Below are 64,425 nucleotides of genomic sequence, written 5' to 3' on the forward strand. Positions count from 1 at the left end.
CATAGTTCTGCAGAGAGGAAAGGGGGTTCACAGCCCATGCCAGGGACACAAGGGAAGCTGAGACAGTGCTGAGGACAAGCTCAAGGGCAGGATGCCTCCATGCACCTGCTATGCCACATCACACAGGAGCTGGAGGCGTGCAGGGGCAGCCTCACCACACACCTAACAGCAAGCCACAGTGACTGTGCAGGGCTGGCCGGGACCCCTACACCACTCCCACCACCATCACCACCCTCCAGGAGTTGGCATGGGTCTCACCTTCTGGATCTCCTCAGGGCTCAGCTTGGACACGTTGAGAATCTGCTGGGCCTCCTGCAGGCTGAGGCCCGAGAGGCTGGAAGCGGCTGCAGACTGGTGGCCCGCACGGCCCCGGGCGTCAGCTGCAGCCCGGCTGGCTGTGTGGACATGTGGGCGATAGCTCAGCTTTTGGCTGCAGCCTAGGGCTTCCCCAGGAACTTCCAAGTGGGTGGCTCGTCCCTGCCAGGTGGCATGGGACAACAGCCAGAGCACTGGTGGCAGGAGGATCTCCTCCAGAGTGGGCTTTTTGGGGGCATGAGGTAGAAGCTCATCGGCTCCTGGTCTCCAGTCTCAACCACAGGATAGTCTGCCCTCTTCTCTCCCACCTCCCATCCCAGGGGCAAAGCAAAGTGGGGCTACCATAGGGATGAGCTACAAAGAAACTGCCTAAGGGAGGGGTACAGCTTCACAGCAGGATTCCCTGGTGACCTTCCCAACAGCCCCTTCAGGAGTCGCATGCTTTTCCCTCAAGGGTCAGACGGCACCTGTCCTAGGCTTCACACCCAGAGACTGTGCTGGAATTACTCAGCCGCCTGGAAAGCAGAGTGCATGCGGTGTGGCTGTGACCCAGCACAACTTTGTTCCCCAACAGGTGCCGGGCAGCCGTCTGCTGTTTCTAGATGCTCACACTAGTCAAGTCTCAATTAAGACAAAATTCTCCCTACCGTGGCAGGAAAACCCAGTCAGGTGTTGTTCCAGGCTGCTCAAGCTGCAGAACCCCAGCTGGCTGTGGGGGCCTTACCTTCCACACGGAAATCCAACCCTGGCACAAGCACCCTGAAATGCTTACCTGCAAACTCCTGCCGCAAGGCCCGGGCAAAGGCCTTGCCCACCACCTGCACACCCATTACAATGATCTGGGCCAGGTACTTAGCCTGTGGACAGAACAGGCACTTGTCAGCAGGGGCAAGACCCTGCAGAAAGCTTCTGCATGGGGAGGCTTCACATTCTCATCAGACCCCTTCCTTCTCCCCACCTCCTAGCCAAGGAAAAGTGACAGCAGGGTGGAGGGGAGCAGCACGCAGAGCCTGCCACAAGCTCACTCTTCCCCAGAGTTGACAATGGCTCTTCCACACGTCTGAGACCGTCCAGCTCTACCTCAGTTAAACCAGTGGGGCTCATTTCCACCTGAATTCTCCCAGAGACCACTGAAATCCTATGACAGTCATTCAGGTGCGGCCCATGCTGGTGTGTTAACGTACTGCCTGCAACACCTCCAGCCCCTATGAGCGCCGGTTCCTATCTGCTTTGCTTCTGATCCAGCTCCCTGCTAACGTGTCTGGAAAAGCAGCAGGGGACGGCCCAGGTGCCTGGGATCCTCCTACCCAAGTGGGAGATCCAGATGGAATTTTAGGCTTCTGGTTTCATATGTGTCCTGCCCTGGCTGCTGCAGCCATTCAGGAAGTGCATGCCATTCACCAGTGCATGGAAGGTCTCTTTTATTTTTTTTAAAGATTTATTTATTTTCATTGGAAAATCAGATATACAGAGAGGAGGAGAGACAGTGAGAAAGATCTTCCATCCAAAGCCAGGATCCAGGAACTTCCTCCAGGTCTCCCACACAGGTGCAGAGTCCCAAGGCTTTGGGCCGTCCTCAACTGCTTTCCCAGGCCACAAGCAGGGAGCTGGATGGGAAGTGGAGCCACTGGGATTAGAACCAGCGCCCATATGGGATCCTGGCACATCCAAGGTGAAGACTTTAGCCGCCAGGCCACAGTACCGCCAGGCCCAGAAGATCTTTCTCTAATGCTCTTCCTTTCAAAGAAATGAATAATAATAATAAACACACACACACACACACAGGATCCACTTGGGACAAAAGCAGTTTCCAGTTTCAAGGAGCTGAAAGCGCACCAGGAGGATATTCAAACACCTCTAAGGACCTAGAGGATGATCACGGCTCATTCACTGCGTGTCCACCCTGTGCTCCACTCAGCACTGGCCACAGTGCACCAGGAGGATATTCAAACACCCCTAAGGACCAGTCTACAGGATGATCACGGCTCATTCACTGCGTGTCCACCCCATGCTCCACTCAGCACAGGCCACAGACCCAAACACAGTGTCCCCACCTGGCAGGGCAAGGTCACCCGGTGGGGGGGCAGGCGGGAGGATAACAGGAGGCTCTGAGCGCTGATAAGCCAGGGTGGACTCCAGATCTCAGAACGTGCCCCCCAGCATTGCTGTGGCTCTGGGACAGCCTGGTTATTGTTATCTGGTCTTTCCACCAGGGCCTGAGACACAGATTATGGGTGGAGAATGGTGTAGCTTAGGGAATTTTGCGGGGCAGCCTCCCTTCCCCTTGGCTGCACACCCCAGCACAGCCAGAACTGCTGTGCTACCTGTGAGGGAGAGCGAGGGACGCCTTTACAAATGAAAAAAAAAGTGAGCGAGGGCTCACTTTACAAATGCATGCTACAACTGGAGCTGGCCCAGGCCAGGACCAGAATCATAAGCTAGGGACTCCATCCAGGCCTCCCACATGGGTGACAGGGACCTGGTGCCTGAGCCATGACCTGCTTCCCTCCCAGCAGCATTATTGGGAAGCGTGGATTAGAAGCAGGGCAGCTGGGACTCAAGCCAGCACTCCCACAGGGAAGGCAGGCGTCCCAGACTGTGCCACAACATTGACACATATCACTGTTGTCTTGTTAAGGCGAAGGTCGGACAAGGAGAGGGCATCACAGCTTCACCAACCCAACAGTTCATGGGATGGAGGCCCCTGAATCCTCAGGGAACTAAGCAGCAAGGCCCAGGCCAATCTCACTCGGAGGTCAGCATGGCAGTCCTGGGCAAGTGACACAGCCTCTGAACCTCAGGTTCCTCTCCTGCAAGTGACCACCTTCCTTGCGGAAGGCTCAAGGCCCGTGGAGGTAGGTGGGCGCGCAGACCAAAGGGCAGCGAGCGGCAGCTCCTGAGACTCAGAAGGCAATCAGGCCTGTCTTGTTCAGTTCCCAAACCTTCCCTGAGGACCTAGCTCAGAGAGCTGCCCTGACCTCGGGCAGGCTGAACCACAAACTACTGGCCCCAAAACGTCCCACAGGCCAGTGAGTGACATTGAGGCCTGAAGGTCGCAGGCTGACAGCAGTCCTTGGGACATCCACCTCCCGGGCAATGCACACAGGCCACAGCCGCACAACCCCATCCCTGCGTCCACCACGGGCTGCTGTTCATTATCTCCTCTGGCAAGACAGGACCAGGCCCAGAGACAGCCACAAAGAGCACCGGGGGCGGGGGGCAGCACTCAGGAACACTCCCTGCGTGGCCCAGCTTCCAGGGCCTGCGTGCAATGCTCTCCTGAAGACACGGCCCCAGGCACTCAAATGGGGGGCACACACCGCTGCTGACACCGCCGGGACCCTGACTCTGGCTCTTGTCAGAGGACAACCAGGTTCTGTCCAGCAGCTACCTTCGCATTTGAATGAAGGTGGCTTAAGAATCCGTGCATAACCAAGCCACCCGCAGCGTCAGCACTGCGTGTAAACCCCATGCCTCCGGACCCCGTGCTGAGGAGCGCTCTGGCAGCCACCTCGGGCTGAGTCCACCCCCCAGCCGTAGACGTGGTCTCCATCGGTTCCTCCTCTCCCGCAGCGCTCATTCACACCTCCACCTTCCTTCCACAGCCTCCCTGCTGCCCTAGCGGGCAAGCCCCAGGACTGCGCACACGGCCACCACAGCAGCCACCAGCCAGGCGGCTGTCCCGGTCCCGCCGGGCCCCCAGGAGCCGCGGCGCCCGCACGGCCCGGGGCTCGCCGCCTCCGTTCCCCACCCGCTCCGCGGGGAGCCTCACCATGGCAGCCCGGGCTCTCGGGGTTCCAGCTTCCTGGCTCCGCGTCCCGGCTCGGAGGGCAAAGGCCGAAGACGCGTGCGTGAGGCTGCTCTGAACATGCGCAGTGCTCTCCCGGGACGGGACGCCGGCGATGACGCGCCGGGAAGGGCGGGGTCGAGCACAAGCCCCGCCCCTGGAGGAGGGGCCGGAAACCTCCGCGCATTCTGTCCCCTCAGGTTTGTCACAGAGCGGAAGGTGCACCCCTCTCAACTGTGAGCCATTCTCCCCTTACTTTTACCAGAGTATTTGGAATTAAGACATTAATCATCTGAAATAAGCCAACATAAGGAGAAGGCCAAATAATCAGTACGTTTAAGAAAAGGGCCCGGCGCTGTGGCCTAGCAGCTAAAGTCCTCACCTTGAACGCGCCAGGATCTGATACGGGCGCTGGTTCTGATCCCGGCTGCTCTACTTCCCCACTTCCCATCCAGCTCCCTGCTTGTGGCCTGGGAAAGCAGTCGAGGACGGCCCAAAGCCTTGGGACCCTGCACCCGTGTGGGACACCGGAAGAAGTTCCTGGATCCTGGCTTCAGATAGGCACAGCACCAGCCGTTGTTGCGGCCACTTGGGGAGTGAATCATTGCACGGAAGATCTTCTCTGTCTCTCCTCCTCTCTGTATATATCTGACTTTGCAATAAAAATAAATAAATCTTTGAAAAGAGGATTCTTGTTTCTTTAATTTTTAAAATTTTGATGGTCATTACATAGTTTATTAGGGCTCAAAGGGTCAAAGGCTGCAGGAAAATGGGTAAGATCGTTGTTTCCACTTTCTCTTTTTTCCTTCCTGGATCTAGGGAAAGGGGAGAGACAAAGGGAGGAGTCACACTCACCCTCCCTACCATCCCAGGGTCTGAGATCACCGCTCAAGTGACTTTGATAGTTCAACTGTTCTGAATTGCCGCCAGTCTCACCACTCCAAGCACGATGAAGTCTCTCCAGAATCCACTGGCTGACACAGTCCACCTTAATCTCCACTTGCTCAGATTTTCACTGCCAACAGTTGGCTGGGGCAGTTGATCAGTTTTTCTATTCTGTTGTGGTGCCAGGTGTCCTTTGCAGGCTCCAGTGTATTACCATATTCTGCATGTACACCTGAATATGCTGTCCACTGCTCCGTCTGAGCCTCTGAGGCAGCTCAGCTTTGACACTTGCACTCCATGGTCAGACCATGGAACCTGCACTTCTCTTCATAGTTGGGGTTTTGAGTCCGGAAGGTCGATTGCGGAGATCCCCCAAAAAACTTCATCTGTAGTGATCCCAGACCAGATTCCTGGGTGTGCTTGCCAGTACAGGGTCCGGCACAGTCCGGCACCCTAGTCAGCCTATGCATGTTCTGGTGGTTGCAATTGCTGGGTCAGTTCTGCCTCCAGCCCTGTCTTCTACACAAACCAATGGGTGTTGGAGCCCATCCCAATCCTGCCCACCACACACTTGGCCACATAAACCAGTGGGAGCTGCAGCCTAGTTGGGGTGACTCCCAATAACCCTCACCAGGCCTGCCTCCTGCCCTGGTTCCCATGCTTGCCAGTATGTACAGCAGACTGGTCCAGTCTGTCCCACATCCCATTCAGCTCTCATACATGTCAATGGGCATTGAAGCCTAGTTCAACCCAACCAGCCCTACTATCCAGCCCACACACCTGCCAATGGGTGCCACTCTGTCTAGCCATGCCTGCCCCAGTCCTGGTTCTCATGCTCACCAGAGTGGCACTCCAGGAGGGAAGTGTCCACTGTTTCCCTATTGGGCCCCTCCCACTCCCAAATCATGCACTCTCCAGGTGGTTCTGAAGTTTGGCTTGACAGAATTAGCCCCCCATGCTAGCATCTGCTAGCTGATGCTGTGGCAGAGCCCAACCAACCCACACCCACTCTGACTTACACTTGCACCAGTAGGAACAGTCAACCCAGCCTGGCTTTTCCCTGGTCCAGCTCACATGAGGCCAACAGGTGTTGTAGCTCTGCCTGGCCTGGTCTGCCCCCCAACTCACACTCTCCAGTGGGAGTGGTGATCCAGCAGGGGAGCCCTCCACATCCCCCTACCAGATCTGCCTCCTCCCCCTGGGTCTTGTGTGTGCTGGCTGAGTGGCCTGCCTCACCTCAGCTTTTGCTAGTGGGTGCTATAGCCTGGGCCGCACTGGCTCACCCTCAATTCCAGCTTAGGTTGGTGGGGGGTTACAGCGTAGTCCAGAACAGCCAGCCCCATGTCCAAGCCCTCATCTGTACTGGTGTGTGCTGCAACCGAACCCGGCCCAACCTGCAGTCCATTCTGGTGTTCAGGTTTGCCAGTGTGTGATGTGAACTGCCTCTGCTTGGTTCGCCCCCAACCTGTGCCGTATATAATGGTACCCACCAACCTATGCCAGTGGGTACCATTCCCTAGCCTAGTCTGGGCCGCTTGTGCATGGTTCTTGTGCTCACCTGAATGGACTGTGTCCTGACAGAGAAAACAGGAAATTTGCAAGCAAGCAGGCTTCAGTCCAGTTCCCTTGCGCACCCCCAGGGACATTTCCAGACAGCTCCCAGCTTTCCCTGTTACCTCCTCAGTGAGGCTCCCTTAATCCCACAGAATTGTGCCTTGCCCACCAAGTCTTTAAAAAGAAAAAAGGACAATTTAGATGAGCTATAACCCGTAGGCTGCAACAATGCAACATTTTTTATTTTTACAAGAATGTTTATTTACTTAAAGAGCAGAGTGACTGAGGGAGGAAGGAGAGAGGGGGAGATCTCCATCCACTGGTTCACTCCCCGAGTGCCTCCAGTGCCTGGACCACCTCTGTGGGTGGCAGGAACCTAGGCCTCCCAGTGCATTAGCAGGGTTGCCAGATAGAAGCTCTGCAGCCAGATCTGAGCCAGGTGTTCCCAGACACTGACAGGGGATGCGGCTGCCCTGAGAGGCCGGACCCTGTACTGGCAAGCACACCCATCGGGCCACAGAGCCTGCCACAGATCAGCACTTTTAGTGCACCAGCCAGTGCTCTTGGTGTTTTCAGGGTGGCCAGCACCATGGGAGTTCCAGGACACACCAGTCACTGCCCCTCCTCTCCCACTGCCATAGCCCCTCTCTGCCCGGCCCGTTCTGACAGCATCCCAGTCCACCCTGGTGTCTCCCCCTCCCTGTGCACCCCCCCCACACACATATATCTGATCTTGCCCTTCTTCCCCAAGGCTCCTAGTCCCTCCACTGCATTCGCATTCTCTAAGCCTTTTACATCCCAGTCTGGGGCCTCTAATTTGTTCCCTGTGAACAAGACTCACCTCTCTTCCACTCTCGGAGGTCAAGTATTTGGAGAGGTGTCTGGCGGGAGCGTGAGCAGGACTCTCCCACATGTCTCCTCAATAAATGAAATCCAGGCTGCCTCTGATGGCTCTCTGGACTGCTGCCCCTCCCCCACCCAGGGCCCTTGCCGTGCTGACCTCCCTTTTGTCTGATATGGGAATCTCCTGGCTGCCTCCCCAGTGACCCTGCACTTGTCACTGGCTGTCACAGCGTCTGGCCTCAGTATGGCTCCTGTTACTCTCTACTAGCTCACTCCTCCCGTGAGGCTATGAGCTGATGCCCTCTGAGAGACTCATCCCTCCTGTTCATGACTGCGTGCCACCATCCAGGGTCCCGGGCGCCGCTGGCACCTGTGTGTCCAATGAATCAAGTCCCAGTAGCCCAGGGCAAAGCCCTGAGGCACCAGGAGAGCCGGGGCCACATCACCTGTTCCTGCTATTATGTCCTTGCCCCTCTCCAGCCAGCCCCAAGACCAGCACAGCACAAGGGGTGGCCAGCGTACAAAGGTTTAATTGTTGAAAATATCCAGGGCAGCTATGGGCCGGTCCCTGTGGGGTACCTACCCTCCAAGTTGGACCAGCAGCTCTGAGATGCTCCCTTCTGGCTTTGAGCCTGGGCAACTGGTCCCAGGCCCCTGAGGCAGGTGCTGTTCCAAATCACTTGGTGGGGGAGCCAGCCCCCCAGGTCCATGATGAACTGGGACAACAGGCAAGATGGGATGGCAGGTGGTAGCTGAAGGTACCAGCTTGGGTCTGCCCAAGCAGACGAGGAGGGCAGGGCAGACGAGGAGCCCTGGGCCTGCCCAGGCCCATTCTGTTCACCCCCTGCCCACCCCCCATACCCTTTGCTCCACATGCTAGCAGGCATCTGAGAACAGGCAGCCAGGCACAGAGAAAGCAGAGGTGAAGGCAGTCCACTGGATTGCAGGGCCCAGAGGCCATGGGCCAGGACGTGCCGGGCAGGGGAGGCATCTTCCAGATGGAGAGGAAGCTGTGAGAGGTGCCAGGGCACCAGGTGGTTCTAGGACATGGTAGTGGCAGGTGAGGCCAGCAGTGACTGGTGGGCAGGCTAGTCCTGGGGGCACAAATCGGAAGTGGGAGGGAGGTAAGTGTGCTCCAGAAGGGAGGTGACTGAGGGCTGCCTGTGGGTGTAGGAGGAGCAAGGCCCACAGGCCACTCACCCACTCATCCTCATCCACTCCTTCGAAGGAGTCCTGTGGCAGCGGGTCCTCCCGGTTGCCTAGCTTGGCCACCATGGCACACAGCAGCTGAGGGTATGGAAAAGGGCCAGACAGAAGGGTTGGGAGGGGACTAGGACTCTCTGAACCCAGAAGCAACCAAGCCCCGTGGCTCAGACCCAAACACTCTTGGAGAAGCCATTCTCTTGATGAGCCTGGGCAAAGCTGATGGGTTTTCACTGAAATAGGTACTGGAGTCAGAGGAGGAATGAGAGAGAGGAGGAGTGGAGACAGGAGACCTCAGACAGAGGTGGGTTCTGCCATAGAGAGGTGCCAGAGAGGAGTCAGGACAGAGGTTGGGTCAGGAAGTCTGGACAGAGGCTGTGGTAGTGGCACCAGACACAGGTGTGGCCAGTTCCATACCATTCCTCAGATTTTCAGTTGCACACCGGAATGTCAAAGGCACTGGGAGCCCAACCTTTGGATTTGGTTGTGTTAGGCCTGGCTAGAGGGCCCCCTACCACTGCCAGCTTCTTGTAGGTGCTGGGGGTGGGGGTTACACCAAGTCAGCAGTGGGATGGAGCAGGTGTGATGTGTAGCTCCACTCCCAGCCTGGGTCAGAGTTGAAGAAACGGACGGTGGGGCACAGCCGGGGCCCTTCACCCAGTCATAGGCAGCCCTCGCCCTTGCCTACCTCTTCCTTTTTTTGCTGGTCTGACTTCTCTTCCAAGTACTGCGCTGAGGATGGGGCCCGCCGAGCAGACGCCTCACGGGGGGCTTGGCTCACTTGGGCACAGTAAGGACAGACATCAGAAAGTCCCCTGGATGGACCATCTGGTGCCAGCCCCTAGAGGATTCCATGGCAGAATTCCCAGAGGTGGCACTAACAGTGACCACAGCCTCTGAGTATCAGAGTATGCGTGTGGAAGATCCAGGGGGTGGGGGTAGGGACTTGCCTCTGGGACTCAGGAGATGGGGTAGAGATGGGCCACCCCCATCCTTAGGAATGCCAGAGGTCTCTGTGTGCCAGCAGGCATGAACAGCTGGATTTGAGCCTTCAGCCCCTGCCTTGTCCCCTACCCATCCCCCAGTCAGTCCTTCACTCTACCTGGGGTCATGCCGGGGGGCTGCAGGCTGAGCAGGCGGGGCTTCGCATTAGCACCTGCCAGCCAGGCCTCGGCACTGAGCACAGGCTCCCAGGTCACTGCTGTGGCTGGGAACACGTCATCCTGGAAGAACTCTTTCTGCGGAGGCAGGGAGGGCTGCCTGAGACACTGATCAGAGCCCTGAGGCACATGTGCTCCTCGCCAACCCCCAGCCCCAAGTCTGTGCTTGGTTCCCAAGAGTTTCTGTGGGACAAGGGGCAGGAATCCCCAAAGGGCAGTGACAGGGTGAGACCTAAATCTCCCAACAGATGTTAGGAAGCAGCTGGACAGGGTTGGGCTTTGGAGCCCTGGACCTCCATCTCACCCGGACTCGGGGCAGCCGGAAAGCCACTGGCTCTAGGGAGGTTTGACGCAGTCGCAGGCATCGAGCAAATTCCACTTCCCGCACGTCACACTCTGTCTTGGGCAAGAGGACGAAGCCCTGGGGGGTGGGGGAGAGGAAAGAGGAAGTTGGGACAAGAGGCCAAAGCTTCAGGAGACCACAGGGCCACGGTCATCCCGGGTTGGGGGGGGGGGCGGTGTTGGTAATGTGCGATGGTTGCTCTTGGCAGAGAAAAGCCCTGTGGGTAATATGTGTTGAGAATTCCCACCATGGCAGTTCAAGCAGGCGTTACTGGGGGACAGAGAGCAGCACAGCTTCCAGGATGCACGCAGTGTCCACATCCTTGGGACTGAGTCCATAGACGAACACCAGTCAACAGCACAAGCAACAGATACACTGGGCAAAACTGTTAGGAAGTGTGGGGTCAGTGCTTGGCCTAGCAGTGACGTTATCTGCATGTGCATGGGTTTGATACCCACCTCTGGCTCCTGACTCCAACTTCCTGCTGACAGAGACCCCGAGAGGGTAAAGGGAGGTTTCAGGTCATTGGGTTCTGTCACCCACGTAGTAGGCCTAGAGGGACTTCTCAGCCCCAACTGTGGATTCAGCCCAGCCCCTAGCACCGGTAGGCACCATAGGAGAAAATCAGAGAACGGCAGCTCTCTTTGCTTCTCTAATTCAAGCAAAAATGGAGCAAGTAGGTGGCTAAGCTGCTGGTTTGGCTGCTCAGGTCCCACATCTGGGTGCCTGGGTCCCAGTCCCAGCTTCATTTCTGATCCTTACTTCCTGCTGATGGATACCACCCTTGGAAGCAGCAGGTTGAATCCTTGCCACCCATTTGGGAGATTCAGATGGAGTTCCTCATTCCTAGCTTTGGTCTGGTCCAGCCTTGGCCATCACAGGCTTGTGGGGGCACAAACCAGCAGAAGAGTGCTGTGTCTTTCAAACTAATTTAAAAAGGGAGAATAATTGGGAAGTGACAGTGAAAAACTGAGCGTAGACATCTGGTGTTATTCCTGGGTCAGTTCCAGGACCCACTGAGCAGACTAAACCTGCAGATGCTCCAGTCCCTTACCTAAAATACCAGGTGCTGGCCCAGAACCCTCTGAGCATCCTCCAAGCACTTCCAGTCCTTTCTAAATCACTCACAGCCCTTAACGCAATGCAAATGCTGTGTAAACAGCTGTCACTCTGTGATGCTTAGAAGTCATAGTTAGAAAGCATATAAATGTTTAGTGCAGAGGCAATTAAAAATAGTCGACCTGGGGATGCAGCACCTGTCTGTGTGTGTGTGGAGCTGCATTTATTACCTTAGTTTTTATAGGTTCATGTAATGTAATCTCATGGAGCTTATCATTTAATAATGGCTGAGCATAATGGCTTGTTTTCAACATCCCCAGACAGGAGTGGATTTCTCTGGTACTTTCTGTTCCCTAGAAGGGACCACCACTTGGGACCCCTGTGGTCCCAACAGTGTCCTGGCTCCAGTCCCAGCTACTCTGCTTCTGATCCTGTTTTCTGCTAATGCATCCTGGGGAGTAGGAGATGATGGCTACAGGACCGGGAGCGCGGCCACCGACGTGATGGGAGACCTGGATAGATTTCCAGATTCCTGGCTTTGGCCTATCTCAGTCTTGGAGGCAGACAGATGGATGTATATCTATCTGTTACTTTGATTTTCCAGTAGATGCAAACAAATAAGTAAACTATATATATATATGTATATGTATATATATATATATATATATTTTTTTTAAATCCTAGACATTTTCACAACTGGCTCCTGCAGCATCACCCCCACAGCTCCTGGCTTGCTGAACCCACAGGCTCCTGCACTTCCCCCAGGCAGCCACATGGGGGCGAGGAAGCTCTGTGGTACTGGTTGGGGATGGGAAGCTAGTCCAGGAGGAAGGGTGGCCTCACCTTGTGGGGGTCAGGCGATGTGAAGCTATTACATTCCAGGAAGAAAGGGGCCTCAGGGAGCAGCTCATACAGGAACACGCGGGTATCACCCTGAATGAAAGAAGCCGACAGTGAAGTGGCCAGAGGTAAGGTCCCTCTCATCCATCTCACCACTGCCCACACCTGTCCAGCCTACCTTGCCTGTGAGGAGCACCAGGCCAGTGTCCGGGTCATAACTGGGCAACAGCGTTGAAGGAGCCACGTCTAGGCCAAGCACTGCCATGGGCCCGCCCATCAGAGCTCCAGCTGCATACAGGAGCAGCTGGCGTTCACTGCGACTGTAGGGAAGTCGGGCAGAGGCAGGGCCTTAGGGCTGGAGAGGCCAGGCCAGTCCAAGACTTGCCCTAGAACCATTTCCCGGGCACGGGAGAGGCCGAATGTACAGCTGGCAGCAGCCTGATTCTAATCACTGCTGCCCAGCCCTGCCCTGCACAGTCTTGGCCTCCATACCCGTCCGGGGGCCCACATACCTGGACTTTTCCCCCTCAGCTCCACTTGGGTGGGTTACTTCATGCCACCCACACATGAATGTACCCCTTGTGACCTGCTTTTGGTGACACCTCCATTGGGAAGTCCTTCCTGGTCCCTGCTGCAAGCACAGGGTGCTCATATTTCAGGCTAAGGTCTGTTTGCTGTGCTTCAGTGACACCTATCCGACACAGTGGGACAGTGGGACCTGCTCTCAACCCTTTGGGCCCTCTCCAGCCCCACCCCCTCATCTAGCTACCCAACTGCTTCTCTGTCCATTGGCCTACCCACCCACCCATCCAGTGAGAGGCAGACACAGGTCCTGTCAGTCTGCCACTATCTGACTGTGGGGATGGGGTGCAGAGGCAGCTGCTGAAGCCTGGAGATAGTGGTTTGGGGGGTCTTTACCTGTCAAAGCCAGACACCAGCAGACAGCGACCATCACACACCCAGACAATCCGAGCTCCTCGGGCCCCCTCAGGCCCTGGCCCTTCCTGTGGAGACACAGAGCATGAAGCCCAGCTAGAGCCCTTGGGGCTGGCAACCCCCACATGCCTTGCTGCCCATATACACTTGTTCACCTGTAGGGGCTCAGGCCCACGCAGGGGTTCATAGACACGCACACGCCCATCCTTGCACACGGTGGCCAGCTGCTGTCCATCAGGACTCCAGGCCAGGCTGAAGATCTGCCAATATGGAAGGGGTTGAATGGTGGCCTTTGGCCTCATGACTGGGCATCTGCCTTCACAGCTGTCCTACCTGGTCCTGGTGGCCCTGCAGCCTCATCCGCTCAGCTCTTGCTCGAAGGTCCCAGATGCGAACCGTGAGGTCATAGGAAGAGGAAGCCAGCACGTCAGCTGCCCGAGGGTGGAAACACAGGGAGTAGATCTTCTCTGTGTGGCCTGAGGGAAAGCCAGGGTGGGAGGAGTGGAACAGATGCTCCAGGAGGCCACTGCCCCTCCACAGCCCCGGTGGCTTTCTGACCTGTGAGCACGGCGTCAGGCGTGGTGAGCACCTCTTCCAGGCCCTCCGGGGGTACCCGCCACAGTCGGATCCTGGCATCCTCACCAGCTACAAGAAGTGGCTGTTCGTCTTTGCTGGCCTAAGATTCCTGGGCTCTCACCTGGGGCCCGCTCTCAAGCCCAGGCACCCAGCTTCCTTACCCACAGCCAGGCGGTGGGGATCAAAGGGGTCCCAGACTAGATCCATTACGGCTGCCCCGTTCTGCAGCGTGGGCAGTGCTGTGTCAGGCAGGCGACCAGGCTTCCGCAGCTGTGGGAGGTACCCCCATCCCACAGCCATCAGCACCAGGCAGGGGCTGCCACCCTGTGCTACGAACCCACGTGACACTCAGGGAACCCCAGAAAGTGAAGGGGTGGCAGTGTGGAGGAAACTCAGGTAGGCAGGCTAGAAGGCCAGCTCTGTCCGCCCATTACACACTGTATGACCCAGCCAGGTCCCGCAGTTCACTGTGTCTCATCACCCCATCTGCGTCGGGAAGGAAGGACAGGAACAGGAGTGGCATCTACTGCATGGGGTGACTGGACTGACCACAGGGTCTGCCAAGTAGGCACCTGTCCTGGATCCCTATCGGTGAGCTACTAGGGGTAGCTAATGTCCTCAGTGTCCTTGCTGCCTGCTTGCAGGGACCTGAGGAGCAGTCCTGCTGGACTAGGGCAGCTTACCTCCAGCACGGCCACCTGCCCTCCGCTGCTAAGCAGAGGTACGGCCACACGCAGCTGGTTGGCACAGAAGCCATCACTCTCGCCAGGTGTGGTGAGGTTGAGCCCCTTGAGGTTGGTGATGTGGCTGTCTCGGTGCAGAATGGTGCCCTGAGCGTGGCGAAATTTGGAGCTGGGGCCTGGAGAGCAGCGGGGACACCGAGCCATGTGTGAGGATGCTGGGCCTACAGCCCTGCCCCTAAGTCCAGGATGTCAGCTGCCTCCAGCGAGAGAAGATGTATGAGATCCGGCCACCACAGTGTGCCAGGACTCGTGCCAAGGGTCAAGGCCCTTATCCGAAGCTGGGCTCTCTTAGGGGAACCTGGAGTTCTAGGAAGTGCTGCTTGGAACCCTACAGCCCAGGCCTCCCGTCGAGAGAGTAGCCCCACCCCAGCCCCCAGGACCAAGGACTCCGTTGGGAACCCAAGTCTCTGGCTGAACAAGGGGTGTCCCTCTGGGCCAGGACTATGGAGTACAAAGGACAGCTGCCTTCAGGGCTCCTGTGGCAAGGAGTGACTCTTACCCAACAGGCTCTGTAACGACCTCTGGCTGGGGCTGGTCCCAATGCCGCTGGTGCTGGAGAGCGAGGGCCCCAGGCTTGAGGGCGTGGAGGGTGAGGTAAGGGAGCTGGGTGGGGAGGAGAAGCCCTCCTAGGAAGAAGCACCCTGGTTAGCACACAGGCCCTGGGGTGAATAGCCAAAGAGGGGAGTCCAGACCCAACCCCTGGGTCACTGGGCACTTGAGGCTGGTCAGGCGCCTCTGCCTCTGCTGTAAGCATGAAGGGGATGGAGGTGGGTGGAGAGAGGGATGGTGACTTGAGACAACACTGAGGAGGGAGGAAGACAGAGCTCTGAACTATAGGGACAGCAGGTGGCAGCCACCACCCTCTGCTCTGGGGGTGAGATCTATGAACATTTCAAGAGAATCCAAAAAATGGTTTTGATGTGCAAAGTCTGGCTTTTCAAGTGTTTGCTCACTTGAGGAAATACTGCCAAGCTCTGAATGTGAGCTGCATTTTTCAGCTTCCGTTGTGCCTGGTGGCCATGAGGGATTAAGATATATCCCCATCTGGTGGCCCAAGTCACTCTGAGCACCAGCCATGGCCTCAGCTATGGGAGGAGGAGGGGCAGCTTGCTACTTACACTTGGGCTGGTATCATCCACGGGCATCTCTGCAGGCTGGGCCATGCCAGGGGGAGGCTCCACAGGGGGCACCAGGCAAGAGGTGAAGTTGGGATGGGGTCGGTGGGCTGGGTTGAGACTAACTTTCTGCACCTGTGGGGAGGTTGCTGGTTGAACCAGTGGGGTTTCTGGGCCCCCAGGTCAGAAGGGACTGACCTGGTTAGGGAGAGGGGGCACAGAGAGGCCCAGTGACTTGGGTGTAGATAAGCTAGGGGCTTTCAGGCCACTGGAACAGGGAGCCAGGCCTTGGCCCTACCTGCTGGTTGCTCCCAGCCCACCAGGCACGGGAGTCAGAGGCGGGCATGCAGCCAGCAGTGTCCGGGAACAGGTCTTCATGGAACTCCACAGCCTGGAGGCAGATGGGCAGGCTGCTGGTGAGGTCCAGGCCCCTGTTCCAATGCCCAGCCCCAGCTTCCCGGGCAGGATGCCTTCACCTTGCGGGGCACATGGTAACTGATGGGGATGATGGCAGTGTCGCTCAGCTGTAGGACACGCAGCACCTCGCAGTTCATGACAGTCAGTGCCCGTCGGGGAACAAGAACTGCCCCTTGCAGAATGCCCTCCAAGACACACTGAGTCACTGTCGGATACCATACAAGACAGTTGGTGGCAGCCAGGGTGTGAGGTGGGGTAGAGGGTGGGATAACCAGGCCTCACCTGGGCTCAGGGCTGGCTGTTGCAGGGTCACCTCGTAGCAGTACAGCTGACTCTCGCCCTGAAACAAGACCAGGTGTGGCTCTGTTTGCTGCCCACAATGTTGCCCCTGCTGCACCCCAGTACTCTGGGGACAGAGGCAAGGTGGCCACCGGTGCAGGGTTCACATCTGCTGAGCACCAAGCTGGACCCTGGGGGCCTTCCGCTCACTTGCTGCTCATCACAGGTTCAGTGAGTGCCAGGGGCTCTATATTGGCATGCAGCCAGCTGCCTGACTTCCTGAGGTTGCCGTTCCAGGGGCACCACTCAGCTAGGCCACCTGGGCAAAGGCCTGGAGGCATTGGCTGAAGGAGGCTGTGCCTCTAGGTGAGCGCAGGCAACAGCCTGGGCCCTGTGGGGACAGCAGGGCGGGCACAGCCTCTGGGCTGGAGCCCCAGGTGGCAGACGTTGGGAGAGACTCTTTCTTACCTTTCCTGCCAGTATAAGCAGCCCCGAGTCTGGGTCCAACAGAGGTATCAGAGACCTGGAGGGAGAGGAATGGCAGGTGAGGCCTGGGGACCTCAGGATCCTGGATTGGAGCTTCAGCAGTAGCCACAGTAATAGTGAGACACTTGGCACCCTTCCTCCTCTCCCCGTGCTGCCCATATGTGAGCCCAAAACCACATGGCAGGACATGTACAGGGCTTGGGTACAGGAGAGCTCAAGCCAAGTTCTTTCCCCATGCTCCACTGAGACCTCAGCCCGGTTTCCAGGCCAGTGCCACCTGGGATGCCCACGGGGTCTGGGTTAGCACTTCAGGGTTTGCATTCCCAGCCAGGACTATCTGTGCATGGGCCCCAAAGATTGCCAGCTGGCCACTCAGGCTCTGCATTAATGGATGGGGCTCCTGGTGTCCCCTGGCTCCTCTGCACTGACTGCCAGGTACCAGCAACGATAAGCCTCCTCCCACTGCTGGCTGGGCTCCTCCTGTCCCCTCTGTGATCAAGGCAGGAGGGATGCTGGCCCTGTGAGTGCTGTCGTCTGGGCCCAGAGCTCCGACAGTGGCTCTCTTCTGCTCTCGCCTTCTTGTTCCTGGGGCACCCTGAGGCTGGGCTCCCACCCTGGTGCAACACTCAGCCTCAGTCCACTGTGCGCCCAGTGGTTAGAGATTATCCAGCTGCAGCAGCTGTTCCTCACCCAGGTGACAAGTGACACAACTGCCCCTGCCACCCACCCACCCATCCCTTCCTGGAGAGCTGCCCTCCCCCTCCAGGAGCCACAGAAAGGACTAGGAAGCTGGGTGGGGTACCGGGTGTCTCCACCACTTCCTGGAGTATCCTGGGCTGGTCACCTGTGAGTAACACAGGCCCCTAATTATCTCAGCCTCAGCAGGGTGAGCTGGGCTTGGCCTGACCACCGCCTACTGTGGTGGTAGAGGGGGTGGGTAAGGGACACAGACATGGTGTGACTTTGAGTGTCTGACATGCTGACACCAGCGCCAGTGGGGACAGAAGAAGCAGGTCCTATTAACATTCACTCACTCATTCCTTTCACCAGCTAGCCTCTGCCTGGCCCTCGGCTCAGGCTGTAGGAATTGCCAAAAGTGAGGACAAGAGAACTCAGCTGTCCTCAAGCAGTTTACAACTTGATGTGAGTCAGAAATTACCCCACAGATATTACACACGTGCGCGAGAAAGGGTGCCTGAAGATGCGGTGGGGGCTAAGGAGGCATGACCTTGGTTTGGCCACAGCCTTGGGGAAATCCAGCCTGCCACAGGGAGGGAGGACCAGTGATGAGCAGCGTGTGCCCAAGGCAGGTGAGCCCAAGGCCTGCAACAGGAGTGGCGAGGATGCTGGGCCTGGTGCCCTGGGTAGGGAGTTCAGCTCAGGAGGGTGAGTCAGGTAAAGCTGATGGTGAGTTGAAGCATGGCAGATGGGACGGGATGGGTGCTGAGCAGAGACCACAAGTACGGCTGTGTGAAGCTGTCTACGGCATGGGAATAGGTCGTCACGCATGGCTCAGGGCCAAGGTTCAGAGTGGCTCCGTGAGCTGGCTGGGCACTTCTGTGGTCCCCCTGTTGTTTCAGTGGCCAGATGGGAGAAAACCAGGCCTATAGGTCCCTTGCAATATGGGTAAGCTCACCCTGTCTCATAAGCCCTAGCCAGCCACTGACTCAGGAGTTGGGGGCAGGGGCAGGGAGTTGCAGAGGGCAGGGCCACCTCCTCTGACAAGTCAGGCCAGTCTTCCTTGCTCTTGGCAGAGCAATCTGGGAAGCTCTGCCAGGTGGGGGCACCCTGCCTTCCAAGGCATGGCCCAGGCCAGAAATGGGGTCATGGCACCCAGTGGCTGGCACGGGCCTCACCTCAGACCTCAAAGACAGCCAGGCTGGGATCTAGGTCCAGAACGCAGCATGAGTCTCACTCTGGCAGGGAGCCAGAGGTGGTGAGAGCTGCTGTTGCCTTGGCACACACAGGTCTAGAGCCTCAGAAAGATGGAGAGCGGCTTCGGGGGGAGGAGTGGGGTGTCAGCCTCCTGATAATGCCTGCTGCCCTGCCCTCCCACTTGCCACACTCCACGCTCCTGTACTTAGTGAACAGCATGTTTGCTGGGAAACCAACTACAAGACTCCCTCCTCAGCCTTCTCCACCCCAGCCCTCTGGTCCAGAGCCATGCAGGCACCTTGGAGCTGTCCCAATCACCCCCGCTACCACACTCCCTTCTCCATGGTCCTCACAGAAGTTCCTGGTAACTAGCTTATAGGGGTAGGGAAGAAATCCTTGAAAGCATGCAAGGAAAGTCTGGACAGCCTGGGAAGGGGTCTCCTGAATGTCCCCTTTGAGGTCTTTGTGTGGATGAACCCAGGGCACAGGACTGGGCTGGTGGTGGACATTCCGGTCAGGTGTGAGAACTGGCCGCAGAGGGGAAGAGTCAGGCTAAGGGTGCTTGGACGGCCTCAGAGGACACTCAGGGAAGAGCCGTGGAGTCTGACCAGCAGCCGCACGGCGCTGGTGGCCAATGCACACAGTTTGGGAGCAGGTGAGAACCCTTAGTAAGCAAGATCCTCGTGCCCGGTGAATGCAGGTGGTTCCGGAAGATCAGTAAGCCAGATCCTGGCCCAGCCTTACCCGAGACATTCAGTTCACCCAGCACAAGCTAGGAAGCCCTTTTTGGATGCAGAACTACCTGAGTTTTCAATGTTGAGCTGAGAAGGGACCTCGAGGAGGTGGCCATCCCAACCCCTCTTACATGACAGCTGGTTAGGGGCCACCATGAAGACCATGCAGTGCCCCTGGTCAATATGGCATAGCATCCTGGGACGAGACTTTGGGCACCTCCAAGTCGGGAGCCAGTCCAACTAAAGCCCTGGTTATAGGCCGGGCTGGAGCGGCTGCAGGGATCCAAGGCTCTGCGGAAGTTGGGAGCTGAGCTGGGTCCCCAAAGACTCTGAGGCATCACTGTGACCACAGCCGCAAGCAGGCGGGGGTGTGCTGTGTGCTGGGGGGAGGGGCAGCAGAGCATTTTCCTGGAATCTCGAGGCAGGGGATTTTTCTGGGTGAGTCCAGCCCCTGGCACATCACACACCCCTCCTGCCCAATGACGGGCGACTATCAACTGCATTCCACAGCACATCACCCCCCCACACACACAAAATCTGAATTTGACACTGCCAGTAACTGCAGGAAGTCACTTCCTTTCTTAAAGCAGTCCCTTCATTCTTCACCCAAAAGAGGTGGGAGTGCAGGGGGGGTGCTCTCAGCCCTGTAGTCATCCTGGCTACAGGGACCACAAGCTCAAGTCTGGCAGCTCCTGTGAGAGCTGAGTGTGGCTTGCCCTGGAACTTCTGAATTTAGGATTAGCTGCCAACAGCAGCACATGCAGAGATTCAGTCTAAAAATCCGGATTTCTGGAGCTGGTCTTGGGAGCTGGGCCCTCCTGCCAGCACCAGGGGTCTGACTGAGGCCTCTGTCACCTGACTCTACCTCCCTTACATTCGTGATCTCCTTTGGGATTCACTTGCTTTTCACAACGCAGAAACCTCCCCGGTTGTCACTTGGTTCCGCAGCAGCAGACAGACTGGAGCCCGGGACGCCAGACTCCAGACCAAATCGCTCCTTCTGCGCGCTCGGGGAGGTGGCGGGGTGAGGACCAGGCCAGTCCGGCCCGATGACCCCCGGCAGCGGGGAGGGGCGGAGACTTCCAGAGCTCCGCCCGTATCGCCGACCAATGAGAGGCGACCCGCCCTCCTAGCTCTTAAGGCGTGACCCGCCTCCAGCGGGCCGACTCCGGAGCCCGAGCCCGGGGCGAGGAGACGCGAACGCTGCTACCTCGGGAGTCCGGACACCTCCGGACCGGCTGGTCGGGAAGAACTGAGGCCACGGCCACTCCGCCGGGCTCCCCCCGCTGCCACTGCCTGGTGAGTGTCTGCGGGGCCGGGTGGCTGCGGGAGGGGATGCCGGGCAGCGCTGCTCATGAACGGACCCCCCCTGCGTGCACACGCACCTAGGGAGGGACCCCGGCCCCAGCTCCAGCCCTGCACGGCCACCTGCACGGATTCGGGCGCAGGCGACGCCCCACCCCATCCCGTGCGCCTGCCGCGGCGGTCCCGGGGCGCCCCACAGCCGGGCCAGGGTGCGCGTGTCCGCGGCTAACCGGCTGGCGAGGCTGTGAGCAGACAAAATAAACACCCCCTCCCTTGCTTCCTCCTCCTACGGCTGGGCCCTCGGGCAGGCACAGTTTTATGAATCAAACCTCTTTGAGGGGATGGTGAAGCCACAAACTTGGGTCACTTTTCCGTTCTGGGGTCAGACAGTCGGGTGGTCCTGTCAAGAACAGCTGACCCTTTGGCACTCAGAACAGAGAAGGGGTCCGCAGACATGCAGCCCCAGGGAGGGGGGGAAAGCTGGCGGAGATCTGATGCGATCTCCCAGGTGGGGTGCAGTGTGGCTGGCATAGTGTGCCCCATCTGAACCTAGTGGCCCAGAGCCAGCCTAGTCCTTTGTGTCTCTGGGCTGGCAGCGCTGGAGCTTGGGACTGCCGGGTCTCCTGTGGTCATTGGCAAAGCCTGCTCATTGGTGCCAGCCATTCTGCCTCACCCCCGTTGGTTAACAATTACCACACTAGGGTCGCTGACCGCCTTTCCTGCTGGCGCCCAGAGATGGAGTTGCTGGGTACTAGAAGACCCTGGAGGTCTAGCTGTCCCCCTGCTAGCCAGCCAGCTGCACCCAAGGACAGGGTAGGCTCTGGAGGAGGGCATGATGACCCCAAAGCCCCATCCTCAGGCCAAGAGCCTCCGTGAATGAGGACAGGACGGAAGCTCAAAGGTCCCTTCTGATGAGGTTAGGCCTTGGCTGTCCTGGCACAGAGGTGGCCAGGCTGGTACCCACCCCCTCTACCACCCGCCCTTCCAGCAGGGTCCATCAGGAGCCAGCCCAGCTGCTGGCACAGCCCTGCAGAGCTAGGGCAGGCGGGTGAGGGGGATGGGCTCAGAGTCCCCAGAGTTTACTGTCTTCTCCCAGGGGAGTCAGCCCCGGAGCTTCTGTAAACAGAGTGTCAGAGGCAGGAAGAGGGCCCTGGAAATGAGCAGCCCAGCTGGATTCCCTCCAGACCATTATCTAGCCTCTCCCAGCCCAGAGGGGAAGACCAGCACCCACGTGCCAGCCTGGCTGCCTGGGCTCTGCCTGTCCCCACTCCCCCGGCCTGATGTGGCTGCAGATTAGAATGGCCACTTGAAACCTGTGGTACTAAGGGTAACCAGGGGTGGGGGGGTGACTGTCCCTTGGCGCCACCCTTCACACTCTGGACATGGGAGCAGGATGACCTATACGATCCTCCCTAGCAAGCCCCTTGGGGCAGCAGAGGGATGACCATAGGCCCTGCTCTTGTGACATTTGCACCCACAGGCCAGGATTAGGGGCCTTTAAGAGGACCCTGCTGTTGGTGCTGGTCAGCCCCTAGCAACAGGGAAGCAGGGCTGCAGCTGGGCCCAGGCGGCAGCTGCCCCTCAGCCAGCCAAACAGCTTCCATCACGAGCGGAGAAGGCACCTCGAGCCAGTGCCAGGCTCCAGGCTCATGTCAAGGGCAGCAAGGCTACCTGCCTGGGTTAGCAACCCTTCTGGAGTGACCCTCGACTCTCCTCAGAGCCCTTCCTTGGGCTGGGGAGCCCAAGGCTCTGCACTGCCAAGAAAACCAGCTCCCCTCATTGCTGTGGAATTTGCGTGAGTTCTTGGAGAAGGGGAGGGAGAGAGAGAGAGAGTGTGTGTGTGTGTGTGCAGGCGTGTGCCTGTGCAAGAGTGTGGCCAGTGGGTGTGTGTCTGGCGTGGGCGTGTGTCTGGGCACGTGACTGCAGCCCAGCCGCATTTGGGGTGGGCGGGGGTGCCTGGGGAGCCCCGCACGGGGGAGGGGCAGCAGCACAGCCGCCTTCGCCTGCCTTTTATCGGTTTCCACATTCCATCCAGAGTCAGCCGGGTTGATTTCCCTCCTTCACCGTCCAGGCCCTCAGGCCTCCCCCACTTTTCGCTTTTCCTCATTCCAGCTGGCTGGGTGTGAGGAGGCTGGAGGAGGCTTCCTGCAAGCCACCTCTGTTTTTTGGGGGGTTGAGGTTGGGGCAGGCAAAGGACCCATTCTCCCTCAAGGTTGAGGACGGCCCCCCACTGCACTCCTGGGGAATGCAATAAGGGCTCTGACATTCCTGGAGGCTGCCTGAGAGATTTAATTAAGGCGGGAGGAGGGAGCTGGCTTACATGGAGAAGGGGCTGGGGCAGCCTCTGGGGCCTCTGCTGGCCCTGAGCCCTGAGCCCGAGCCTGGCCTGGCAGCAGTGAGAGCTGTGGGGGCAGGGCAGTGGCTCACCTGTGTGTCCCTCAGCCCACACAGACCTAGGAAGGGGCCACTTCCGACAGAGAGTAACTGGGGTGCAGGGCCTGGTGAGCATAAAAGGACAAGAGCCCTTTGGCTCTTTGCCTTGGCTTGGAGCTCATAGCTCCATTGGTGACTAAGGTGTTTTGCTGGCAATGTCAGGGTTAATTGTAGGGTTAGGGCCTTACTAGCTAGGTGCTTGGCATGGGTGGAGATAGGGTGGTGAGGAGGCGGGGTGTCTGGGTCCAGCCCAGTGGCATCACACCTGTTGTGTGCCAACAGTGGCATCTGAACTGGCCCATTTAGTTGGGCCACAGCCATCACATAGCTCCCAGGACCACAGGTGTTTTCTGCTAGCAGACGGGCCCCTCTCCTGACTGACAGGCCCCTCTCCTGACTGACCAGACTTCCCACTGCCCCGAGGGCTCCCTTGAACCTCACTAGCCTTAGTCATTCATCTCCAGGGCTGGACTGACAGGTCTGCTGGCTGCCAGGTCACCTCACACCTGGGGCAAGACAGCCAGCTTTCTGGGGAGGCAGAGAAGTGCCCAGCTGCTGGCTGGTGCACACCTGCCCCCTCCCTGGAGGGGGATACCTACTGACCTCTGGCTGGTACCCTCCATAATCCCAGGGTTCTGACCTCTGGCTGGGTGGAGGAGTTTTTCCAAGTCACTGGCTTGGATGTTCTCATCAGTGGGGCCCAGGGAATTGGGGTTTTTTTAGCCTTCTGAGTGACTGATGTATGGCAGGGGCTGAGAAGCCCCCAGGGTAACGGGTGGTCAAAAGACTGGGGAGGGCCGGGCACTGGGTGTGGTAAGAAGCAAGTGGGTATCTAGTGCCCCCCTTGCTGCCACATTGTTTCTGTGGTGGACAGGGCAATATGAAAGGCTGTCCCCAGGGGGGTGGGGAGCTGGCTTAATCCCCAGCTAGGGCTAGGACCCTGCCAGGAGAAAGGCTCATGCCAGCAGCCTCCAAGGCACCTCTTCACTATGCTGGGCTGAGAGCTGCTGTGTCCCAGGGAAGGGAGATGAGGTGGACCCAGGCAAGAGCCCCAAGCTCCTCAGACACGTCAGCAAAACTGGAGCCAGCCATCCTGGCCGCCGGCACAGTCCCGCCTGCCTTGGGGGGTTGGCAAACTCCTGGGGCTGGGCTGCTGCCAGTACTGGCCGGCAGTGCAAGGCCCAGGCAGGCCAGTGCTGGAAGCTGGAGACTCAGAGCCACAGGGTCAGATCTGCAGGGCCTGTCCCTACAGCCCACTTTGCCGCATCTAGCACAGGAAAGGAAGCGTGGGCCTATGTCTGCCCAAGCCTGTCCCCTCCACCCATCCAGGCATGTGTCCTTACCCAGGAGCACTGAGATGCACCAGCCTGAGGGCTGGACATGCCACCTAAGGCCCAGGTTCTGCAACACATGATTCACCTGTCCTTGCCAATCTCCAGGCATGGATGTGAGTAGGGTGCCCACAGTGTGCTGTATGCTGGAAGGAGGATTGGGGCATCTTGCTGCCCCCTCCCCTGCCTCTGAGTGCTGGGATGACGGAGCTCCTTAGTCTTCCCATAGAGCTCCTCCTGGAGGTCATGTGCTGCAGGGAGCTGGCCAAAACACAGCTCACCCCCACACACCCCCTTCCAGGACTGAGCACACTCAACCTCCATTTCCCAACCACCCAAGCAAGGGTGGAGGGCAGCCTGAGTGTGCAGGTCCCGGGGCTTCCTGTCTATGGCATCTGTGTCCATCAGAGAGGGCAGGTTTTATGGGTAGGACCCTCAGGAGTCCACGGTCACTGGCCACTCAGCATGTGCTTCAAGTACAAGCTCAACTGCCCTGAGGTACAGCCACCATGGCCATCCCTACAGAGCTGGCCAAGACCCCCGGGGGTGGTCAGACCTTGTTGCTAGACAAGCAAGAAGGGCAGTGGGCAGTGGAGCCCAGGAGTCTGGGCAGAAAGGAGGCGGGTCTCCAGAAACTCCCCCACAGCCTCTGCATAGGAAAAGGTCTCCCCTGGGCTCTGCTCAGCAGATCAAATATCAAAGCACAGGCCTGCTTCAGGCAGAGCCCCTGTAATCACAGGTCAGCACAGGTCAGCACAAGGCAGGGGGGCCCTACAAAGACCTGTGCCCAGATCTCCCCGTTTAAAATCAGCATTAAAATCTCAACTCTGAAATGGGGGGTTCAGGGAGGAGAAACGGGGGAGGGGCAGGGCTACTTATGCTGATTCTGCAAGGTCACTTGGGTATGCTTCTGGGTCTCTCTCAGGATTACTCTTACCAGCCTGTGGCTTGCAAACCTCAGCACCAACTCCTGCCTCACTCGCCCTGTAGGGAGCCAGGCTCAGGCACAGGAGCTCACTACTGTATGTTCCTGAGAGCAGCAGGAAGATGACACAGAGTTCCCTCTGACTGTGGATGTCGCCTTAGCCTAACACCCAAGTCATTTTGGTCCTAACAGTTATCTCATAGCTTACTACCTGCTGGCCAGATGGCCACCCCCAGGCCAGACCAACCCACAGGACCAGCCTGCATGCTTGGCCATTCATGCTAAGGGCTCTGCATGCATCCTCTGCTGGATCTGAAATATCCTGGAGACACAAAAGATATAGGTGCTGAGAGCCACGCTGCCATCCATAGCCTCACAACTTGGACATCTTGGTGTCCAGGACTGCTGGCCTGGGGTGCAAGCTCTTAACCAGCCGCCCATGAGGCCCAAGTGGAGCTGCTACTGCCACAGTCGTGGCCAGTGAGGCCGCGTGCAGGGTCCCCTCCCACCTGACCCTGTCATGGCCCTGTGGGGAGGGCTGATTCAGGGGGAGGTGGTCTCAACTCCATATGGATGTGGGATGGGTGGGGGTCACTCACAGCTCACATCTGGAGACCAGGCCCCACCCACTGTCCTCTGAGTCAGGGAGGGTGGAGTAGTCCCTCAGGGAGGAGGTGGGAGTGTGTGGCACACAGGGCCTTAGGTCATCAGACAAGGGACAGGCACAGGCAGACCCAAGAAGGCCCTGGACCATTTACTCAGTAGGCAGCTGTGCTGGACAGGGCAAAGAGGTGACCCACAGCCAGGAGCCTACAGAGCCCCCCATGGGGAGGGGGCCCAGCTAGGGTGTCTCAGAGGGGTCTTTGCCACTGTTAATTAGTGAGGACTGCAGACTCCTAGGAGAGGCCACTACTTCCCTCCAGGGAGCTGAGCAGGTGGCTGTGGTCTGCCCAGCTCACCCCAGGTGACAAGGCTTCCTCCCTTTACCTAGAGCTGGCAGTCAGTCCTGTGACCTCCTCCTCCTCTTCCCATTCCAGGAGCCCAGGACCTGGGGGTGGTGACAGTGGGGGAGGGGTGGTGTGGCACAGATAGCTCCTCCCTGCAGCTGAGGGCAGTGGGGCAGAACTGGGCTGGGTTGGGGTCCTGTTACCTGGACAGCCACTGTGGGGGAAGGGAAGGCTGGCTGGCCAGACCTCTAGCACAAAAGGCCCTTGTATAAGAGCAGGCAGGAAAGGGAGGGGTGCCGGCCCCTGAGCAGGACTACCTCCCAGGGACAGACTGGCACCAGTATAGGATCAGGGACCTCAGAGGGGGGTGGTCTAAAGACTGCTCCCCACAGGAGACTAAGTGATGCTGAGCAAACAGCTGGGGCCTAAGGATGGCTGGAAACTGGGGGAACAGGATGCCCTGCATCCTGGGCTTTGTGATGGCCAATGTCTCTTGTCCCTGTCCCTTCCTCTATTATCTGGGAGTAGGAAAAACAGTGTCTCCTGAAATGGAAGTGGGGGACCAAGATGGCTGCATCCTGGGCCAGCACAGGCACAGCCATCACCAGCACACACCGGGGGCTCTCCCTTGTCACTGCAGAGGGGATGATTACAGTTCCCCTTTCTCAGTAACCAGACCAAAGCACACCCCAAGAGGTGGGAGGGGAATGGAGGTACCCCCATGACCCTCTACAATACCCCATTTCTGAGCCTCATGAGCCCTCATATCTAGTCTCCACTGCTCCTCAGAAAACGGGGGACCTGAGGATTAGGGCTGCCTGCCTGCTTGTCTCAATGGGGATCATGGCCACTGGCTCTGCCTGCCTCCTTCCCTACCCCCCGCCCCCCAGCCTTCCCGCCGGCCACATCCTGGCAGCCCACAGCCCCTGTCCCAGGCAGGTCTGACTCTAGAAGTGGAAAAACACCGATCCCATAGTTTCCATGTGAAGTCTTCCTGCTGCGGTCTCCCCTCACCAGGGGGAGGGAGGGACGTGGAGCGTGGCGGCAGGGGCCGCGGCCTGGGGCAGCCAGCTTCTCTGCTTACGCACCCCGGGCCGCCTGCCCGCCCCCTCTCTCCCAGACGATGCAGGGAGGGGCTGCTGTTCCAAGACCTGGGATTCTCTCTCCTTCCCCATCCACCACAGAGACCTGCCCATGTACCCGCAGGAGGGCCTGAAGGACCGGAGGGGGAAGTGGTACATGTGGTCACTGGAGGCCTAGGTGCAGCTGGGCCCCATGCTGACCTCTACGTGCATCAAACCAGTGAGTGCTTGTGATGGACAATGATAACACATGACTGGTGACTGGGATGGGAACTGGGCTGGGGGCACTGAAGACCTGACTCATAACTGCTGGGCTCTACTGCACTGGGGACAGGAAGCTGCCCTTGAGTCCCCTGACTCATTGTCTCCTGTCTCTGCCTCTTCTGCTCCCAGGGAGGAAGATGCGCTCAAGGAGCCCCCTGACAGGGCTGCCCCTGCCACTGCTCCTGCTGCTGACCCTGGGACCTAGGGTGCAGGGCTGCCCTTCAGGTTGCCAGTGCAACCAGCCACGGACTGTCTTCTGCACTGCCCGCCAGGGAGCCACGGTGCCCCCAGATGCGCCACCTGACACAACTGACCTGTACATCTTTCAGAACGGCATCACCACACTTGATGCAAGCAGCTTTGCCGGCCTGCCAGGCCTGCAACTCCTGGACCTGTCACAGAACCAGATCGCCAGCCTGCCAGGTGGCGTCTTCCAGCCACTTGTCAATCTCAGCAACCTGGACCTGACATCCAACAGGCTCCGAGAGATTACCAACGAAACCTTCCGTGGTCTGCGGCACCTCGAGCGCCTCTACCTAGGGAAGAATCGCATCCGCCACATCCAAGCAGGGGCCTTTGATGCACTTGACAGTCTCCTGGAGCTCAAGCTGCAGGACAATGAGCTGCGGGTACTACCCCCACTGAGCCTGCCCCGCCTGCTGCTGCTGGATCTCAGCCACAACAGCCTCCCAGCCCTGGGGCCCGGATCGCTGGATGCTGCCAACGTGGAAGCCCTGCGACTGGCTGGCCTGGGGCTGCAGCAGCTGGATGAGGGGCTCTTTGGCCGCCTGCGCAACCTCCACGACCTGGATGTGTCTGACAACCAGCTGGAGCGTGTGCCTTCTGTGATCCGAGACCTCAGGGGTCTCACGCGCCTTCGGCTGGCTGGAAACACCCGCATCGCCCAGCTGCGCCCTGAGGACCTGGCTGGCCTGGCTTCCCTGCAGGAGCTGGACCTGAGCAACCTAAGTCTGCAAGTCCTGCCCAGTGACCTCTCGGGCCTTTTACCCCGCCTGCGGCTCCTGGCAGCTGCCCGCAATCCCTTCAACTGCGTGTGCCCCATGAGCTGGTTTGGCCCCTGGGTACGCGACAGCCGTGTCACGCTGGCTAGCCCCGAGGAGACCCGTTGCCACTTCCCACCCAAGAACGCTGGCCAGCTGCTCTTAGAGCTTGACTATGCCGACTTTGGCTGCCCAGCCACCACCACCACCACGGCCACAGCACCCACCACAAAGCCTGTGGTGTGGGAGCCCACACTCTCGCCTTCCAGCCCAGCTCCCACCTGGCTCAGTTCCACAGAGCCAGCTACTGAGGCCCACAGCCTGCCATCTACTACCCTGCCAACTGCAGTACCAGAACCCTGGCCCCAGGACTGCCCAACATCTACCTGCCTCAATGGAGGCACCTGCCGCTTAGGGCCGCAGTACCACCTGGAGTGCCTGTGTCCAGAGGGCTTTACAGGCCTGTACTGTGAGAGCTGGGCAGGGCAAGGTGCGTGGCCTAGTCCCACATCAACCATTCCAAGGCAGCCCCAGCCCCTTCCCCTGGGCATTGAGCCAGTGAGCCCCACCTCCCTGCGGGTGGGACTACAGCGCTACCTGCAGGGCAGCCCTGTACAGCTCAGGAGCCTCCGTCTTACCTACCGCAACCTGTCTGGCCCAGACAAGCGGCTGGTGACACTGCGGCTGCCTGCCTCACTCTCTGAGTACACAGTTACCCAGCTGCGGCCAAATGCCACCTATTCCATCTGTGTCACACCGTTGGGGGCTGGGCGGGTGCCTGAGGGTGAGGAGGCCTGCGGGGAGGCCCGCACGCCCCAGGCTGTCCGTTCTAACCACTCCCCAGTTACGCAGGCCCGGGAAGGCAATCTGCCACTCCTCATTGCACCTGCCCTGGCTGCAGTGCTCCTGGCTGTGCTGGCCACTATAGGGGTGACCTATTGTGTGCGGCGGGGCCGGTCAGCAGCAGTGGCAGCACAGGGCAAAGGGCAGGTAGGGCCAGGGGCTGGGCCCCTGGAGCTTGAGGGGGTGAAGACCCCTTTGGAACCAGGACCCAAGGCAACGGAGGGCAGTGGGGAGGCCCTGTCCAATGGACCTGAGTGTGAAGTACCACTCATGGGGTACGTGGGGCCCAGTCCCCAGGGGCCCTTGCCTGCTAAGCCCTACATCTAAGTCTGGGAATGAGGCAGTAGTCAGGGTGGGCTCTAGGCCTGTGCTTCCTGCTGCCATGAGAAGCAAATTCTCAGTCCCTACTGTGGGACAGGTGCAGGTGCAGCTGGTGACCGCAGTCAGTCCCTGCCTTTCCGGACCTCACCCATGAGATGCTGGGTCCTGGGAGAGGAGCACCAGGGTCCCTTGAGCCCTTGTAGTACCTGAGGGGGTGGGGCCTGCACCTCCCCTGCACTGCACAACCCAGGGACATGGCATACTCAGCTGTGTGCTGGTAACACAGGCTGGGCCCTGCTATGAAGACTCCCCTACCCTATGAAGACTCTGGGGGCAGTGAAGGAAGCCCTCCAGAAAGGGAGCAGAGGGAGAGCAGGGTAAGGACCGGGGTTGGGGCCTGCGGATTGGCCCCATGGAAATGAAGGCACAGAAGTAACTGGAAAGGAAGATGCTTTTAGGAACACTTTGTTTTGCTTTTGTTGTTTTGTTTTCTAAAACATATTTATAGGAGATCCTTTCCCATTTATTCTGGGAATTTTTTTTTTAAACTCAGAGACAAGGACTTTGGTTTTTGTAAGACAAACAATGATATGAAGGCCTTTTGTAAGAAAAATAAAAAGATAAAATGAAACCAGTGTTTTTCTAGCTTATCCCTAAGGTGTCCAGGCTGGGTGCAGGGAGGGTATCAGGCCTGGCAGGAGTGCCGATGGCTTAAAGGCTTGACCAGAGTGGCATGAGGGGCCTTCCACTGCCCCCTCACTAGGAAATCCTGCTCCCACCTCATAGGCCCAGCAGTAGAGAAAGGGCCTTGGTGGGTGGGAAGCACGGATCAGTAAAAGCAAGACCCATGATTGGGAGGGAGAGGAGCCAAGTCAGATCCATCAGGGGCAGGCTCAGGACTAGGGCCAAGAGCTGTCTGGCTTACAGACTGTGCCAGGCCTGGTGACCTCACAATGCTCCTTCACCCCCTTGACTAGGGATGTACCCAGGCTTTCTGGAAACCTCAGAAGCACGAATGTCTTCAAGAAGGCCACAAGCAGAGTGGGAGACAAAGCCAGGGATGCCAAGTGCAGCTGGGGCCTGGACTAGGGATGGGCGCTCAGGGTGGGGATGGACACCCAGCACCTTTGCCTTCAGGGAGTTGAAGAGGGCCCCAGCATATACTCCAGGGACTCAGGCAAGGCCCCATGCCCACGTCCTCTGCATCACAGCCCCAGGCTCCAACCTCACCCCTAGTGGGAAGGAAGCAGTCCCAAGCCTGGAGGCCAGGCCCCACAGCTCGGGTGTTGATGTCAGCGCCGAGTCAGGCGCGGCCATGCGAGGCTCTGGATTCAATTAGCGGCTGCGGAGGGCTCTGGCACATGGAGAGAGGAGGCGGTGGTAGGTCATGCGGGCAGTGGGTGGTAGCAGTGGGCCTGGGTGGGGCCCCTTCCTCCTAAGACGCAGAGGCTGCAGCCCAGGTGAATTTCCTGTAGGCCTGGGTCCCATTAGGGGAACGGCATAGCCAGACCTGCCCTCCCCCGCCACAGCTCCATCAAAGGGGTCTTTGTGGGGTTGTGGGCTACTGCCGAGCGGAGCAAGGCGGCTGCTGAGTAAATGTTTTTGCTGCAAAGCAAACCTGGCCTGGTGTGATGGCAGGAAGCAGGGTGGGCAAAGGGCCTTCCAAGGGCTGAGGGTGATGGAGAGCCAGGTCTTAAGACACCCCTCTGATTCATACCGTCTCCAGCTAGGAGGGCCCAGGAGCTGACAGAGGGATGTGGCAGCCCTGGATGGCCAGGGGCTGCCTTCTGGCAGGGCGTGTAGGAGTCACAGCCTTCCTGTTCCTGCATCTGAGACAAATGTGTCTGTGTGTCTGTTGTTCCCTTCACCATCAGCTCAGTCCACCCGGCACACAGAAAATTGCCACTATGCCACTGGGTAGTGCCTTGACCTTCAGTGGAGACTGAATCCTCATCATCCCAAAGAGAAGTGGAAACCATGGCACACGCTCCCGGGAGAGGTGTAAGCCTAGAACACCCGAGTGTTCTACCCAACCCAAGACAGGCAGGCTGTAGCCCAGTGACAGCAAACATGGCAGAGTGGACACAGCAGCTATGCCTTCAGGTGACATCCTGCCCACTCTCTGGGTATGGTCTCACTTCCACAGCAACTTGCCACTCTCACAACAGCCTGGAGGCTGTCACACATTCTTGGCACCCACCAGTTTTGTGGAGGGTGGAAAGTCCTGCCCGGTTCCTTTGCCAAGGGTGCTAGCCTAGCCAGGCAGGGCCCTGGGCTGGATAAGGGGGTAGAACACTGGTCTGGCTGCCCATCTGGGAATGATTTGTAAAATTCCAGTCCTCACTGGTCCTTCCAGGCTATTCTTAACTACTATAATTACAGGGTCAGCTTTGGCCAGTGGCACCATGGGGTCTGGGCATCGTTCACTCTTCCAGGAGCCACACTGGGACCAAGCAGGGGTGATCCGTGTAGGGTGGAGCCTGGAAGGCAGGAAGCGGTGAGTGGAAGAGCACTTGATGGCTGGTGCTAGTCCCTTCACACCAACGCCTCTGTTGGGCCTCAGGTTGGGAGGGGGGTGCGGAGAGTATCTAGCTGAGGCAGGAAGATGCCAGGGCAGTGCGAGAGCTGCAGCTTGGGACGTGGAACCTGGCAGCTGGAGCTGTGATTGCTCTGAGTAAGAGTGGGTCTAATCTGTTCTCAGTGAGTCCCCAGGAAGCTAAGAGCAGCCCTGGCCTGGCCTGGTATGAAAGCCTCACTCACAGGCCCAGCACAGTGGCCTAATGGCTAAATCCTCACTTTGCAAGTGCCACTATCCTTACGGGAGCCAGTTTGTGTCCCAGCTGCTCCACTTCCTATCCAGCTCTCTGCTAATAGTCCGAAAAAAAGCAGCAGAGGACAGCTGAAAATCTTGGGACCCTACACTTGTGTGGGAAAAGCACTTGGCTTTGAATCAGCTCAGCTCCAGCCATTGTGGCAATCTGGGAAGTGAATCAGCAGATGGAAGATCTTTTTGCCTCTCTCTCTCTGTAAATCTTACCCATGTTTCCAATAAAAACAAATTTTTGAAAAAAAAAATACAAAAAGAAAACTTTGTTCCCTAGCTTCCCAGCTGCACCCCAGACAGGAAAGGAAGAAAGGGAAGGAGGGTTCCTCCCCCAGAGTTTCCCTCCTCTGGGGGCCCAATGAGGGGCTTATTGAGTCACTGGTCCTCAGTGGGGACCCTTTCAAACTGTCCCAGGAAGACCCTGAAGTGTGCATCCCACTCGCAGGCATGCTCACTGTCCCTGATGCTGCTGGAACTCAGCCAGGTCTCTGCCCCCATGACTCGGTTTCCCAACTGTGAAAGGAAAGCAGGGGCCAGAAGAGCCAGCCAAGGCCCAGGGCACATTCTGGGCTCTTGGGACCCCTAGGGGCCTCCCTGAGTCACAGCTGAGGCTTTAGAACCAGGATCAGCTCTCTGCCCTCACCCGAGGCCTCACCTGGTTGAGTCACCCAACCTCAACCCACAGCTTCAGTGCTCCCAGCTGCAGCGTGGGTGGCTGTGGAACCACGAGGACTGGCCACCCAAAGGTGCTTGTTGTAGGCCTCCTGAGTCACAGCAGGCCAAAGCCGGCTGTGCTCAGAGCTGACCCGGCCTCACCAGGGACTGCCTGGGCACTGCTACCCACTCCTCTACTTAACTTTTGGAGGCAGGGATGGAAGGTCCAGGTGCATGGATACCAGTCGCATTTGGAGACAGACCAGGGACAGCTGTGCCAAGTGAGTTGAGTCCATCTGAAACCTGCCAGTGTACCAGTGTCACCCCACATCCAGCCACAGCTACCTGCCCATCATCACACTCATTTCCTTGGGCCCCGAACCCCACGGCAACACTAAGTGCATTCTTGAGGACACAGCTGTAGACAGCATCCTCCCTCCCAATGCATGAATTCCTGGCTGTGACCCTGCCTTATGACTGAGGCCCACTCTGCCAGCCAGGACTGGACAGGACAAGATGGGTCACTTTAGCTTATCCCCACTCACAGGATGCCTCAGCACCCCCTGCTGGTGAAGTTGGGAGATCTCGTGGACAGGACTGGTTTCCCTAATGTCCAGCTTGAGCACCATTCAACTTGTGGATGGGTTGGACAACAGGCCTTCCCAACAGCACTTTTGCCTTCAGCCCTCCCAAGCAAGGCCTGCGGTTCCTACCTGGGTGAGCTGTCCAGTGTGAGGGAGGCCAGGGCACTGGAGAAAAGTCGAGTGTCCCAAAGCTTCACTTCACGCTCACGCATCTGTGGGCAGGACCAGGAACAGGCTGAGAAGCGTCTGTCCCTCAACCACCCCTCTCCTTCCCAGGGGGCTCCCTAGAACCCACAGCCTGAGGGTACAGCCCAAAATGGAGCAAGCAGGGCCACAAGCAAAATAGAATTTGGATTTTCATGCACTGCCGCTTTAAGAAGGCTAAGGTGACAAGGGACGGGGTGGTTCCCTCCATGGACTCTGCTCCCTATAGGGCCACTAGGGTTCCCAGGGTCAGGCTTAGCTATTGCAAATGGAATCTGCCAGTGTTCAGGAGCTGTTGGTCCCCTGGGGCTTGAAGACCCAGCCTGGGTTGCATAGCCAGGCCGTATATGGATAGGGCTGGAACTGGTGTCAGTGCCCTGGCCTCCCAGTGGCCTTCCCCTTGCGCTCTTGAGGGCAGAAGCTGGAAGCGCTGGACATGTCTCCACCTGGCCATACCCTGCTCACCAGGCAGCAGCCCCTACCTGGTTGAATCCAGTAGACACCAGGTGCTCCTGGGTAGCTGTCCATGCCAGTCGGCCGTCCCTGCTGCTATCATGGGCCTGTGTGCTCTATGGGAGACAAGAGATGGCCTTGATCCATTAGACCCTTTACCAGCGGTCTGAGTTGGGGAAATCCTACTGCCCATAGACAGTTGCTCAGGCTGAGGGAGACCTTACACATACCCAAGGTGAATTCCACCCCTGCCTCAGCTCCACCAAAGGCTGCCCGGTCAGGCTCCCTAATATGGGGCTAACAGTGGCTGCTCTTCCATACCTCTGCAAGTGCCTGCGTAAGGGGCTCCGCTGGGGATCCCCCTTAATCTCTGATCCTGGTTCTCACACCCAGAGCTACGTGTTTGTGGGAACCTCAGGCCCCATTGAAGTCTCATTTTTGTCCTCCCACATGTGAATGGGGCTTCCTAGAGCTGGTCTGGAAGGAGAGGGGCTGCAGCAAAGCACCGTGCAAATCACAGGATTATGAGGATTATTGGGCCTCCTGATGCCGCCAGGGCAGGAGCCTGGGGCCGGGCTCTGGGGAAGGTGGCAGAGGGGACAGAGCAGTGCCTGTCCTCCCGCAGCCCCCAGGGAGAATGGTGCTGGTCACATGGCAGGCAGGCAGCAGCCCTGTCCCTCTGGGCCCTGGCAGGGGGGACCCGAGGGGGACTGGAGGAAATGCAAACAGCTCCCTCCCAGTCACTCTGGCCCCTGGAGCCTGAGACAAGGACCCTATTACCAAAAATAGCTCACCCCAACCGTGGCCAGCCTCCTCCAAGCTTCCCACGATCTCCTTGGGAATGAATGAGCAAGGGAGGGAGGCAGCCAGCAAGGACCTGGCCCGGGGCCCCCTCCCCAGCCCGTGGAGGCAGACCCCAGCGTGGGAGACGCTGGAAAGCTCCACACCGCGTCCTTCAAGGGGGTTTTCTCACTGCTCCCTTCCCACCCAGCTGAGGCCGGCACAGGAAGTGGGGGCTGGAGCCTGAGAACTTAAGTCCTACACCCCTTCCATGTAAAAGGGACTGTAGGGTCAGGATAAGGGTCATATCACTGACCAGCCCCACCCCCCAACACTCCAGAGGCACTTAGGAGAGTCAATTGGGCTCTGGCCTTTTCCACTGGCATGCAAATACCCCTGTGGAAGCAGCAAACTGATGATTTCCAACTAAGTCATTCATAGCCCACTCATCCATTCATTCACTCAACAAACATACAGAGCCTTCCACAAGTCAGGGACTGTGCAGCCAGTCCTGAAAGGCTCTAGTAGCTTGGGAAGTAGGACTGGTCACTCTGCTAGCCTTCACAGCCCAAATGTCAGAGCCACCTACCAGCCTGGGCACTGGGGACACAGAGGATAGAGGCCCTGCGCCCCAGGCATATTCGTATCAGGAGGCAGGTATGGACCCAGGAGAAACCTCTGCTACCACACACCATGCAGGGGGCCACAAAGGACTCTCAAGGCAGGGAAGGTAGGGAGCTGTACACGCCAAGTAGGCGCACACTCCAGCCCTGCCCATGTTGCCCCAGTTTCCTGGTCTGGAAGGACCTCCTGCAAGGTTTTGGCATTAACTCAGAACTGTGTCTGGCACATTGCACTTGGTGTGAAGGAATTACAACAGGAGTAGAGGGTGTGAGGTACTGGGGCAGTTGTGATGGTCCAGAGAGGTGGGAGACAAGACTCACTGTGGCCTGGGCCCCTGATTTCCTGTCACACACAGAGGAACCAGAGGCCTGCAGAGGAGGCTGTTCCTCTAGTCACACAGCCTCCTGCACCTGTGAGCAGGCCAGGATCACCGCTTAGCGCCTCACAGGCACCTGAAGCCCAGCAGGGAGGAGACCTGCATGAAGTAAAGTTACAGCTAGAAGGACCAGGATGTGCCAGGAACCTCAGCTGCCCCCTGAACATCCTTGGGTTTCCAGCAAACACTCCAGAGGGAGGCAGTGTTCAGCTCAGCCTTCCTGAAGACAGGCTGTACCCTGGGGCACACTCAGCTCAGGATATCTCCTGCTCCCTCCTCAACCCCAGGCCACTGGAACCACCTCCAGTTTCAAAAAGCACAGCTCTTGGCTGGCCTCAGCGAGCCTTCCCTTCAGGTCCTCCTGCCCCGACTCTATGGGGTAACAGAGGCTGGGGAGCTATGCTGTGCTGGAGCCCAACCCCATCACAAGAGGCCTGGTGGAAGGCACTGGTGGCCAGGCCATGCAAAGATGGGATAGGCTGCAGGTGGGCTCCAAGATGACCCAAAGTCCCCTCCATTCTTGCCCCCTGGGAAGAGATGCTGTGGCCAAGGGGCACAGGGGGAGATGAATAACCAGCATTCCAGCTGCATTTGCAGCCAAATCTCTCCATCACCATGGCAATGCTTCCGGTACAGGGCAGAGGCAGGGCAGATTGAGTGCCCTAGGCTCTTTCATTGAGCTAGGGGACCTGCCCTACAGGTGAGACCCCTATTCCTTGCCTGCTGAGGACTCCCCTCCTCAGCCAGCTCAGTGAGGAGGGGAAGGCTCTAGGTGTTGGCCAGGCCCTGACACACAGGGTGGTCAGGAGGCACAGGGATGCATCAGAGGGCTCATCTTAGGCCCCCACTGCCCTGACGAAGGACCCAAGGCCTCACAACCACTCACAACCTGGCCTCAGACTTCTGCTTCCTTCAACAGCTCCAAGAGCTGGCCTGTCCCACCCCGGCCTCTAGCATAACCAAGGGCAGCAGAGAGGTCCGGGGGTTCTGAGGTCAGACCAAGCATCTGCTGCTTTGCTGTGTGACCCTGGAGTGGCAACAGGACCTTTCTGAGCCCTATTGACCTGGTCTGGACAACAAAAAGACCCAAGGGGCCACTTTCCTTGGATGGTGGTCAGGGTGGAAAGAAGTTGCCCTGGGACACAAACAAAAATAAGGCTGGGGCATGAACAGGAGGGAGCCATCCAAGGAGCCCAGTTCTGAACCCAGGTTGCCAGGGACAGGGTTCAATAAAGATAGTGGGGGAAGACCCGAGGACCAGCCTCCAGGTGAGGGCAGAGGGTTGCCACAGAGTCCCCATCCTCCCTCACCCCTGCCCCTGGCCATGCCAGAAGGAGAAATTACTAGAACAGCTCCTGCAAGGCCTCTCCCGGGACTGGCCCCTCAGCTCACACCAACCCAAGCCGCCAGCAGCGGTTTTCCTAATAGAAGCCAGGTGTGGGCCAGATGCCCTGGGAGGAAGTGGGGGGCAGGGCCACACCAAGGGCAGCATTCCAGGCCTGCTGCCCCCGCAATGCGCCAGGCATGGTCCCAGCAGCTGGGGGGAGCCACCCACGTGCTTCCCAAGTCTCCTGGGCAAAGCCCCTGCAGGGGTTCCCTCCAGAAGCAGATACTCTTTGCTGTTCTCTTTAAGGAACTCGCAGCCCTTGGCCGAAAGCCACGCCAGCTCCACCCCCAGCCCTGCGGGGGCAGAGGGGGGGAAAGGCGGGGGGGGGGGGGAGGAGGGTTCTGACTTGGGTGTTCACCCCCTGCAATGCCCAGCTAGGGCAGTAACTCAGGCCCCTGCCCCTTCCCTGCCCCATCCCCCCACCCCCTGCCAGTGGGGGGAGGGCTCAGTTTCCAAGTTGATTCTAGAATATTCTTCTTGGCAACGGCTTGTAGATCATTCAAAGCAAGCTACTCAGGGAGAGAGAGGCCTCGGGTCCACACCCACACCTCCATGCAACTCAACAGCCACTGTCCTCTTTGTGGGACAGAGCAGTCAGCTGGCTTTACCCAAACGCCAGGTCAGAGTTCAGCCAAAATCACTCTGCAGGCTGTTTCACCTGTCACATGGGACCTCTTTCCAGTTTGGAGGAGTGGAACCGATGATACCACTGACCAAAAAGTCACAACTCATTACATGAGTGGGTTTGTGAGGCTGTACATGGGACCCCTGGCTGATGCTGGGCAGGGGGCATAACTGGGGGAGAAGAGCTCTTCCCTACAGCTGGCGGCTGGACCTTAAACTCCATCTCCCTGAAGATGTGCCTTTAGAAAAGCAAATCTGGGCATCCCCCCACTAAACTCTGTAACTAGCCACTCCCCCACCTCACCACCCCCCATCCCCCGTCGGCACCACTCAGGCTTGTGCTACAAGACCAGGTGCTGAGCAAAGCATCAGATCAGCTCAGTAACAACCTGTGTGCCTGTGGCGGGCCACGGGGCTGGCTCCTCTGCTGCCGCCTACTAGGTGTGTGACAGAATGAGCCCCACCCCCACCGGACATCTGCTGCCTCAAACACACAGCATCCCTGCCGTGTGCACTCCAGTCCCATCTATGCATTGTGTGGCAACACAGCTCAGAAGGAGCTCTCTTTCGGCCTCCTCGGGTCAGGAAGGGAGCAAGCGAGAGGGGGTGGGGTTGCAAAGGAGGGAGGGAAGCCAGAACTGCTGATCACCTTGCTGAAGCCTGAGCGCCCAGCCAGGCTGCACCCCGCCCTGTGACCACAGCCAGCCCCTCCCAGGCTCCGGGACACACTGCTTCACAAGAGCTCCAGCAGGCCTTCCTTATGAACCTGAGCCAGCCCCCCCAGCTGCTAGAACCGCTGGGTCCTCAGTTAGAGACAAGCTTCGAGTCACCCCTACAGCAACCCAATCTCACCCCACAACTCACCTGAGAGGCCTGGGGCTTGGTTCTGGGGTCAAAGATACGCAGCTGCTTGTCCTGGAAATGAAGAAGACAGAGCAGGTGATTAAAGTCAGGGGGCCAGAGTCAGCCTGACTCCACCTGCAGCCCAGAATAAGGCTGGCTGCTCACCAGCAGACATCCCCAGAGCCCAGATCCTCCTCCTCATGCCAGGGGTAGGAGGCCCTTCCTGCCCACTCATCTGGAAAAATAGTTTGGGTTCACTTTCCCAAGCCCCGACGCACCCCCCAGGCCTGTGAAACAGGGGACCTCCCCTGGTCTGCCCAAGTCCCTCATGAGGTGCTACAGTCACCACGACCCCTTCACAGACAGGCAAACTGAGGCCCACAACCATCTCCAGGCTGCTCACTGCACGGGGTATGCCCAGTCCTGTGCTGGGCCCGGCCTGAAGGGGTTCATGTGGTAACATGACTTTTGTACCTATCAGTTAACCAGGAAGGTATGTAAATGAGGCCATGGATATGCAGTTACTGACACACTCAAGCCGAGGCCGAGACAAAAGCACACAGAGCAGCAGCACAGAACCGTACTGGAGTGAGATGCCACAAAATAATCCCTGTGTGTGCACGTGTGCAAGCACGCAACTGTGTATACCAACGTACACGCTCAAGAACTAGGCCAGAGCCCATGCCCAACCTGCATTCAGGGACCATTTATTTACGAACTTGGCCACGAAAAATTCAGTGCAAAATAAAGCTTCAGGGCTAGTGTTGTGGTGCAGTGGGTTATGCTGCTACCTGCGACACATATCTCACATCACAGCCCCAGTTCGAACCCCACCCACTCTGCTTCCTATCCAGCTCCCCGTAATGAACGTGAAAAAGCAGAAGATACTGGCCCAAGTTGCTCCTGCCTTGGTCCCATATGGGCGCAATCCAGCCCAGCTGCAAAGCAGTCGAGGACCTTTGTCTGAAGATACTGGCCCAAGTGCTTGGGTCACCACCACCCATGCAGGAGACCTGTACAGAGTTCTAGCGTCCTGGGGTCAGCCCAGAAAGTCCCTAGCCACTGTGACCATTTGGGGAGTAAATGAGTAAATGGATCTCTGCTCTCCTGCTCTCATTTCTTTTGTTTTAAGTTTACTTTTATTGGAAAGGCAGATTTACAGAAAAGGACAGACAGATCTTTCATCTGTGGTTTCACGTTCTAAACAGCTAAGCCAATGTAAAACTAGGAGCTTCTTCTGTTCTCCCACATGGGCGCAGGATCCGAAGGACCTGGGCCACCCTCCCACCACTTTCCAGGCCTTAAGCAGGGAGCTGGATTGGGAAGTGGAGCAGCCGAGACACAAACTGACACCCATATGGGATGTTGGTGCTTGAAGCTAAGAGGATTAGCCTATTAAGCCACAGTGCCACCCCACCACTCTTTCTATTACTTTGTCAAACAAATAAATCTTGAGAGAGAGAGAAAGAAAAAGAAGGGGCACCATGGTGGCACTAGGCTAATCCTCCCTGCGGCACCAATATCCCATGAGTGCCGGGTCCAGCTTCCAGCTGCTCCACTTCCAATCCAGCTCCCAGCTTAAGGCCTGGAAAGCAGTGGAGGACGGCCCAAGTCCTTGGGTCCCTGTACCCACACGGGAGACCTAGAAGGAGCTCCTGGCTCCTGGTTTTGGATCAGCTTAGCTCTGGCTGGTGAAGGGGCATTTGGGGAATGAGTGAACCAGCAGATGAACGGTTTCTCTTCTTTGTTGCTCCTTCTCTCTTGATAACTCCAAGCTTCAAGTAAAAATAAACAACAACAACAAAAAAAACCTAAAAAAGAATCAACACGACAGAGAGATCTTACTTATGCCTACAAAGATGGTCACTACAGGGTCCGGCGCTGTAGCCTCACAGCTAAAGTCCTCACCTTGAATACACTGGGATCCCATATGGGCACTGGCTCTAACCCCAGCGACTCCGCATCCCATCCTGGGAAAGCAGTCGAGCATGGCCCAAAGCTTTGGGACTCTACACCCATGTAGGAGACCTGGAAGAAGCTCCTGGCTCCTGGCTTCGGATCGGCTCAGCTCCAGCCATTGTGGCCACTTGGGAAGCGAACCATTGGACAGATCTTCCTCTCTGTCTCTTCTCCTCTCTGTATATCTCTGACTTTGCAATAAAAATAAATAAATCTTTAATAAATAAAATTAAAAAAAAAAAAAACAGAATAAGGGCACAAAACCAAACAGATGCGGCCTCTGCCCAGGAGGAAGCAGTGAGTAACCAGGCCCCAGTGAGGGGTTCAGGGTGAAGCTCACGTCCACACAGAGTCTGCAAGGCTATACAGAACTGGCCCTGGGAAGGCAGACACACTGCGGAAGGCGGGCCAGCAGGGGAGGAGCGGCGGCCCAGAGCTTGCTGGTGTGCACCGCCACACGAGGAAGCAGATGGTGGGAAGCGGCTAGGAGCAGGCAGGAACAGGCCCAGCACAGACCTCGAAAGCCAGACCTCCCTGGCATATGTCAGTGGGTCCTAGAGCTCTGTGCCACTCCTGGCAGTAACTCATGAAGCTCCTGCCACATGCCAGGCAGGCACCAGGCACAACCTGGCATGTGGCACAGCACAGAGCACTGTTCCATCCACAGTCTGGAGTACAGAGGCCCTTCAGAGGCAGATGGAGATCGTCAGAGACAAAAGGGACAGGTAAGGACAGAGATGATAACTAGGGACAAGGGACAAGGACCAAGGGCAGAGATGGACAAGCACCACCAGGCTGTGAGGCTGTTCCCACTGCACGCCCAGGAGACAGGTGTCTGTCTCCATCAGTGACTGCTGCTGACTCCCTGCTACCTCGCCAAGTCTGAAGAAGACGACAGCTCAATCCTGGGGCTGAGAGCGCAGTACAGTGAACGCCCAGGAAGACAAGCTTAATGCCGGGCCCAGGCCAGGGCTCAGAGGGGCACTGAGACTGTTCTGGTTGAGCAGGGAGTGAGGCTGGGCCTCCTGCAAATTGACGCCTGGGAGCGCAGGGGTGAGTCCTGCCATCCGCAAGGTCCGCACGCCCCCTAGCGGGTGGCCGCTCTCAGATCTGAGGGAAAAGAAGCTGGAAGCAAACTGGGAAGCAGCTTGGGTGGTCCCTGGAGGAAGCTCTGTTCCCAACCAACGGCAGCAGGCCAGGAGGAATGGGCACCAGGGGCAGGGAGCTTTGCCCATGGTCTGCTGGGAAACAGTGTCCAACACCCAACCAGCAGGCAGTCCCAGGTTCTAGCCATCCTAGCGCACAAAGGCAGAGCCCCGGCTGGTCACTACTGACAAAGTGGGGCTGCCAGGGCACACCAACCCTCTCAGCTCATGGCAAGCCCTCGCTCTACACACACCTACAGGCATCTGCACCAGAACCAGGACCAGAACCGGGGCCAAAGGGCACATCTCTCCTCTTAGTATCCATCGCAAGGTTCACCTGGGCAATCCTATGCTCCAATACCCATTGGCTTGCATGAAACATGGGGCTAGAGACAGAACTGACCCAGCAATTGCAACTACCAGTGTGTGCGTAGGCTGATTTGGGTGATAGACTGTGCCGGACCCTGTACTGGCAAACACACACAAGAATCAGGTCTGGGACGGCCTCTGATAAGATTTCTATGGCAATTTCCTACCAACTGAGCCGCTGGACTCAGAACCCTAACCATGGAGAGAATTGTAGGTTCCATGGGCTGACTGTGGGAGTGGATGTGTCAGAGCTGGGCCTCCTCAGAGGCTCAGATGGAGCAGAGGACAGCATATCCAATGTACATGGAGGATACGGCAGTACATCGGAGCCTCCAGAGGACACCTGGTACCATGGCAGAGGACGGAGAACAGAACAAATTGATCAACTACCCCAGCTAAGCATTGGCAGTGAAGATCTGGGCAGCCGGAGACACTAAGGTGGACTACAGCAGCCAGTGGATTAGGGAGAGATTTCATCGTGATTGGAGTGGAGGGATCGCCAGCAATTCAGGACTGTTGAACTATCAAAACCTCTTGAGAAATTCATGGTGTTGTAAATTTCTATTTTTCTTCCTGTTGTTGATTTTGTATTGTGGCTTTTCATTTAAGAGGGATGTGTGGTGACTGTGTAATGGAGACTATCATGTCCAAATGCGAGGATGCAGTGGAGTACGCATCTCTACTTCCAGATCAAAGATGGACTACTATTAGCTTTATAATAGATACTGGACTCTCTGCCACTGTCCATGCCTGCAATGAACATGTGATTGTTTATGAAGAGCTATGCTATAGTAATGATATAGGGGAATTTGGTGGGGGAGAAAGGGATTTGGGGAGGGGACAGGGTTGAAATCCCAGGACCTATGGAACTGTATCATAGAATGATGATAATAATTTTAAAAGAAGTAAAAATAAAATTAAAAAATAAATATACATATATCTTTTTCTTTTTTTGCAAAGTCAGATATACAGAGAGAAGGAGAGACAGAGATGAAAATCTTCCTTCTGGTTCACTCCCTAAGTGACCACAACTGCCAGAGCTGAGCCAATCTGAAACCAGGAGCCAGGAGCTTCTTCCAGGTCTCCCATGCGGGTGCAGGGTCCCAAGGCATTGGGCCATCCTCGACTGCTTTCCCAGGCCACAAGCAGGAAACAGGATGGGAAGTGGGAATGCTGCGATTAGAACTGGCATCCACATGGGATCTGGACATGGTCAAGGCAAGGACTTTAGCTGTGAGGCCATGGCAGGGCCCTGCATTCTACACTTCTAACCCTCCAGGGCCCCCTGGGGTTTCAGAGAAAAGCTTCTTTATTAGCAGAAGGATGAACTAAACTACTGTTATAATGTAGGGCAAAACAGTGGGAGGAGAGGGTGGAATGAGAAATCCCTAAACCTAAGGAAATGTATCATTAAAAAATAAAGACTTTATTTAAAAATAGAGAGGGTCTGCCACATTAGCCTAGCAGCTAAAGTCCTCGCCTGGCATGCACTATCTCTCCTCCTCTTTGTATATCTGACTTTCCATTTTAAAAAACATATAAAAATAAATAAACAGGGCCCGGCACGATAGTGTAGTGGCTAAAGTCCTCGCCTTGCACGGCCCAGGATCCCATATGGGCACCAGTTCTAATTCCAGCAGCCCCGCTTCCCATCCAGCTCCTTGCTTGTGGCCTGGGAAAGCAGTGGAGGACGGCCCAAAGCTTTGGGACCCTGCACCCACGTGGGAGACCCAGAAGAGCTCCTGGCTCCTGGCTTCAGATTGGCTCAGCTCCAGCCATTGCAGCCGTTTGGGGAGTAAACCATTGGATGGAAGATCTTCCTTTCTGTCTCTCTTCCTCTCTGTATATCCGCCTTTCCAATAAAAATAAAATAAATCTTTAAAAATAAATAAATAAATAAATAAAATATATAGAGAAAGAAATGCTTCTGTCCCAAACAAAAAAGCTGGCCCCCCTCCCACCTGCACACATCTGGGACACAGCTCATACCTAGACCACACTGAGAGCACTCACACATCCCATCTCAGCACGGGCCTCTTCCCCTGCAAGCCAGGACCAACCTCACAACCTCCTGGTCCTCCTACCAACAGCTTGGCTCTCAGGGGTCTCTGATGCCCATGCCTCTGCCTCCACTCCCGCCTCAAGCCAAGGCTGTCTCTTCCTCCCCTGAAGGTGCTCTCACTTGCAAACCACAGCTCCTAAGGGAGCTTCCCCAGGGGAAACGTGCACCCCGCAGGACACCACCTGGCTTTGGCTTGGACATGCCTGGCTCTTTGCCTTCAGGCTGTGCGATCTCTTCCTGGACCAGGCCCACCTGACCCAAAATGATCTCAGAACTCTATCCATCTGGGCCCTTGTCTGACCAGCTTCAAATTCCATATCCCTGTGCAGGGGCAGGGGCACGGGGGTAAATATTCTTCCCTCCATGTCTTCTATTTTTTTAAGATTTGTTTACTTGAAAGGCAGAATGACAGAATGAGAGGGAAAAACAGACCTTTCCTTGCTGGTTCATTGCCTGAATGGTTGCACGGCTGGCCCAAGACTAGGGCCTAGAACTCCATCCAAGCTTCCCACGTGAGTGCAAGGGGCCCAATCACCTTGGGCCATCAACCACTGCTTCCCAAGTACATTAGCAGGGTGCTAGACGGGAAGTGCAGCAGCCAGGATTCAAACTGGCCATCCACTATGGGATGCTGGTGCTGCAAGCAGCAGCTTAACCCATCATGCTAAAATATTGAACTTGCCCCACCTGATCCCCACCTCCATGCCTGCACAAGGCCTGGCTCATGCCCTGCATACACACTGCTGAGCCTCCCAGGAAGGCAGGCAGGGGAGGCTGGCCCAGCACGGGGATGTGGTCAAACTACACACACCAGGAGCCCAGGGTTGCCTCAGACGGGGATTCACAGGGAGCGGGAGCAGAAGAGGCAGAGCAGATGAGGTGGGGAGGACACAAACGTGCAGAGATCTTCATCACCGTGAATCCCAAGCCTGGAAGGTGAGCCAGGAGCCTACAGCCAGGGGCTATATGTCATCCACTTACCTTGCATGCTGTGCCCAGGAGGGCACCATCCCTGCTCCAAACTGCGCTCTGCACCAGGTCCCCGTGGGCCATCAGCTCTGCAGGGAAGCAGGCAAAGTCAGGTCCCTTCAATGCTGACACCAGCGAGGCTGCTGGGAGCTGACTTGGGGGAACCCCAGGGGCAAAGGCAGAGTTGACAAGGCAGGCTTTCTGGTGGAAGTGAGCAGGTTAGGGATGGCAGCTCCCCTCAGACAGGATGCACCTGCACCCAGGGACTTCTTCCAGGCCACAGTTCAACTCAGGCTCTGCACTTGGCTCTCACCTCCACCGCTTCTGGCCAACACCTCCCCACCAGATCATTCCTGTCATCTCCACTCTACTTCCCTGGTGTGGGTGTTTTCACATACATCCACACATTCCTGAAACCTGTCATGGGTTGAACTCTATTCCTCCTACCTCCCCCTGTCCTGCCCAAGAGATGTCACTGTCCTAACCTGTGACCTTAAGTAGCCTCTGAACAGACCTTGGCTGATGGTCCAGTTAAGCTGAGGTTATCTGGGTGTGCCCTAAACCTTATAGTTGTGTCCTTCTGAGACAAAGAAACAACGCAGGCAGACACTGAAGACTCCAAGCACAGCCAGCCACGAACCACAAAACGCCTGGGGCCACAGGAGGCAGAAGTCTCGAGCAGGTCCCAGGGCATGGCCTCAACAGGAATCAGTCCCACCCCACCTAGCACTCCGAGACAACACTCTGTCGCTGGCCAGTGTACGGCTCCTGATAACAGCAGGAATCCAACACCTTCCCGTTCAGCAGATGCCAGCTCACTTGGGTCAGCAATAATCCTCCTCAGGAGTGGCTCCCAAGGCTGCGCTGAGAGCCGCACGGCGCTCCCTGTTCACTCTGGAGCCACTCCTGAGGGTCCCAAGGCAGGGCTGTGAGCTGCACAACGCTCCCTGGTCACTCAGGCTCCTACACAGGAGGGACACCAGCTCGTGCTTCCCATCCGCCTCTGACTTAACCATTTGGGAAGCAGCCCCTTCCCACCCCCTCCCATCCAGCCCTTAGGTGATAGCAACTCAGAGACCCTGAGCAAAGGCCACCTGCCCAAGCAGCTCCTGACTTCCTGCGCCTTAGGCAATGGGTGAGATAATCAATACTGTAAGATGCTTTAGCCCCCATGTTTTGGAGCAATTTGTTTCAAATCAAGAGATCAGTTCCACACAGAGTTTTGCTCCCTGAGGATTCATTCAACCTCAGTCACTCCTGCACCGAGGCCCTGGCTGAGGGACTGGACCCTGAGCCTCTCCTGCTCAAAGCTGGCAGAACTGCTGCCGGATGGACGGGCAGGTGGCTGGTAGAGTCCACAGCCTCAGGAACCAGGCCTGTGGAAAGAGCTTGAGAAGCTACAGCAGAGGCTGTGCCAGCTCCTTCAGGCAGACGGAAGGGCTGGTTAGCTCCAGAACCCCCAGGGGCCCTTCCCAGCCTGCACCCTGGGTCTCATACCTCCTGTCCTCAAGGCACACCACCGACTCCACAGAGGGCTCCTCCAGGGTGGGCTCCGCAGAGTAACTGATGCTGTCCATCTCAGGAACACTTGGTGACCTGACAGCAGCCCTCAGGCAAGGCACGGACCCTGGCTCCCAGTCCCAGGGCAGGAACCTCACCCAGCCTGGACACAACACCACCCTCCAGAGCAAGGGTGAACCTCAACTCGGAATCTCAGGATGGAGGTCCCCAGTGAATGGGTTCATAGTATCACCACAGAGACACAATTGTGCAGACACTTAGATGTCCTCTCTGGGAAGGCAGGAGGGGGAAAAAGGCCCTACATGAAGGATGGGGTACCAAGGAAAGCACAATCCTCACCTCTGGGTGGGAAGTCAGTAATTTGATTTCAAAACTGGGAAATAATTTGGGCCCGGAGTGATAGCATAATGGTTAAGGTCCTCCTGTGGCGCCAGAATCCCATATGGGCACTGGTTCAAATCCTGGCAGCTCCACTTCCCCTCCAGCTCCCTGCTTGTGGCCTGGAAAAGCTGTTGAGGACGGCCCAAAGCCTTGGGACCCTGCACCTGTGTGGAAGACCCGGAAAGAAGTTCCTGGATCCTGGCTTCGGATGGGTACAGCACCGGCCATTGTGGCCACTTGGGGAGTGAATCAGTGGATGGAAAAATCTTCTTCTCTGTCTCTCCTCTTCTCTGTATATTTGCCTTTCCAATAAAATAAATAAATATTTGTAAAAAAAAAAATGGGAAAGAATTTGAAGAAGTTGGAGTGCCAGGAAGTTAGTGGGAAAAGTGCAGAAAAGTGACAGCTAAGAGAAGGGGGCAGGTGCAGTGGGGAACAGAGTGGGCAGCATCTACGAACAGCCCACAAGACCAAGGTGCACACAACCTTGCCACATTGCACCACTACCACCAAGGAAAAGTGCTGACCAAGATGGGCTGCCCCAACATGGGCAGGCAGGCTGGGGAGACTGCACCTGTCAGGGGCTGCTGCGAGGTGGCGTCCCAGATCTTCACGGCTGTTCCCGCTGCGCTCACCAGGATGCCGTCAGCTGTGGGGTGGAATTGCAGGGCTTCCACCTGGTGCTCCTCAGGACCCAGCACCACCCCGGGCCCCGAGGGCAAGGCCTGGCCAGGACCTGGCAGGCGCCAGAGCTTCACCTGTGGCAAAAAACAGTCTGTGACCCACAACCCACAAGACCACCCTGCTGGAACAAGGCTGCTCCACAGGCTCGGCACCACTCCCCAGGCTTTTGGAGCGGTGTCCCACCCACTTTGGCAGCAGCCAGGGCCAGGTCACAGGGAACAAGGAAGCAAAACTAACTCAGGGGTCATACGGAATGGACAGGGGCTGGTGGGGAAGGCGCCCTGTACTGGCTGGCCCCTGCAGCCTCCTATCCCACCCCATCATCCTTGCCCCAGGGCAATCTCACAACCACAACCTCAGGCTGTGCACACTGGGGAGCCGGTGTGGATCCAGAGCTTAGGTGCTGGCCCAGCCCTGGGAGCTTTCTCTGCACACAAGCCTCACTGAAGGCCCAGCAGGAGGCACTGTGGTCCCGTCCTACCTGTGCCCCAGGAAGCCAAGAGCCAGAGAAGGGCCTGAAGGGCAGGAATGGGAACAGAACTTGGGGAGCTCATGATCCCTGACCTGAGACAAGGCAGAGGGTGGAACATGGCCAGCACCCTTCCAAGTGGCTCTACTCACCGTCCTGTCGGCAGAGCCTGTGGCCAGAAGAAAGTCATCAAACGGTGAGAAGTCCAGGTCCGTGATCAGGTCTATGGCACAGGAGGAACAGCTGAGCTTGCCTGAACACCATTTTCCCAGCCCCTGCAGTCCCCCCCGAGGACAGGGACTAAATGCCCAGGGCTCTGAGGTGGCAGCACTGGCCACAAAGAGCCAGCTGAGGATCCTGAAGGCCAGGGCACACATCCCTGGGAGCCCACTGACCCACTCTAGTTAAAGGCCACAGAGTCAGGCTGCCAGGGAGCTCCTGGGATTCGTTGGCACCTCAGGAACACAGTCGTCAGCTGGAGCCTCTTGAGGCCACATGGCCACTTCCTCCTCAGTCAAGGAATCCCTAGGAGCTGCCCAGGAAAGTTCTTTTCAGTTTAAGTGAGCTGGTATGGGTGTTCGTTCAGTGAGCCAGAGCCCAAAGCCAATAAGGCTGAGGGTATTGGAGTAAGGACAGTGTGAATATGACCACAAGCTTACATTACCAGAGCAGCAGCACAGCCACCATCCCCTGCCACCGCCTCCCAGTGAGACACAGAAAATGTCTTTCTCCAAGCCAGAGGAGACAGGAAGAAATGCGGGCAGACAGGGACAGACAGTCCCAGCGAGGGTCTCTGCCTGCACTTTCAGCCACAGGATCATGGCAGTCCTGGGCCTAGAGCTGTGGAAGCCCTGCCACCCAGGCAGCCACCAGCCTGGGCAGCCTGGCATCGCGACATCAGAGTGACAAGGCACTCACACACTGAGTAATCTGAGTGTCCGGCCTCTAAGTTCTTTGCACACTTGCATCTCACTGAATCCCTGCAGTGACCAGCAGGAGGCACTGCAGCCTCCTCCCCAAAGGCCAGATGAGGTTAAGAACTTTGTCCAGGGTTGCACAACCAGGTTCAGGGTCAAGCAGCACTTGTGCTGACTCAGAAACTTCCCCTGGTAAAAGCCCCAGCTGCTACTTGCACAGCTCTCACATCAGAACCACAATCCCACTGCTCTCCATCACTGCCACCCTCCACCCCAAAAGCAGGATGCTCAAGTGCAAGGCAGCAGCTAGCGCCCAGCCACTCCAGGCCCTCTCACTCTCTGTGCACCAACAAGGGTGGAACAGCACCTGGCCCCTCTGCAGCAAAGTCCCTGGGAGCTGTGGCTCAGCCACTTCCAAGAGCAGCCTCCTGGCCAGGCTGAGAAAAGCTGCAGTCACACCAAGACGACAGCCAGCCCACACATGCCTGGGCCAGTTTCTACTGGGGAAGTGCCGCCCCAACACCCAGATTCTGACTCTGGCTATGTGGACTCCAGTAAATTCCCAAGTGTGCTGAGCCTGGAGGAACTTTTAGGACATTACACAAAGGAACAGGAGCCAGTATCAAAGAAGCCACAGATGGTTTTGCTGATGAAAAATGCCTAGAAAAGGTCAATCGGTGGGGCAGAAGCAACAAACACTCCCTGCAGAAATTTCAGAGTTTCAAGGTTGTTGTTATGGTATAGCATATTAGCCCTCGACCAGCAGCACCTGCATTCCATATGGGCACTGGTTAGTATCCCAGCAGCTCCACTTCCCATCCAGCTCCCTGCTCATGAATCGGAGAAAGCCCCAGAGGACGGCTCAAGTGCTTGGGCCCCTGAGTGCATGTGGGAGACCAGAAGAAACGCCTGGCTTCAGCCCAGCCCAAGTCTGGTCTTTGCAGCTATTTGAAGAGTGAACAAGCAGACAGAGGCTCTCTTTGTCACTCTTTCCAATATAAATAAATACATATATATATATATATTTCTTTTTTAATGCAGAGCTGAGGGCCACCACAGCCTTACATGTGCAGCTGCAGCATGAACTGCTAGGTACACAGCTCTTCACAGAAACAGGCAGCATGGGGCCTGGTCCTGACTGCAGGCTGCAGGCCTCTGTCCCTGCCACAGCTGCCAGAGGGCACTGAGCTCAGGGGCTGGGAGGGGACACAACCCTGCACTGTCACCAAAATCATCCACTCACACAGGAGATGTCATGGCAGGTATCCGACAATGCCTCAATAGTCATGTCAACAAGCTCCTTCCAACATGGACAGGATTCCAGGAACCTTCACTGCCGTCACTAACCACTGGCGTCACTGTCCCCAGAACCACTAAACTGGCCTAAGGACCCAGGACCCACTCCCTTCCCTCACTCCAAGGCCTACGGGCACACGCGGCCAGGGCCCACAGGACGGCAGGGCGGGGGAGGGGTGCACATGCAGCCTCAGTCCGGGAGAGCAGACTGTTCCTGGGAGCGGGCAGGCGGCCAGGCTGGCTGCTGGGCACCCCCAGAAGCAGCTGCAGCAGACAAAAGCCCCCTTTGTAAGGCCCATCTCCGGCACTCAGCCCAGCACAGATGCCTCCTTGGAAGGCCTTGAGTAGCCTGGCTGGTGGATGCCTGGTGGAGTGGGGGTGGGGGAGAACTTGCTGGGCTTCAGGAAAGGAGTTAAGAGCCACACAGGGCTGAGTCCTAGGCAGACCAGCAGCTGGCTTCAGTATGGGGTCTGGTCACTGCGGGTTCCCCTTGCCCAGCTTCACAACATGGAGCTTCCAGTTGTCTTTCCCTGCAGCCAGGTGGAATAGCACAGTGTAGAGAACAGGAAGGGCCTGGAAAACCATGGGGCTGGGGTCCCACGTGAGTGTGAATCCTGGTCTGGGACAGGGAAGGAGCTCTGGGCTTCCTGGGCCCAACATCCACTCACCTGAATGACAGCCCAGATGGGCCACGTGTTTCTTGTCTGCTTCTTGGCCCTCCAAAGGCACGATGCCCAGCACACCTGTTGTACACACGGGAGAGAGGAGCAGGGAGGTCTGACTTGGCCGCTCTCAGGGAGTGCCTACCTCCCTGTCCAAGGCTCCATGAGGAGCTGAGTCCCAGCAGTTCAGCCCTGGAACTTGTACACCACACAGAAGATCCCTCTGGAGCCCAGGGCTGGGTTCTTGCCCCATGCAGAAAACGCCAGCAAGGGCGTGTGTAGAAGATCCAGGTGGGGGTAGGGCAAAAGGGTTGTCTATCCCAAGATGACAGCTTGGGACTGTGCCTTCTACCTCTACCTGAGAATTAAGCCAACCCCATAGGCAACAGAATCAGGTGGGGGTCCATGGGGCATCTGAGCCTGGGGCTCGAGGTCAGACAAGACACTGGGATTCCTGCAGTTGGACTCAGAGCTAAGCAGCACAAGCCATGGAGGGAAGCTCACTGTATGGTATGGGCTTTCCTTTTCATTAAGTCCCATGGACCCCAGCTGCCCACAGGCCCACAGATGAGCAGGGGGGAGGCACATGGCAATGGGTGGAAACAAAAGCCCCAGGCCCCAGCCTGCACTCCCAACCATGTTTTTGAAGACCATGGCCAACATGGCTTAAATCCACACATACTCTCATCAGACTCATCAGAATACATGTACTACTGCACAATGACCAGCTTGTAGTCTGGTCTAGGGTCCAGCCAGCAAGGCCTGAATGATGCCTGAAATTCCTTAACTCCGAACCCCTACCTGGACGGTCAACGTTGAAGGCAATCAAGCTGCAGCTGGATTTGATACTGTTCCCACTGGAGGGGGTGCTCCCTGCTTGAATGTTACAGATCCAGGCCTGGGCATAAGAAGAAAGGTGTGGTGACAGTCAGGGCTTTGTTCACGCCCCAAGAAACGGAACTAGTTACACTATCTGAGTTCCTTAGGATCTAACCCTGTTCCCTGCCTCTTAGGAAGGCCCTAAAAAAAACATAAATGCAGGATGAGCGTTTTGTGTATTAGTTGACACTTGGGATGCTGGAATGCCCGGCAGGGAGTCCAAGCTCTACTTTCTGCTAGCAAGCACACTAGAAGATAGAAGTTGATGACTCAAGTATTCAAGCCTCTGCCAAGCTGCCACCTCCTGGCTCTGGCAAGGCCTAGCTCCAGCATGGTGTGCAGGAACAAATCAGTGGATGGAAGAACTGTGCCTCCCCACCTTTCCAATAAATAAGAGATGATTTAAAAAAGGGAAAATGTATACAAGATGTTCTCAAAAAGATAATGCAGGCAAAAGAGGGTAGAGCTTCGCTGAAGACAGTCCCTAATACAGGCAAGCGAAGTCAGCAAGCTACCAGGTGACCTGTCCAGGGCAGGAAAGGACAGGAAGCGGAGAAAGCAGAGGTGAGCACTGGACATATTCAACAGGTGCCTACTCCAAGCTCTGGAGGGCAGAGCAGGTAGAACCAAGGACAGGCCACCTTGTCCCCAGGGACGCATGAAGGCCACAAGCACAGACAGGCCACTCTGCAACCGACCCAATCACTGGAAAGCACAGAGTCCGCTGGTCCTGCAACTAACACAGAAAAATGCCAGGTTTCCTGTGTAGACAAGGCACCACTAGACAGCACTGAACACTCCTCCCCACCCACACCCGCACCCTCCCGGTGAGGGAGCACCCCACTTCCCAGCCCATCACCGCAGCAGCTGGAAACCATCTGTGCCACCTCAAGTTTCTATTCCAGTATTCACCAGCTGTGGGCACATACATACACAGTGACAGGAAACACCTTTGAAAAGTAGAGCAGCTCTGCGGATCTTCCCCCTCCCTGACAAAACAAATCTGTCTGAAGCGGTCCCTCCCTGTGGTCCTGGCTGCGAGTGGACCTCTCATCCTCCTCCAAGTAGCCTTCCCTGATCTACTAACATTAACCCTCACTCACCATTTCCCATCCCAGCCCCCTCCTGTGTGTTCTTCAATGTGCTGACTGAAGGGGCTGGTGTCTGCTTGTTGGTGCCAGGGGGGAGGGAACACGCTGTCGTTGTCACCATGGCAGTTCCAGCTGCTCCACCCGGCACCCAGTAAGTGCAGAGAAAACATGCCATACTGATGGAAAGCTGTCTCTGCCCCCAGGTTGCCTGGGTTTGTTTTGGCCTGCTAACGGGGTCACCAGAGGTCAGTTCCCTGACCCTCTGAACACAATGACACAGGGGGCAGCAGGCCAGGGCTAGTAGCATCATCCCCGAAGCACACCCCTACTCAGGGCCGCTATCCTGGGGGATGCCAGGGGCTCTTCCTCTGAGCTCCACCCAGCCAGCCACCAGCAGCATCACCCCAGGAAGGGAAGAGCTCTCAGCAACGAAGAGGAAGCGCCAGCGGAAACCAGAAGGAGGGACGCGCATGAGGCTCAGGGGGGCCCCTTCTAGATGGCTGTCCGACGGGACGCACCTCGCCCCGGGGCTCCGGGGGGGGGGGGGGAGGGTGTTAGAGCCGCCACGGCTCCACAAGGACAACCGGAAGCCAGGAAGACAGGAGAACTCCTAGGCTTCAGGCCTCCGTCCCGGCAGGAGGGCTGCGCCACAGTAAGGGTCCCGGGGCAAGAGGGCGGAGCAGACAGCTGCCCGAATGGCCGGAGCGCACCATGGGGAGTTTCCTCTTTGCCATCCCTGGGGCGACGGGGCGACGGGGCGACTGGGACGCCGGTGTAGGGGGCTCCCCGGCCTGAAGGGAGCGCCCCAGAGCAGGAGGGTCGCCGGTCCCGGAGAGCCTGGGCCGTAGGGAGGGCGGTGGCCGCTAACAGGGCCAGGGAGCGAGGGGCCTGAGGGCTGGGCTCACCTCGCGGCGGGACGGCCGGGCCTCTGTGTGCCGGAACTTAGACACCTTGAAGCGGTTCATGGCGGCGGGCAAAGGCGACCGTGGAGGCGCAGCTTCACGCACCAGGGGCGTCGGCTCAGGTGCACGCCGAGCGGCCCCGGCGCCCCCACCTTCGCGGCCAGCGCCGGAGGCCACGCCTCCGGGCCAATCGCAGCCACCGCTGGCTCTTCTGGCCACGCCCACAGCTGGTTCCTTCCGCGCGCGCGCCGCCGGCCACGCCCTCCGGCCAATCACGCCTCGGCCGCCCCTTGAGGTCCCGCCCCATGTCAAAAGGGCGGAAGGGAGGCTGAGTGGGTGGTCACGTGCGGCGCAGCTGTCCGCCCACGGTCCCGGCGCGGTGTGCGTGGGGTCTGAGGCGGTCGGCGATTCCCCGGGAGGTTCCAGCTCCTGCTGGGCGTGCCCTCATGTTCTGTCTCCTCAGAAATCAGCTCCATGTGGGCGTCTGGAGACTTGGGGGGTAACTCTAGAGGGACGTCTGCGCGCGGGGACCGGAGCCCCTGCGAGGGCCCCGGGTGGGTGGCAGTGGTTGCCGGGAGGGCGGCGTGGCCTCAGCACCCATTCTGAGGGCGCGTAGGGCTGGCCCTGGACAGGAAGGCACGCCGGAAGGGTGGATGGTGAGGGCGAGGGAGAATCTGTCAGGAAGCTGCGGGTCTGTCCGAGCTACCTGCCACTGTGCTCCGGGTTCAAAACCGCCTCTGAGAGTCCACAACTGCACAGTCGGCTTGCAGGAGTGGCGCCTGCTTAGAGAGGGACTCCCTACGTCAGCAAGAATATGACTGGTGAGGGACAGCCAGCGAGCGGCCCCATGCCCCATTCGACGCCCCGGCAGGGACCAGCCTCAGTGGGCTGGTCTGAAAGTTTGGCCTGCGCTTGGGGACACAGGACCCCTAAGATGGAGGCTCTTGGTTCAGTTCTTCCAGGTAAACTGTGCAGGCAGAGAGGCTGGTCTGAGAAAACAACAGAGCTGACTGGAGCCTACAGCCAGACGTTCCAAGGGGCCAGGCAGCTGTTGTACCTGTGGACCACACCAATCGGGATCTGGACCACCAGAGCAGTTTCCGGGGTGGTGTTCCGTTAGTGTATGTATTGCTTAAGAACCTGTGGCCAGGACACCCTTGTGGCACACCAGGTTAAGTAACAGCCTGTGATGCCAGCATCCCACATGAGCAGCAGTTTTGAGCCTCGACTGCTTCACTTTCCATCGAGCTCCCTGCTAATGCACCTGGAAAAGCAAAACGGATGGCCCCAGTTGAGGTGGTGCTATATAGCACAATGCCACCGGCCTTGGATATATTTCATGTGCATGTTAGTAGATGTACAAAGAGGAGAGACAGAAGGTTCTGTCTGGTGATTCACTCACCTAATGGCCGCAGTGGCCAGAGCTGAGCCGATCCAAAGCTCAGAGCCAGCAGCCAGAAGCTTATTCTGGAGCTCCCATGCTGGTGCAGGGTCCCAAGGCTTTGGGCCGTCCTCGACTGTTTTCCCAGGCCACAAGCAGGGAACTGGATGGGAAGTGGAGCTGCCGGGATTAGAACCGGCACCCATATGGGATCCTGGTGCATTCAAGGAAAGGACTTTAGCCGCTAGGCCACGACACTGGGCCTTCTCTGTGTAATTTAAATAAAATAAATTTTAAAATAAATTTATCAAAACACATTTTCCCTTTGGGCCTGACAATCCCCTTGTCTTACTGGATTGTCAGCTCCAGGTGTAGGTTTGTGATATTCTCAAATTGTCACTACACCATGTGACCTATTTTAGCTTTCTGCAAACCTTGGCCCAGCATGGTAGTCTAGTGGGTAAATTCTCTCCTTGCAAGCACCAGGATCCAATACGGGGACTAGTTTGTGTCCTAGCAGCTCCACTCTCCATCCAGCTCCTTTATGGTAGATTGGAAAAGCAGTCAAGGATCCTTGGGACCCTGTAACCACACAGGAAACCCTGAGGAAGCTCCTAGCAGCTGCCTTCGGATCAGCTCAGCTCTGGTCATTGCAGCCACTAGGGGAGTAAACCAATGATAGAAGATCTTTTTGTCTTTCCTTCTCTTTGTATATCTGTCTTCCAAATAAATAAATAAATAAATATTTAAATAAAATAACATGCAAGGCTTTTTATTGGTGAGAGACAAAAATTATTTGTAATAATTTAGGAGTAAAAATAATTTTATGGGGGCCCGGCGCAGTGGCCTAGCGACTAAAGTCCTCTCCTTGAACGCACCAGGATCCCATATGGGCACCAGTTCTAAACCTGGCAGCCCCGCTTCCCATCCAGCTCCTGCTTGTGGCCTGGAAAAGCAGTCCAGGACAGCCCAAAACCTTGGAATCCTGCACCCACATGAGACTTAGAGGAAGTTCCTGCCTCCTGGCTTTGGATTGGCACAGCACTGACCATTGCAGTCACTTAGGGAGTGAATCATCAGACAGAAGATCTTTCTCTCTGTCTCTCCTCCTTTCTGTACATCTGATGTTCTGATAAAAAATAAAATAAATCTTTAAAAAAAACAAATCATCTTATGGGACATGGTGCCTAATTGTCCTGCTGTGACAATTAGAAACACTACCAGTGAGCTTTTCCGGCCTCTGGAGACTGATTTAGGCCTGTACTTACTGTGGAAGGGTTCCTAACCCACATGGGAGGCTATAGCCACCGGCAGCTTTGGCTGCTCAGCTGTTCCTACCAGTCGCAGTGCAGAGCGTCTTGTCTCCCACAGCCATCTGTACGGGTGGCACAAGGCAGAGGGCAGATGCTGCCTTCCTGGCAGCTCTCACAGATCATATGGCACTGCTGGTATAGCAGGTGACAAATGTGGAGGGCAATGCTCTTGTGCAAGGAACACTTGTTTCTCTTAAACCTCAGGGTTTTAGGCTTCAGACTGGAGAACACTGGGCCTGGGAGTATGCACGGTTGTGGCCGATAGGGGTCGTCACAGTGTCCAGCTGCAAACTGGAATGGACCTCTTCATGTCCCATCGGACTGAAAACTTGACATTATGCTGTGTGGGCTGAGATCTTGGTTTTTTCTCGCACTGCTTGTCTGGTCTTTTGCAAATTTTCTCATGTCTTACTACTTTTTTGGGAGGTAGCATTTGTGATCATGAAAGTCATCTAACAAGGTTTTAGTTACATCAGACTGGGAAACAAAGTTCCTTGTGACCTGGAACAAGAAATGTTCTTAGTATCAGTATCTGCTGCTGGAAATTGGCTACACAGACATATGAAGTATGACAAGCCCATGTAACAGTTACTGTGTTTCTTCCCAAGCCTGCTCCTTTCCAGGGTTTGTTACCTTGACATCACCCTGGTTATGGGAAAACTTTGAAAAGTATATGTAAGGATTGGCACTGAGGCACAGTGGGTTAAGCTGCTTCCTATAATGGCATCTCATATGCAAGCAGTGTTTTGAGTCCTGGCTGTTCTAATCCTGATCTAGTTCCCTGCTAAGGTGCCTGAGAAATAGACGTTGGCCCTGCACCTTTGTGGGAGATGTGTCTGCAATTCCTGGCACATGGTTTCAGGCTGGCCCAGATCCAGGAAATTTGGAGAGTGAACCAGTGGACAAAAAAAATCCTCTATCATTTTTCACTCAGTCTTTCAAGCAATTTTCAACATTTATTTATTTTTATTGGAGAGGTAGATATACAGAGAAGAGGAGAGACAGAAAGAGAGAGATCTTCCATCCAATGGTTCACAAGTGACCACAATGGCTGGAACAGAGCCAGTCTGAAGCCAGGAGCCAGGAGCTTCTTACGGTCTCCCACACAAGTGCAAGGTCTCAAAGCTTTGGGCTGTCCTGGACTGCTTTCCCAGGCCACAAGCAGGGAGCTGGATGTGAAATAGAGCTGCTGGGACACAAACCAGCACCCATACTGGATCCGGGTGTGTGCAAGGCGAGGACTTTAGCCACTAGGCTACCACGCCAGGTCCATGTCTTTTTTATTTTGTAAAAGATTATACAACTAAACTGGGGTGATTTAGGAGCTGTTGGCCAAGGATGATAATTGCTAAGATCACACAAGTTTTGAAACTGACCCATGCGTAGTAAGGAGTGTAATAAACCCTAATCACAGCCAGAGCTGCTCTTCTCCAAGTTTTTTTCTCTTGCCACCAAAAACCGTTTCCCTTTCCTTTCGAAGCCTCCATCACCGGCTCTGTTCCTTTGGAGTTCTCTGCTTCCTCCCAGGAAATATGGTTTCCTCAGCAACCAGTCTTTCTGTCCCCACTCCCCAGAACCCTCCCACTACAGCATGGAGGAAATTCCTTGCTGCTCAAGATGGGGCAATAGATGGGGTGGGGGAAAGGGATAAACAAAAACAGCAAGGAATGAAGAAGCGGATGCTAACCACTTTCGTGAGCTTCCCTGACGCAGAATGGAGATGGAGGTTGCTCCTTGGTTTCAGCTTTATCCCTCCAAGTTGAACTTCTGTAACAACACTGTCCTTCCCCCCCAGGTTCTGCGCTAGCTCCAGATGAGTAAGCAAGTTCTTGTTGGTACTCTGACTTAGCACAGAACCCTGTCTGAAGCCTCTGGGTGGGTCAGCCACACTCAGACCAGCCCCACAGCTGCTAATGGCAGGCTGGAACTCAAGCCCAGAGCCCATACTCAACCTCCACACTGGACACAGTTCAGTGTTACCTGAACTCCTCTCCCTGCCGCCCACTTGATCACACCCTTCTTTATTTCTCTCAATGTCCCTTGCTCACTCAGTGCTCACCACTCGCTAGCTCAAATGCAGCAGCGTTGCAATATTTTAATCTCGAGTATATCACAGCCTGTGAGGGGCTAGATTCATCAATCATGGATTGCTCCCCATGCTAATGCCCACATGTACAAAAATGTTTGTGTACAAGGACCACAAGTGATCTTGAACCCATCTGGACACTCTGGGTTTCCCTTCCTTTTCATGGGAATTGCACTGTAGAAGGTCACCCTTATCCTCACCAGGCACCGTAAGTTCAGAATTTGAGAACACATCTTTACACATTTGAAGCCCTTTTTACTTTATTTAAAATTTATTTATTTTTATTGTGAAGTCAGATTTACAGAGAGGAAGATCTTCTGTCCAATGATTCATTCCTCAAGTGACTGCAACGGCTGGTGGTATGCCGATCCGAAGCCAGGAGCTTCCTCCAGGTCTCCCACGTGGGTGTAGGGTCCCAAGGCTTTGGGCCGTCCTCGACTGCTTTCCCAGGCCACAGGCAGGGAGCTGGATGGGAAGTGGGGCTGCCAGGATTAGAGCTGGCGCCCATATGGGATCCTGGCATGTTCAAGGCAAGTTTAGCCACTAGGCTACAGCACCAGTCCCAGCCCTTTTTACTTGTAATGCTCCACCCCAGCCTTTCACATAAAGGGCCCAATTGGAATGTGCCCTTCTAGAAGGTTTCCTGAGGTGTCTGGAAAGATTGGCTTAACTGGCTAATGCTTTGCCTGCAAGCACTGACAATATCCCATATGGGTGCTGGTTCGTGTCCGGATCCAGCTTTCTGCTTAGGCCTCAGCAGGCAGCAGAGGAAGCTCCTGGATCCTGGTTTCAATTGGCTTAGGTCAGATGTTGCGGCCCTTTGGGGAGTTGATCAAAGATTTTTCTTTGCTTCTCTGTCAACTTGCCCAATAAGAACAAAACTAATGGCCCAGAGCAGTAGCCTAGCAGCTAAGGTCCTTACACGCGCTGGGATCCCACACAGGCGCAGGTTTTAATCCCTGCAGCCCCGCTTCCCATCCAGCTCCCTGTTTGTGGCTTAGGAAAGCAGTCAAGGACAGCCCAAAGCCTTGGAACCCTGCACCTGCATGGAAGACCCAGAGGAGGCTCCTGGCACCTGGCTTTGGATCAGCTCAGCTCTGGCCGTTGTGGTCACTTGGGGAGTGAATCAACGGACGAAAAATCTTCCTCTCTGCCTCTCCTGTGTATCTGATTTTCTAATAAAAAAAGTAACAATAAATCTTCTTAAAAGGACATCAAAATGTTCATGAAAACATATAATCTATTTTAAAAAGAGTAAAATTAAATCTTTTTAAAAATGTGGGGGGAGGGAGGCTTCCTCAGCAACGCGTGACTCTCACCTGCACCACGGTAAGCGCCAGCCTCACGCAAGAAGATGCAAGACTGGCGGGGAATGGCAGCGAGTGGGCGGAGTCAAGAGGAAGCACGGCACGCAACGCACGTCGGGAGCGCGCCGCCTGGCCGCGCTGCCTGCTGGGGTTTGTAGTTCCACCAATGGCTAACAGCCGGTACAGTCCACCACATCCTCACACAAATAGGTTCAATGTTTGGTCGTGCATCATCCAACAACGAGGGTGGCCAGGACAACGTGTTAACACTTTGCAGAGAATTGCCCCCGTCAGTCGGAAGACTTCTCGTACGCCTGCGTGAACGCAACGCTAGCGTGCGCGTAGGGTCACGTCCCCGGAAGCGACTGCGCTTGCGCACGCCGGCCCCGCAAGCCCTCCTAGAGCCGGGTGGCGCAGGCGCAGTGTCCCCGGGCCAAGATGGCGGCGCGGTGTAGCACACGCTGGCTGCTGGTGTCTGTGGGGTGCCACCGGTTGCCGGCAATAGCGGGGAGAGGGGCTCGGCCGCCCAGGGAAGGAGGAGTGGGGACGTCGCTGGGCCGCCAGCTGAGCGTCCTTGCCTTCGCGCCTTCCCTGGGCGCTCGCAGTCCCCGGGCGCTGCTGACATTGAGACCCGGTGTCAGCCTCACAGGTGAGGGCAGGCTACCGACTCGGCGGCTTCAGGGGCCTGGAAGGGAGTGACTGATTTCGCCACGACCACGGCGGTAGCGGGGTGGCGGGTGTCTTCCGATCCCCGAGATGCAACAGAGACGGGCAAGCAGGAGGCGGAGGCCCAGGAGCCTGCTCTGCAGCAGGGGCTCCCGCGGGTAGTGTAGCTTCGCCTCCGGCCACATTTCTGGAGGTCACTGCCCCCTTGCCCTCCTCTGCCGTCTCCACCTATTAGTCCGTAGCGAAAGAGACAAGGGAACCGCTGTAGGTCCTAGGCTCTAGGCAGTGGGCCTGCCAGGTGCGGGTCGGCGTCCCCCTTTTGCAAAAATAGGAAAGTGGGACGAAAGACGTGACATTAGTAAGAAAAGCAGTCCCAGACCTCAGGTTTCCCCCAAAGTTGATGTCTTTTCCACCTTGTGTTTTTCAAGAAATCTTGAAGTCAATGATGAAGTGCCCAGCTCCAACATTTATAGAATTGCTAGTTACATGGCATAGAGTATTTCCTGACACCAGATTCCAAATGACAAGACACTAGTAGCACATTTTGTTAGGAAACCGAGCTTGAGTTGTTAACTTGGAGTTCAATAACATGATTTTAAACCTGCTGCAGCCTTACTTGAGGGGGCCATGTGGTTAAGGTTGAAGCTTTGAGATGTGTAGCCTGTATTTCCCTCTGTTGCATGCTAAGCGACTTCGTTTAGTGAGGAGGTAAGAAAGGAGACCTGGTATGTGACTGAATATCAGTCATTTCGGTTCGCTTAGAATGTGTGGAAACAATAATTACACTCTATGTAAGTTTATAGAAAATTCTCGTAATTGTCCAATTTTGTTATGCTTACGTAACAGGCAGCCATTAAAGTCTTAGTAATTGTGATCCCCTGGGGGGGTGTACAGAACAGTACCTGGGCGTCCCACAGTTGGATGGGATGTGGTATGTGATTCTCTCTGAGCCTGTCCTCCCGGTGTGTGGAGATTGATTTGTTGAGAGGCACATACTTAGAGATGAGGCTGAGGCTAGATGTCTGCTGGCGGCGTAAACACACTTTGTAATTCTGCTGTCTGCATTCCTCATGGATGGAGTAATTAGTATATTCAGGGTCATTGAAGATTATTTGCAAAAATATCCTGCTATATTTCTTAATCTAAGCAAAAGTGCAGAAGTTCCCATTTTCTGGGCTGGCCAGTGTATAAATTAAAGCCAAAAGTTATGTATTTATTCATATAGACAAATTTATTTTTAAAGGTATATTTTTGTGTTGGAAAGCCAGGTTTACAAAGAGAAGCAGAGACAGAGAGGAAGATCTTCCATCCAGAGTCACACCCCAAGTGGCCACAATAGCCAGAGCTGAGCCGATCTGAACCTGGGGACCAGGAGCTTCCTCTGGGTCTCCCATGCAGGTTCAGAGTCCCAAGGCTTTGGGCCATCCTCGAGTGCTTTCCCAAGCCACAGGCAGGGAGCTGGATGGGAAATGGAGCAGCCGGAGTATGAGCTGCAACCAGTATGGGATCCTGGCAGATGCAAGGCACGAGGCTACCACACCAGGCCCAAGCTGAAGTTATTTAAAATAGAATTTGGACTGAAACGATAAAAAAAAAAATAAAGTCAAAGAATAAGAAGAAAAAATAGAATTTGGATCGGGCCTGGCACAGTATCCTAGTGTTTAAAGTCCTATCCTTACAAGTGCTGGGATCCCATGTGGGTGCCAGTTCTAATCCTGGCAGCTCCACTTCCCTTTCAGCTCCCTACCTGTGGCCTGTGAAAGCAGTAAAGGATGGGCCAAAGCCTTGGGAACCTGCATCCACGTGGGAGATCCCAGAAGCTCCAAGCTCCTGGCTTCAGATTTGCTCAGCTCTGGCTATTGCAGCCACTTGAGTAGTGAACCAGCTGATGAAAGATCTTTCTGTCTGTGCTCTCTGTATATCTGACTTTCCAATAAAAATAAATAAATACAAAACAAACAATAAAAAAGAATGTGGATGTATCTTCTTTAGGTGACTCACATTCAACTAAATTTATTTTCATTGTATCTAAATTTAGAGAGTCTTGGACCCAGGAGCTTCATCCAGTTTCCTGGGTGGGTGTGGGGCCCCGGGACTAAGTCCTTTTAAGTTCCCAGGTGCATTAGCAGGGAGCTGAATCAGAAGTGGAGCAACCAGGACTTGAACCCCCATATGTGTGGGATGGCAATATTGCAGGTGTCAGTTTAAGTCATCCCACCATAATGCCAGCTCCTGGAGGCTAATGTGGGTTATTCTAAAAAGGGTGGCATGTTGTGCCAATATCCCGTATGGATGCCGATGTGAGTCCTAGTACTCCACTTCCAGTCCAGCTTCTTGCTGGTGGTCTGGGAAAGTAGTAGAGGATGGCCCAAGTGCTTGGGCAGTGGGATGCATATGGCAGTCTCAGGAGGCACCTGGTTTTGGAACAGCCCAGCTTGGATTGTTGTGGCCATTTAGGGAATACACCAGTGAATGGAAGATACCTCTCTCTCCCCTCTTTTGAAATAAATAAATCTTTTTTTTTTCCCCCTAAGATTTATTTTTATTGGAAAGCCAGATATACAGAGAGGAGGTGAGACAGAGAGGAAGATCTTCACTCCCCAGGTGACCGCACCGGCTGGAGCTGCGCCAATCCAACTGTTTCCCAGGCCACAAGCAGGGAGCTGGATGGGAAGCGGGACTGCTAGGATTAAAACTGACTCCCATATGGGATCCTGGCGCCTACAAGGCAAGGACTTTAGACACTGTGTTACCACACCAGTCCCAACGGGGCACTTTTGAAGTGATAGGTTGGGTGCTGTCACAAACTACGCCAGGACCTCAGGCATAAATTCCACCCTTCCTGGATTCAAACTGTTTCTGTAGCTTAATAGCAAGCCTCAGAAGCCCTTTCCTGAACTTGGCTTGGAGCCTAAGTGCTTTCAGCAAGGGGACACTTGGCAGAATCTGGAAACTGATTAATTTTGGAGTATCAATTTCATGAGGGCTGGTTACTGGTTTTTGGAGAGTGGAGGCCTCCAGGGTCTTTCTGCAGGTCTGAGAGGGTGTCTGGAAATCGACATTGGGGGCAGATACATTGATATCTGCCTGAGGACCACACTCAGAGCCACCTAACAAGCAGGTACAGGGTTGTGTGATAACGGATAAAGGGTGTGGGGTATTGGGTAGCCTGGAGACAGCAGCATTAGGTAACTGCCTAGGCACTGTACAGGGATCCCCCAGTGTGGTACCCTGAGATCCCAGCAGAGTCAAACACAACCTGCGCTCTTGATATTGTGCTGTGTTTGTTGGGCTTGGTGGTTTTCACCATTGTGCAGTGAGACCTGCAGTGGGCCGGCCTAGAATGGAACAGACACCAAAGCTCTGTCCACCTGTTCCTTCACAGGTATGTCCATAGCAAACTGATGACCT

At 56.4% G+C, this 64,425-nt stretch overlaps 3 protein-coding genes across 3 annotated transcripts in view; 1 reads left to right on the forward strand and 2 right to left on the reverse strand.

Moving 5' to 3' along the window:
• LOC121167928 (mitochondrial import inner membrane translocase subunit TIM16) overlaps window positions 1–4,177 on the reverse strand; it is a 4,878-nt gene extending 701 nt beyond the window's left edge. The window contains exons 1-4 of the mRNA XM_040997651.1: window positions 4,088–4,177; window positions 1,088–1,172; window positions 259–395; window positions 1–7 (exon numbers count right to left, since the gene is read on the reverse strand). The exon at window positions 1–7 is cut by the window's left edge and continues 59 nt beyond it. Of these exons, the coding sequence (XP_040853585.1) occupies window positions 1–7; window positions 259–395; window positions 1,088–1,172; window positions 4,088–4,090 (232 nt within the window). The 5' untranslated portion in view covers window positions 4,091–4,177. The remainder of the gene's footprint in view (window positions 8–258; window positions 396–1,087; window positions 1,173–4,087) is intronic.
• A 3,719-nt stretch (window positions 4,178–7,896) lies between these two features.
• LOC121167926 (coronin-7) lies at window positions 7,897–54,402 on the reverse strand. The gene is made up of 28 exons (XM_040997649.1): window positions 54,265–54,402; window positions 52,191–52,287; window positions 51,396–51,470; window positions 48,667–48,737; window positions 47,936–48,119; window positions 45,472–45,548; window positions 38,977–39,027; window positions 34,351–34,437; window positions 33,794–33,876; window positions 16,524–16,578; window positions 16,059–16,116; window positions 15,836–15,981; window positions 15,658–15,750; window positions 15,363–15,494; window positions 14,744–14,870; window positions 14,185–14,360; window positions 13,663–13,771; window positions 13,484–13,570; window positions 13,259–13,401; window positions 13,081–13,185; window positions 12,908–12,993; window positions 12,168–12,309; window positions 11,993–12,082; window positions 10,052–10,168; window positions 9,690–9,825; window positions 9,276–9,367; window positions 8,585–8,671; window positions 7,897–8,478 (listed from the first exon to the last, which is right to left on the reverse strand). Exons 1-28 carry the CDS (start codon window positions 54,322–54,324, stop codon window positions 8,473–8,475), a joined length of 2,772 nt encoding a protein of 923 aa, XP_040853583.1. The 5' UTR covers window positions 54,325–54,402; the 3' UTR covers window positions 7,897–8,472.
• Window positions 27,575–29,608, forward strand: LOC121167927 (vasorin-like). Its single transcript, XM_040997650.1, has one exon. It carries the CDS (start codon window positions 27,575–27,577, stop codon window positions 29,606–29,608), a length of 2,034 nt encoding a protein of 677 aa, XP_040853584.1.
• Window positions 54,403–64,425: the final 10,023 nt, after the last annotated feature.

This window comes from Ochotona curzoniae, unplaced genomic scaffold, assembly GCF_017591425.1.
Source record: "Ochotona curzoniae isolate NIBS_2020 unplaced genomic scaffold, NIBS_Ocur_1.0 patch433, whole genome shotgun sequence".
Taxonomy (NCBI): Eukaryota; Metazoa; Chordata; class Mammalia; order Lagomorpha; family Ochotonidae; genus Ochotona; species Ochotona curzoniae.

Bases quoted from the DNA above. Each gene is read 5' to 3' on its own strand.
- LOC121167926 (XM_040997649.1), bottom strand. From the start codon at position 54,324: ATGAACCGCTTCAAGGTGTCTAAGTTCCGGCACACAGAGGCCCGGCCG. The intron at 13,571-13,662 runs GTAAGGAAGCTG...CACTTCTTGTAG, and splicing joins TCCCCACCGCCTGGCTGTGG to CTGGTGAGGATGCCAGGATC. The intron at 9,826-10,051 runs GTGAGATGGAGG...CTGCCTCCGCAG, and splicing joins TCCGGCTGCCCCGAGTCCGG to AAAGAGTTCTTCCAGGATGA.
- LOC121167927 (XM_040997650.1), top strand. From the start codon at position 27,575: ATGCGCTCAAGGAGCCCCCTGACAGGGCTGCCCCTGCCACTGCTCCTG.